At 40.0% G+C, this 72089-nt stretch overlaps 2 protein-coding genes across 2 annotated transcripts; both read right to left on the bottom strand.

Moving 5' to 3' along the window:
• Positions 1-9236: 9236 nt before the first annotated feature.
• LOC131221325 (cytochrome P450 716B1-like) lies at positions 9237-15623 on the bottom strand. Its single transcript, XM_058216542.1, has 4 exons — positions 15055-15623; positions 11534-11969; positions 10453-10640; positions 9237-9539 (listed from the first exon to the last, which is right to left on the bottom strand). Exons 1-4 carry the CDS (start codon positions 15553-15555, stop codon positions 9237-9239), a joined length of 1428 nt encoding a protein of 475 aa, XP_058072525.1. The 5' UTR covers positions 15556-15623.
• Positions 15624-20125: 4502 nt separating this feature from the next.
• LOC131221324 (protein FATTY ACID EXPORT 5-like) lies at positions 20126-60968 on the bottom strand. Its single transcript, XM_058216541.1, has 3 exons — positions 60573-60968; positions 33932-34019; positions 20126-20356 (listed from the first exon to the last, which is right to left on the bottom strand). Exons 1-3 carry the CDS (start codon positions 60769-60771, stop codon positions 20284-20286), a joined length of 360 nt encoding a protein of 119 aa, XP_058072524.1. The 5' UTR covers positions 60772-60968; the 3' UTR covers positions 20126-20283.
• Between the last annotated feature and the right edge of the window lie 11121 nt (positions 60969-72089).

The raw sequence follows: 72089 nt of genomic DNA, 5'->3' as shown, positions 1-72089 counted from the left end.
AACATTGTATGTTCGGGAAGACTTCGAAGAAACCATTTCCTAAAATGGCTATGTCCAAGGGCCTACTAGAGATAATCTATTCAGATATTTGTGGACCCTTCAATGTACATGCTAGAAATGGATGTCAATACTTTGTCACTTTCATTGACGATTACTCGCGTTATAGATATGTGTATCTCATCTTACACAAATCTGAGACTTTGATTGCTTTCTTAAATATAAAGCTGAGGTGGAAAATCAGCTTGAGAAAAAAATTAAAATCCTTTGATCTGATAGAGGTGGCAAGTATACATCTGAAATGTTTAAATCATATTGTGAAAACATTAGCATTGTTCGGCAGTACATAGTGGCTTATAATCCACAACAAAATGGTGCTGTAGAGAGAAGTAATAGGACACTATTGGACATGGTTATATCGATGATGGCACAAGCCAATCTCTCTACCACAATCTGGGGAGACGCACTACAAATAGTCGTATACGTCCTTAATAGAGTCCCATCAAAATCCATTCCTAAGACCCCATATGAGATATGATCTGGGAGGATTCCTTCTCTAGCTAACTTACGCCCTTGGGGATCTTTAGGATATGTTTTACTGCTTACTCTTCATAGAGGTAAACTTGATAGTAAAACCATTGAATACGTGTTCATAAGGTACCATATGCATTCAAAGAGATACATTCTAGTTTATAAGGACCGTAGACGATGGATTGAGATAGAATCTCAGGATGTGACCTTCGTTAAAGATAAATACCCTAACCAAATGAAGTAAAAGGTTCCAATAGAACTTTTTAAAATACCCGATGTATCTCAAGAGAGTGGGAGTTATGATCAAAATAATGATGCATCTACAGTTTGTCAGGACAGTGAGAGAACATCTCAGCAGGCTCCTAAATTACTTCGAAGCGAAAGAGGATTGATTCCCCGAAGATACTTCGATATTGAGGGGCAGTCATTCTCTTGTGTTGTGGTTGATGATGATGAACCTGATTCTTATCAGAATGCATTATTATCTTCTAACTCAGCCGATTAAGTGACTGTTATGGATGAAGAGATCGCTTCCTTAGAAAAGATAAAGTCTGAAAACTTGTAGATCTACCTTCCAATCATAAAGCGATAGGTAATAAATGGGTACTCAAGATCAAAAGAAAGGCAGATAGTACAATGGACAAATGCAAAGCATGATTATTTGCTAAAGTTTCACGCAGAAAGAAGGCATTGATTATAAGGAGACTTTTTTTCCTATTGCAAAGTCCTCCTCAATCCGTATGATCTTGTCCATTATCGCAAGTTTAAAATTAGAGTTATATTAGATAGATGTAAAGACCACATTCTTAAATGGTGACTTGGATGAAGACATATACATGCAACAACCCATGGGTTATTGTAACGCCTCATACATTTCAGTACTTTGGTGTTACCTTGAAGATCTAAATTAATTACACATGCGTGGGAACACACGTGACTCACCTTATCCATCATCATCCAGTGGTCCTCAATCTATCCATCTGGACCATCTAGTACAATCTTCATTCATATATTGAGTCATTTGACTGTTGATTCTCAAGAACAAATAATCATCTCATCCTAAAAGTAACATTGATCTATAGGAACCTACTGTGTTGCTAGGATCCCAATAGCGACGAAAGTCTAACCCTTAAATCAAACATCAAAACCATCCAGTATGGATCATGGAAAGCCCTAGTCTTAGATCACCCTAAAGATTTGGGGCCCGAGCTATTAGATTCACCCTTCATCATACTCACACTACTTAATTTGGAAATCCATCACTTGACCACTATAATCAAGTAATCTTTTCATACAATCTGCTAGTAAATTTCATCTAGCCTAGGAAGGAGATTTTAAAGCATTGATAATCGGTCTGGGTAGCAGTCTGATTGTTGGATCGACGTAGATTGGTGTTTGAAGGCCAAAGACCAAGTTATAGGGCCCACCTGAGTGTAAGATTGGCCTCACTCTTGGATTCATGGCCTTACGTGGGCCAATGGATCGAATGGTCGATGTGGATCAGATTTAAAACCCATCTGACTATCAAAACGACGTAAATCAATATTTAAAGACTGTAACTCCCTCAATATGGCCCACTTGAGTTGTGGAAAGGCCTCATCTGTGATCTAAGGTTATAATGGGATCTTACGGAGTGAATGGACAGAATAGATTTCACCTCAGGTTTATGTCGGCCCCATTTAGAGCCGAGTGTGCAGCCAGCGGGGCGAACACCCGCAGTGCATGGGACTAGAAATCCAGTCAAGAGGGTGTTGACCCGATTAGAGAGAGAGAGAGAGAGAGAGTTTTCTCTCTGCTTTCTCTTATTACTCCCACCCGACATTACTCTAAACGGACAACATCTGCTATTTTGATCAGTGGCCCACCATTTGTGGTCACATGCATGATCCAAACTGTCCATCTGATGGGCCTCGTCTGACCAAAACCTCGTCGTTTGTGCAAGTTCATGCACACGTGCATGAGCACTATAACGGGCGCAATGGAGCTGCAAGTGAGACGTTTTTCGAAAATGGAAATCCTATTTTTGGTGTGACAGGCTGCCAATCCGCATGCCTTTGCATTTGTCCATCCTAGCCATCCCTTTGGGGTTATCTTATCCCTCTGTTTCATGCAGTTTAGGGCTCCTTCAATACCAGAGAAGGAAACCAACGACCGGTTTCCTTTATATTAGCAGTATTCGAAGTCTGTGGTAAAACTGAGTATTCGAGCCATTCATTTTCAATCCAATGGCCTAGGAGAGTTAGGTTTCTCTATATGAAGGAACAGAAAATGTCTCTTTCCCATCCCTTGCGAAGAAACCTGAAAAACCAGTCGTTTCCTTCCAGCCTCGAACCCACCACCTAAACCTCAATGGAGTTTCGTTTTCCTTCTTCCTCAAGCTTCATGGGATACATCTAGGTCATCCAGAAACTTCGTCTTGAAGGAATAAGCACTGGGTCGAGATCTTCCATTGCCCAAGGCTTCTTCCTCATTCGGAGTTGAGCTGCACCACACCGAGTCTGTCCAAGTCTATGTTCGTTCAGGCCCTCTTGAGCCCCCAAACAAGAAGGAAGAAACAAATGAAAAGGAGAGAGAGAGAGAGAGAGAGAGAGAGAGAGAAGAAAAGGAAAGAGAGAGAAAGAAAGTGTGGCTGCCTTGCTTCCTGTTGTCCATCTTCGTAGAGCACCAAGTCGACGTGGCTTGAGTCGGGTTGAAACTGTTTGTCCAGAGGTTTGGTTGGGTCTACAACAGGTGGAGAGAGATGCATAGGGAGAGCTGCTACTCGCGGTGCGATGTTGCACTCTCATCTGAGTTTAGGACGAGTTTGAACCAAGTCCGGGCCGAATTAGACACCCTACTGGGTTTGGGCCGTGTCTGAGTTGAGTCTAGGCTCGCTCGATCCTGTAGAGACTGAAGAAGAGAGAAGAAATGAGAAGGTGCAGTTCGTTGCATTAACTTGGTCCGATTGAGTTGCTGCTGAACCTAGACCCGCTGACGTACTCAGTCCAGCCACTGAGTCACTATCCCATCCCTGGTCTGGTTTAGAGTATCTCTGGACCTCCACAGAAAAGGAAAAGAAGAGAGAAGAAGAAGAAGAAGAAGGAGGAGAGAGAGAGAGAGAGAGAGAGAGAGAGAGAGAGAGCAGAGGAAGGAACTAGAGAAGAAAAGAAAGGAGAAGGAGAAAGCCGTTTAGCCAAACCGAGTCAACTCACTAAGTTGGGGCTAACCTGAATCTCAAACTATTTTGGGACCGTACTCAGTCAGCAGACCAACAATGATGGGGCTCCCAATCCCGATCTTGGTGCTAGACATCGTCGTCAGGTAACCTTTCCAACTGAGTCCAAATCAACTGAGTCGACTCAGTGAGTCAGTTCTCTTCTCATTGAGCTATTCGTAGGCATTCCTAATACTACCTATAGCTAGCTTAAGAAGTCTAATTTTTTTTATCAGGCATAAATCATCACACACAATCGCACCAGATTGGGACATCGAAAATAAGTGTCAAGTTAATTCATAGTTAGTGTAAAGCGGATAAGAGATAAAGGTGATGACTTCTTCCCCTTAAGCTTTCCAATTCCAAATTAGTTCAAGAATAGTTTCTATTTAAATTACGATCACTATCTTAGAACTCATGATCATAATGAATGGCTTACATTTGATTTATAATCAATAGTTTGCAAACCATGTTCTCATAGCCATTAAACCCTAGATGTTAAGTCTTCACTTTAATTGATAGCTTGTAAATCATGTTCACATGCAGTAGCCATTACACCTTACATTCTAAGTTCCCATTCTAATTGATAGCTTATGCCTTTGAATTACGATTTCTTGTCATAGTTAAGAACTTTAATCTTCAACACATATCTTGCATGTTGTATCCATACACCTTCACATGTCAATGAATTGTTTGTAAGTCGCTCATAGAATCTAATTCACTACATCAACTAGTGGGAAACTCCACTTATGTATGTGAACCCACACTTAGAATGTAACGGGATGGAATGTATTAAAAATGGACTCTCGACTTGGAGGTTACCTTAGTGATGGAACATTAATGTGGGTGTACCATCCATAGATTGTTGTGTCTATGTGACTTTGGGGATGATCTTTTACCGCTCTAATTTATCGTTATCCTATACAACCTCATTACCGTTTCGCTTTAGTATTTACTTCATGTAACTTTTTATCGCTTCAACTTTGTATTTGTCCTATGATTTGATATTTGCCCTGTGAGGTATCGACAGTTCATTCCCATATAATCATGCGATGGTGATTCCCATACATTGAATTTAATTGACCACTAGTTGATGGGCTTCATTAAACATTCTAAGGTGGGAGCCTCAAGAGACAGGAATGGTGGGAATGAGATACTATGCCCGAGCTGTTGGCCTACACTGGGTGATGAACCCCCCCGTAGTGACCTTTGAGCTATCTTAAATTTGCTGGTTGTAAATGGAATAATAATGGTTGGGCTAATCATGCATTCATGGTATACGGGCGATGACGGGTGGTTAATTCTAGGTGCTGTAGCACGTGCCCTTAGTTGTGGTATCATTTTGCTAGCTCTCAAACCATTGACTATCGACCCACTTTCGATGAGTTTGGCACTACGCATGTATGGGATGTACTTTTGCTATTGACTGGCCACATGCATGGGTTTCGCCCAAAAGCCAATTGGACAAGCATCCCCAGTTGATGTGCACTCATACATCCATGCATTAAATAAGACTGCATTTTGTATTGTTTTATATGACTTGTTATGTTTTTAAACTATACTTGTCTAAGGTGGCGGTGTGTAATCTTGAAGGGAATTCACACTGAGTTGGTCACTCATTCATATAATATATAACCGTACAGGTAGCACAAGTGGCTTAAATGATATTCATGACAACATTAATGAGGTGCATTGTATGATTGTCGGGGATGTATGACCGTATCTGTCAAGAGAACCTACATGATCTTACAGCCCAAGACTAGTTGTATTTTATTTGGTTTCATGTAGTAAATTGTTCATTCTTTTATTTATTAGTATGAGACATTAGTTTATATAAGGTATATGGGCAGTCGCTCGTATACTTTGAATGTAAATGCAAAATTTCCTTTATGCTTGATTTGTTCCTATTCTGCCTAAATGCTCAGTCTAAAAAAGAAAAAAGAAAAAAAAGAAAAAAATATATGTGGAATTTGGCCATCTTTAAAGGTTAACACTCGGGTTTTTAGAAGACGAGTCATATACTAGGGTTTTGAAAACACGGGGCGTTACAGTTATGTACATAAAAAGCATCCAAAGAAAGTTTGTAAGTTGTTGAAATCTATCTATGGGCTGAAGTGATAGTAGTACATGAAGTTTCACTTAGCCATACTACTTTTGGATTCACAATGAGTGAAGAAGATCATTATGTATACATAAAACGGTCTAGAAGATCTTTTCTAATACTATCTCTATATGTAGACGATATTCTGCTAGCTGGTAATGACATGCAATTGTTGATATTGACTACAAATTGACTATTCTCAAACTTTGAGATAAAACATCTCGGTGAAGCCAACTTTATTCTTGAGGTAAAAATCATAAAGGATCGCCCTAAGAAATTTTTAGACTTGTCTTAAGTTACCTACATTCAAAAGATTTTAGAGCGGTTCAGGATTAAAAAAAAAATAAAAATTCAAAAGCTATTGAAACCCCTATGGACAAAGTTACCAAGTTAGACAGAAAATTGTGTCCCCAAATTGAAGTAAAAAAATTGGTCATGTCCTCAGTACCTTATGCAAGCGCAGTAGAGAGCTTAATGTATGTTATGCTTTGCACCAAATCAGATATTAGCTATGCAGTTGGCATAGTCAGTCGTTATCAAAGTAACCCGGGACAATCTCATTGGTAAGCCGTTAAAAGTATATCTCAGAGGAGCGAAAGACCTAATATTGTGTTATAGAGGCACGAGCTTCGAGCTCAATGAATATTTTGATGCTGCTTGGGGTAATGACGCCGATGAAGGAAAGTCTACTTGAGGATATGTCTTCTTACTCGGAGGGGGAGCTATCTCATGGTCGAGTAAGAAACAGACATATATAACTCTTTCATCTATGGAGGCCGAGTACATTGCATGTTGTGTTGTAGTTCAAGAGTATGTATGGGTTCGTAGATTTTTACTAGGTCTGGGTATTATATTAAGCGTTCGTCAACCTATATCGCTGAAGATAGACAATACTTCTGCTATTGACTTAGCAAAGGATTCTAAACACTACCAGAAGTTCAAGCACATTGAGATCAAGTATCATTACGTCCATGATCAAGTGAGAGATAAGAAGGTCACCCTCAACTACATTTTTACTAAGGAGATGATGACTGATCTCATGACGAAACCTATAACAAGATATCTATTTCAAGTTCATGTCAGGCAGATGGGATTGATGAAAGCTTGAGTGGTATGCTTGTATCTAGTATCTTTGATCTTTCATTAATGAATAACACATTCCATTTATTCAATATTGAGTACTTATATAAACTAAGTAAGTTTTCATCAGCGTTTATCATGAGATCATATAAGATATCTATTTTTGTCGGCAGGCCAGGTTAGTCACCCACCCGCATGGGTTGACCAACCTTAAATGTACATGAGAGGTACATTTGGGGCGATATTCATATACTAAGATATGGACTTCTCTTTATTGTGAATAATAAAGGATGGGGATATGAGTAAGTCGTATCAGCTTACAATATTAAAAGATTGAAGATGAAACTGATCAAGTCGAAAAGCAAAATCACACCATTACTTTTTATGCGATCAATATTATGGCCTGAATTAATAATCAGGTTGTGAAGTTATGAGATGAGTCGTACCTCATGTAGAATGACTTATGTATTGTAGACCCGATATACAACTAGTATTGTCTACTTTACGACGTGAATTGTAACCATATGTTGGGACTTTTTACCTTCAAATTGTTTTGATTCGATCTAATCATTGTAACGTGCGAGTAGTCAGTCCTATAGGTGACTCTTTATGTTCTTAGCTACCCTCCTCTTATGTACAGGAGGATGAGATTAAGTGTCGCTACTTTAGTGTACTATGACGAAAGGTCCTTAATTGACCAGACTCAGTTACGTCAGGAAAGTAGTTTCATTGATTCCAAATTACACATCTATGTGGGGAAGATCCCGTGACAGTTATACCAAGTTTCTAAAACTATAAATACGTACTTAAAAACTTACCCGTCAGCAATATCGAGTTTTTTTATTAGACTTTTGTAAACAATATTCTTTCTTAAAAGTATATATATAAGTATTGCTTTAAATTGATTTTAGTCGAAATTTGTAAAATATAGAGTTTTCAGAATAACTCGATAAGTTGGATAAGTACGTATGTTGGCCGAGTACTCCAGATTGGGAGTTAACTTCATCCGATGTAGTCATACGGACTAGGACAGGCATTGCAAAGCTTGAGTTATTGAGTACTAGATAGATGATCACTTAATACCTAAACACTTGTGAGAAGACTACGGTGATCCAGTTAGTTCCACGCCTCTGATTTTTTCGATCGCGATATTTGGTTTTAATTGTTATTAGGCGAGTTAAATGAACAATTTTTATTTTTATTTGCCTATCCCACAATGTGATTGAGTGAGAGATGTTGGACATAGGCTAATAGGGCCCATTGGTAGGCAATCCTTAGGGGGTGGGTCCCATGAGGTTAGGCCTCTTCCATTAGTAGTTGGATTTCAAATTCAATTTTGAATGAGGATTTAGATGATGAGATAAGGATAAGACTGGATAATTTTTGGTCTCATTCAAACTCCTCATCCTTTCCTATAAATAGGATGAGGCTCTCTCGTGAAACATATATTAAGGAATAACGAGAGTAAAAGGAGGAAAGTGGTATATTGAAATTTGTCTGTTTAACTTGTCCTTGGGATGATCTAAGCCATAGATCGTAATCCGAAGCCATCTATACTGTAGAATCAGATGGGTGATTAGACCCATCTGCTCCAATAGTGGTTAGGCGGACTGCTAGATCTTGACCGTTCATCTTTGGCTTTGTGGAGGTTCCATGTCATGTAAACCGTCAGATCTTGAGGGCTCATTCTTCCGCACATACTTTCATGTTTCTCTTCCATTTTTATATCAACATGCTAACACATAATTCCTTCTCATTTGCTAACCTGAATTGTGTCAGTCAAGGTGTAAACATCGTGGACAGTACACCGCATTAGAAATTAAGTTTATAAGTAAGAGGACTCTGGTTCTTTTCACATGTTAAAAGAACATGTGACGTAAAGAGAGAGAAACAGGGAGAAGGTGATCCCAGAGAAGATTTGAGCCGTGGATAGCCGTGGATCATAAAGGTCTGATGGTAGAAGTTAGAAGAAATCACATGGATTGACTATGAACACCGCAGAGAGAGGAATGTATGTACGTATCCCCTCTCACTCTGGGTTGTTCTCACTTCTAGTTTTGATAATTTGCATACGTACATGTTCCCAATCCAATCCGAAATTCATGAGATCCCACAAAACTCCATATGAATTGAATATCACATAATATCCAAGACCAGCACATAGGAAATGAGCCTCCAGCAGCGACCCATATAGCAATCTCACATACAAACCATCTAATTAGAACAAATTACAGCCGTTATTACTATGACAATCGTTAGGCCCACTAGCAACAATGTTTCTCAACCATTGATCACAACTTAATATATTGTCTAATACAATGTTACATAACTTAATCAGGTTTCCTTGGGCTCAAGTTGTATTGGTAACCCTTGACTGGGAACTGGCATTGGGTCCCTGATAAAAGAATCGTCTTTGGAACACAACTTCCATTTGAACTGTGTCACCAAATAATGAATGGTGATCAGAGTCTCTATTCTCGCAAACTCATAACCGGGACATATCCTCACTCCTCCCCCAAATGCAACGAAAGAGTAAGGTGGAACTAAAGCTTGGCCATCGAAGCGGGACGGATCGAACTTCGACGGTTCGGGGAAAATTTGCACGTCCCTATGTGTGGAGTTCATGGACCAGAAAATCTAAGTATGAAAAGAACAAACATTAGTGCGCTTGAAATGAAAAAAGAATGTGAGGCGTGGTATAAATCCATAAATGAACAAATATAAGTTGAAGCTTAGGTCTGTTTAGGAGTGAATCTGGCATGGGACTGAATTCATTTGGCCCAGGCCTGATTAATAAATGGGCCACGGCCAGTTGTGGTGTGGCCCACACCATGGCCATTCCAATATCTATTACTAGGGGTGCACACTAGTTGGTTCAATCCGGTTTTGGCCCAGAACCAAACTGTTCCTAATGGTTCTACGAAAATCGGAACCGGAACCAGACCGTTTGCACCTTAGAACCGAACCAGAATCGGACCATAAAAACCAGTTAGGTTCTGGATCGGTTCTACGGTTCTAGCCTTTTTATAATCCAGTCCAATTGCATGTTTTTTCTAAAATCCAGCCCGTGTCCATTCGTGTTGTGATCCATTTAATGAATGGTCTAGATATTGTGTAAGGTGTGTAAAAATACATCCACGGAAATAATTAAAGGGCTCATTGTAAACCATAAATCATGAGTCAAATAGACAACTAAAATATATTGAGAAAGAGAGATGAAAATGGAATGGAGGCAGCAGGGGGTGGCGTGAAGAGATTCAAGAGGTTAGGGTTTTTTTTAAAATATTTATTGCTTGGGATGGTCCGGTTCTAGGTTTGGTTCCAAGTTCGATTCACGGTTCAGTTTGGTCCTACATAACCCCAAACCGAGAACCGAGCCGGACTAATCAGCTCTTTAATTTTTAGAACCAGAACCGAAACTGGTACACTTCAGAACTGGACCAAATTGTGCAGTTTGGCCGGTTTGGGCTTAGTTCACTAGTTCTACCGGTTCCATGTGCACCCCTATCTATTACTGAATGCAAGCTAATTAAAATGGTTTGTCACATACTTGCCACCCTTTGGGTATTAGGTATCCACCATATTCGATGTCCTTCACGACCGTCCGGAAGGCACCGAACACTGGTGGGATCTGCCGCAAAATCTCCATCGCCACCCTCCATGTGTACTTCATCTTAGCTAGATCGTCCCACGTTAGAAGCTCCCCCGGTGCTTTGCTCTTCGCTATCTCTTCTTGTTCTGTGATCCAAACCGACCGATCTTTAATTGCATCATCGTGAGTAAGAATTGTAAAACGTGGTCTCAAAAAATCGGTTGATGGGGCTTGCCCCATCAGAATTATAGGCTAGCCTCCATGGGCCAGGGTTGAGCATGAACTTTTAGACAGATCAATCTGGGAACAACTTTCAGGCCCAGTTAAAAATTGGTGTTACAATAGCTGGGCGTGGCCCATGGTCTGTATATTTTTAGGCCCATATATTGTAATGATTTGGCCCATTTCCCTTGCATTATCCAAAAATAGATGGGTTTGAGAGAGGGTCTCATCTAGAGTTGGGCATCGAGTCGAGTCAGACCGAGTTAGGACTGACCCGACTCAATCCGGATTTGAAATAGGCCTGACCTGAACTCGACATGACTCAATACGAGTCCAGCATTCCTGACCCAATTCGAGTCCGGGTCTAGCTTGGCCTAATCTGGACTGAGTCTGACCTGGTCATATGTACCAAGTCGGGTCGAGTCGGCACCAAGTCAGGTTGGGTGTAGCAGGTATCCACAGGCTAAAATCACGACTCAAAACCTAGATAATCAAGTCGAGTCAGTATTGAGTTGGATTTCTGGTCGAGTCGAGTCAAGTTAGTGGGTGACTCGAACTTGACTTGGTTTGAGTTCGGATTGGATAAAGTCAACTCAATTTAGATCGACTCAGCCACTCGGTTCAGATCGAGTCGGACGAGTCAAGTTTGCCAACTCGAGTCATCCATCCCGTGCCCAGCTCTAGTCAGGTTAGACCTGGGCCAGTTTATGCTCTATTAATAAAATAAGATGGTCTTGGGCCTAATTTTCAGCCCTATTTGAAATTAGGCCCAATAACTGCACAGCCAAATTTCAGCCTGATATAGAGTTGATATTACCATGCAGAACATTGTCGTAGATGAGCTGATCTTTGGCTAGCAGTCGAAGCAAGAAAGTGATCAGGACCGATGAAGTGTCGTGGCCCGCAATCATGACGATCTTGGCATTATCTACTATCTCCTTGTGAGTGATGGCCTCTCCGTCACCGCACCTACTAAGCAAGCAAGTGATGAGATCTGCATGTGGAGAAGCATGGCCCAGCTCTAACGCAGCCCGCTTCTCATGTATGAGATCGGTGATCATGGTTCCTACCCTTTGGCTCGCTCTCAAGCTGCGGTTGAAACGTGTGAATGGCAAGTTTATAGGGACCGACCACATTCCCTCGATCATCTGTTGGAAGCCATTGATGAACTGTTCTCGCTGTGGGCCCCGCTCAAGGCCGAATAGGAGGGAACAGATGATGTCGAATGTTAGTATCTTCATCAGAGGTAGCACCTGCATTACTACCTTGTAAGTTTAATGTTATTAAGAAAATGTGTTACATGCGATGATTTTATTTATTATTATTATTTTTTTAATGTTCATGCTCTTTTCTAAGGTTGCCAAACTGGTGAATCAGACTCGACTCAGTGAGTCAACAGAAATTTGACTCGGACAGGTCAATACCGTGACTTGGGAGGTTATGTTTCCCTGATTAAATTATTTATCTGGGCCGCTAGGACGCAGTGGCTAGTAAACGGACTGGCTACTCCCTTGCCACCGGCCATTGGCTAGTGGTTGGTGTTCTGTGGGCCCCACCATGATTAATGTGTTTCATCCATGCCGTCCATCTAGTTTTTTAGATCATTTTAGGGTATGAGACCAAAAATGAGGTATATCTCAATCTCAAATGCATCACATTACAGGAAACAGTGTTTAATGAACGTCGATCATTAAAAACACTTTGGGGCCCATAAAAGTGTTGGATCAAGCTGATCTTTGTTTTTTTTTTTCCTTTCATCAAGGTCTGTATGACATAATCAACAGATTGGATGTCAAATAAACAGTATAGTGGGCCTTAGGAGGATTTTAACAGTGGATATCCAATCACTATTGTTTTCCTGTGGTGTGGTCAGCATGAGATTTATGTCCTCTTATTTTTTGGATCAACACCTAAAATGATCTTTAAAAATGGATGAACGGCATGGATGAAACACATACATCATGATGGGGCCCACAGAGCATTGACCTTCAGCCACCAGGCTAGTGGCAGGGGGAGTAGCCAATCCGTTTCCGTTTGGCTAGTGAACCAACGCTAGCTAGCTAGCTGGCGTCAAAGATCTATGGCCCCACCATGATGTATATGTTTCATCCACGCCGTCCATCCATTTTTCGACCTCATTTTGAGGTATAGCTAGAAAAACACCTGTGATTTGTTTCTGACTCAATTTAAGGCTAATGGCCTAAAATAAGATGGAAAAATGGATGAACGGCATGGATAAAACACATATATCATGGTGAGGCCCACAGAGCTTTGACATCAGCTAGTTGGCTAGTGTTGTGGTAAGTAGGGAAACCCGCATGAAAAATGTCCTTAGAAATTCGTTCTAGTCTCATCAATTTTGTTTCGTTGACCAACTCAGTGAGTCACGAGTTGACTCGTCCGAATGGAGGTTGTAAGAATATTTGGAAGAAAATTGCTAAGAAAATGTTGGCTACCCCACACAGGTGAGCGTGTGATCTGGTCCGTTCATCAAGTGGGGTCCTTTGCGTGGTTCTAGATATTGATATCAGAGGCATATCAGCCCTCTGAAAAAAGATCGCTATCGGTTGTCATATTAGTCTTTTCTTTTTTTGGTTTTAAGTAAAGAAATAAAGAAAAATATTGAAGAAAACATAAACAGAGGAAAATCAAGAAGACATTCAAGAATCTATTTGTTTTTATATTTTGGACATGAATATAATAATGGATTCGACTTTTCTTTGATAGGAATAATGCCAACTTGATCAATTGAAAGTCAACTAAATTAGTTCTAATTAAACACAAATCAAGTAAGATTTTGCAAATGACATCTTATACATTCTAATAAACAAAAACAAAGATAAAAAACATGAAAGGGAGTGATGGTTTACCCTTTTTTCCTAATATTTTTCTTAATGGTCTGTTCCACTTCAATTCATCAAATTCCATTCAAAAAATTTGCATTTGATTTCAAAATAACTTTAGATTTAATATAAAGTAGCATCCTTCATTATTAATATGAAAAAAATAAAATAAAGGAAAAATAAGAAAAATAAAAATAAAATTTAGACCTTTTAAGTAATAGTGGGTCTGTAACATCTAATACGGCTCCATTTTATGGGTGGGCTGACACGGGCACGAGCCGATTTGGATGGAAGCAGATTATCAATGACCTGGTCATAGAGATATACCTATGCGAGGGTTGTGTGGGCCCACATAAATGTCCGTGACAAATTCACTCCTTCCATATCTACCTTGCAGGACCACGATAGGACAGGAATATAAAAATCAGGCAGATTCAAAACTCATGTAGGACGTACACATGAAACGATGGGGATTGAATGCCAGGAGCGACTGAAGTTTTGTATCAGGATGATATTTGTTCTTACATTTTATCTTGAGGGGTAATAACCCTATGAACGGTTTGGATGGCATATAAACATCATGGTCAGCTCTAGGAACATTTCCACGGTGAACGTTTCAGTTCCCATTGTTTCATTGGGTCTCGCCCACCTGAGTTATGGATCTACCTGATTTTTAGATTCATGTCCTACTGTGATCTTTCAAAACAGATGTACAGAATGGCTTTGCCACCCACATCTCTGTGGCCCCACACAGCTCGGTGCCAGGGTCACAGGCAATCCGCTTCCAAACGGGGGAAACGGATTGGCTACTCCCCTGCCACCAGCCCGTTGGCTGATGGTCGGTGCGCTGTGGACCCCGCCATGATGTATGTGTTTCATCCATGCCGTTCATACATTTTTACGGATCATTTTATGGCTTGATGCCAAAAATGAGAGGGATATAAATCTTAGGCGGACCACACCAAAGAAAAACACTAGTGATTGGATATCCACCATTAAAATACTCGTAAGGCTCCTAAAAAGTTTTTAATGGTCAACGTTCATTCAACACTATTTACTGTAATGTGGTCCACTTGAGATTGGGATATATCTCATTTTTGGTCTGGTACCCTAAAATGATCTAGAAAAAGATATGGACGGCATAGATGAAACACATACACCATGGTGGGGCCACAGAGCACCAACTATCAGCCATTGGCCGGTGGCTGGGGGAGTAGCCGATCCGTTTCCCCAATTGGTATACAGCGCGGCTGTATTATCTGATACAATACATATATTGAAAACCATGGGTTAGTCCACGAATCAATTAGCCCATTTGCCATGAAAATGACCCGCATCTCGACGGTGTGGCCCACCGATGAATGGACTAACCTCGTTTCTACTCGAGAGAATCTCGATGGTCTGTCCCACTCCCACCTTTTGCAAGGTTGGATGTTCTGCCTAAGTAGTAAATAAACAAGAAAGTTCGGTTTGTGTGTGAGCATATGATACATACCGTAACGTTACGCTTCCCTTCCCAATGCATATGAAGGTGTTGCTTCACCTCAACATCCATCTTTCCCACATACTTCTTCAGCACCTCCGGCTTCAAGAACGATACGAGCGCACCTCGCACGCGCTTGTGGTCGTCGCCGATCAGCTCCATCAAATTCCGATCGCCCATTATTCGTCGGATCGACTGTGGCTGTTGATTAGTGAGTGTGTCGCCTTCGCTGGTAAATATGAATTTGTTGGCAGCGGTTCCGGTGAGGAAAACCGTCGGTGTTCCGAAGAGGGTGAGTTTTGAGATCGGACCGTACTTTTTTATGCGATCGTCTAGCCATTTCTCGGCTGTGTTGGATCGCATGGTGCGGAGGAGTTGTAGGCTCTGGCCTATGATGGGGATACCGAGTGGGCCCGGTGGGAGCTTTTTCGATGATCTTGGTTTTCTTGATCTGATTAAGAGAAGGATGATGGGGAGAAGGAAGAGGAGAGTGAAGAAGATTGCAGCATCCATGGTGTTTTGAGAGAGAGAGAGAGAGAGAGAGAGAGAGAGAGAGAGATTACTCTATTTATATGCAGAAGGAAGATGGAGAGAGAAGGAAGAGATGTTGTAAAATATTGATTAAAAAATTATATTACATATGTATAGAAAAGTAATTTTGCAAAATTCATGTTTTTGGTGTTACCGGGAATAGTCCCACGCTGGAAAAGAGGTAAAGAAAACTTAATTTATACGAGAAAGTGGAGTACCATAATGTTTATTTGGTTGGTCCATGGAGTATCAGGGCTTGCACGCTCGGGCTCAATCACAGTCTCGGGCTCAGTGCGAGGCGTGGGCATGTGAGATAATATGTTCGTAGAGGCGCTGGTCACGCACTTTAAAGCATTTAATCACCACTGTTTCTTGTGGTGTGGTCCACTTGAGCTTTTGGTATACTTAATTTTTGGGCTCATGCCCTAAAATGAGCTGGAAAAACGGATGAATGGCATGGATATAAAACACAGACATGAAGGTGGTCCCTACAGCGCCCAACATCATCTAGCTATGCGGTGCTGGGGTTACCCCCGAGTCCGCTTCCCTCCAGCGCGGATTAGCTACTGAAACCGACAGTAGCGAGTCTAGCTGACGTCACCACGTTCTTTGAGCCCCACCATGATATATGTATTGTATCCATACCATCCATCCATTTGGAGAGATCATTTCAGGACATTATGCAAATAATGAGGTAGATCCAAAGTTCAAGTGGACCCCACCACAGAAAAGAGGGGGACAGTGACATCCACCGTTGAAACCTTCTTAGGGCCCACCATGATGTTTATTTGAGATCCAACCTGTTTATAAGTTAATACAGACATAGAATATGGGAAAAAATAAACATTAGCTTGATCAAAAACTTCTATGGCCCAAGGAAGTTTTTAATGGTAAGCGTTCAATCCCCACTGTTTTCTGTGGTGGGGTCCACTTGAGCTTTGCATCTGCCTCATTCTTTGGCTCATGCCCTAAAATGATCTCTCCATTTGCCAAATGGATGGACGGTGTGGATACAGAACATACATCACGGTGGGGCCACATAACGTGGTGACATCACTTCAGTAGTCTGCTGCAATCCCATGTTCCGAACCACCATCTCCCGGGTTCTACTTGAGTGTACCACAGTAAAGTGCTACAGGCTGATGTGGGGTCCAGTGATGCATTCATTAAATCCAAGCCGTCTATGAGATGTGGCACCTCAGAAAACCTCCAATTACTAAATTCGATCTGATCCAAGTTCAGATGGGCCATAGAACAGGGTACATATTGAGAGGGAACGCTCACCTTTCATTAGTGCACAGGACCCGCTGAGTTGTGTACATATAATCAGGGCCTTTCAGACGCTTCATCCAGTGCAAAGGGTGAACCCAAAACTGATGATGTTTTGTAACTCAGATAGACACGTGTGAAATTCAAGGGTGGTCGTTCCCTTCCAGATCTTTCCCTGTGCTGAGAGAAATCAGATTTTTGGATCTACCTCAGTTTGAGGTCCAGTTAGGTTCTCTGATGTGACGCATCTCATGGACGGTATGGATTCTGTATAGGGCCCCACATCTGCACGCTACCACCGTAAGCCATTACCACTATAGCGCCCCCTGAAGAATGACCCTGGCCGTTGATTTGTATAAGGCGGCTTTTAATTTCATTGGCTTAGATTACCAATGAATCATGGCATGTGTGCGATCCGAACCGTTTATCAGGTTGATCCAACCTCTGATTGGCTATACGTTCCAAAATTTAGACCAATCTGTCAAATCTATCCGTTGGTAAATGGATAGTCAAAGAAACTTTGGTGTTTGGTCAGAGGTGCATTGCCTACGCTTCACTGCCACACAATTGTCAAACAGGGACGTAATTGAAGCCGTCCATTCAGAAAGTACATTAGTGGACGGACCATATACTGAACTATCAACGCTGTTTGGATGATCCTAACCCTTCAACCGGTGGAAAACAAATCGAGCAGAAGACAAATGTAGGCAACAGCCGGCCCTTAAGGAATGTGGTTAGGTGGTTTGGGGTTTCTGTTTTCAGTTGTTGGTCAATCAACTGCAGAACCAACAAGATGAACGGATTGGATCATCATAACATGTGCCACGTGTGCGAAAATAGGAGAGGCGTTTGTAGCTATAAAAGACATGCAGTACAAAAATATGTCATCCGAATAATCAGGGTGTAGTGGAGTGTTGATAATGTTTCGGACCGGAATCGTCTTTAGCACCCGTTTTACGCCCCGTTTAAAACACCAAAGCTGTGGAACCCAAAATGTTTCATAAGTAAATCCACACCGTCCAACAGGTGAGAACCATAATTTGAACCGTACATAAAAAAGATTATCTCCGTAGAAAAATCTGATGGGCCACACCAATGGGAACAACAATGTAAAACTGCCCCTAAAACTTCTTTTACTTCACAAGGTGTGGCCCACCTTATATATGGATCAGGATGCCTTTTGTATTTTCAGTAATACACACGATAGTGATCACACGAACAAACCTACGGTTGGCGTCCCTTCCCCATTCTTCCCTGTGGTGCAGCCCACCTGAGCGGTGGACCACTCTCATCTATAGCCCCAGTTCCTAGAATTAAGGATTGCGTCCTGCCCTGTGGGACCCACCGTGATGTATGGGTTTTATCCAGTCCGTCCATCCATTTTTCCGGATCATTTGGGGGTATATATGAGCCCAAAAAAGAGAGAGTCAAGGCTCAAGTGGACCACACCACAGGAAGCAGTGGATATAATGATACCACCATTGAAACCTTCCTAGGGTCCACTCGTGATGTTTATTTATTATCCAACCTGTTCATAAGGTCATATAAACCTGGATAAAAGGAAGCCACAAATATTAGATTGAAAAAAAACTTCTGCGGCTCCCAAGTTTTTCATTCAGTCCCCAGTGTGGTCCACTTGAGCCTTGGATCTGCCTCATTTGTGGGCTCATACCCTAAAATCTGTAAAAATGGATGGACAGCATGGATAAAAACCATACATCACGGTGGGCCCCACAGCCCCTGCCTCGACCCAACGCAGCCAGGCATGACGCAATCTGCTTCCGAATTTTATATATACATCACATCATGGTAAGGCCCCACAAGCTTGGTAGAGGATTCCGATCCCGTTGTGTCTGCATTGATTATTATTCTAATGGAATAATAATAAAAATTCTAAAATGAAGTAATGAAATTGACACCTGAATATGACGTGAGAATCTGACGTTCATTGGAGGATTTTGATGCCTAACGAATCCGGACAAATCCTTCATCCGGGTTTTCATTTTGTGCAAGTGGGGCCCATGTTCTAGTGATCCGGACCATTGATCTTTTTGGGTCACAGCCTTAATGGAGCATGAGGAGAACGAAGCTAATCTTTCAATTCATTCGTCGCATAGACGGATGAGAAAAGAATGCTGGATCAGCAACAAAGCTTTGGGAGCGGATTAAGGTGAGACCCCGGATCCACCAAGGTGGGTGGGAACTGTGGGGCTTACAGTGCTCTACGTGCCTTAAATCCACACCGTCCAACTATTTTGACAGCTCATTTTAGGGCATGATGCCAAAAATGAAGTTAACTCAAATCTTCGGTGGACCACACCACAGGAAACAGTCATGATTGAATTCCCACCATTAAAAACTTTATGGATTCCAATGGAATGTGCCATCCAACCTGTTGATAAGGTCACAAACACCTAGATGAAGAGACCGCACAAATATCATCTTGATCCAAACCTTTTGTGACCCACAAGAAGTTTTTAATGGTCAATCACCACTGTTTCTTGTACTACGGTCCATCTGGGATTTGGATCTGCTTCATTTTTTGGATCATGCCCTAAACTGAGCTTTCAATACGGATGGATGGCGTGGATGTAACCACATACATCATAGTGGGCCCCGCCGTAAGGGTTCCCACCCACCTCGGTAGATCCGAGGATCCACAGAAGCCGCGCCCCAAAGCTTTGTAGGTTAAGCCTAATGTGGGCCCCCACTATGATGTGTTCATGACATCCAATCCATCTATGTGCTCCCCCTCATATTCTCACTGACGCCCAAAAATTAAGTTGATCCAAAATTCAGGTGGGCCATACAACATGGAACAATTGGAATTGGGATGCAAGGCATTATAAACCTTCCAATTTGTGTGAGCATAGTTCTAAAACTGGTCGACTCAACGCAGCCGAGTCAACTCCAGTAGAAAAGATTTCAAACCGAGTCTCTCGGAAACTCACAGGAGAGCCTGATTCGATCAGAACTTGAAAAAGACTCATCGACTCGACTCAAAAAATCAGCTGACTCCACCGAGTCATGACGCAGTTTAATAGGACGAGCTTGCATGAGGATCCGCCAAAGAATGACTGTGTCTGTACCAGAAAACCATTGACAGCAACTTGGTTTTCTGTTCGATGAATCGAGTTGGGTCCATTAAGGATTCAATTGAGTCTTTGGGTTGACCAGACCCAGCTAGATTTTGAGTCGAATCATATACTAATAAGGGATTGAACCCAAATAAAGAAAAAGAGAAAAGCATGTGTGGATTGGCAAGGCTCTACTTGCATGGGTGTAGAAACCAAATGAAAGAAAACCCTTATTCAAACACTACTTTCACGTAAATGGTCCACCATATCATCAAAATGTAACAGAATACAACCATGAATCTACCAAAATAATAAGTTCTGAAACTGGCAAATCCAACATACATAAACGTTACCATTTGAAGCTTCATTCGACTTTAGCCGGGAAATGATTCCCACCAGTTGCAATCTTGTATATGTAAAATAAGGCCATGAGCCCACTGCACGACAACCATCCGATTCGTAAATAAACCAACAAACCAACAAATGAAATTACATTAGCATCCGAAATATTAGATGTTAGAACTGAAAAATGCACAATAATCAAGTGTGATATGGAAGAATGAGTGAAACCCAGCAAATACGCAACTAAAATCTAACTTACTCTCTCGAACCAAGAAAAAAAAAAAAGAAAAAGAAAGAATCCAACGCTCACCAACCAGCAATTAAACTAGCATTTTTAAGTGGGGTTGGCATTGGATTGGATAACAGTTGACTGAACCCAATCTATGGCCAATAATCAGATGGGGTGCTCCAGTGGTATCGGTACCTCTGTAAGCTAGGGTGGTAAGAGGAAGAAGTGCAGTTGACATGATGTACACAAGACATCCTACCCATCCATCAGATGGGTTGCCTCCAGGCCCCAAAAATCAGCCCAAACAGAAACTCAGGTGTTCCACAGTATGGGGGACAAGTTGAGAGGAGAACCTGCCCAGACTAGTATGGGCGGCCCACCATGTCATACGTATGGAATCCAGACTGTCCAGACCCTTCTGCCCTGGATGAGAGGTCAGGTAAAAAAAAAAAAACCAGGCTGTTCTGCAAATTAGGTGGGCCCCAGTTAGAATGAAGGTTGGGCATTCCCTCCCACCTTACTCCCTGTGCTGTGTCCCACCAGAGTTTTGGATTAATCTGATTTTCAGTCCCTAATGTAACCTGAAGGGACAGCTCTGATGGATGGGTTGGATGTGATACATACACCATGTGGGCCCCACTTGCCCGGTAACACTGGAGCTCGCCTCTAATCAGATTACCAGGCTCAAGCACAACAGACTCTGACCATTTATAATAAATAAATAAAATACTAAGAAATGAGTGAGCAAGAAGATACAGCTTTGATTCGGAAGCAAGAACTTGCTGGCTTATGTCATTTATTCAAATAAATAAAGCTACAATGATGATGATGATGATGATCATCGCTTAATATAGAAATGCTAGTGTTCTCAGAGCACTATAAGTTATTTGTGCACCTAGCTATACCGGTTGACTGGGACTGTCAACTAAATCAATCTGAACTGCCCATTATTATTATTTTTTTAAGGGTCTGAACTGCCCATTATTTCTGGAACACATTTCAGAGGCTATCATACAAAAGTCTTACTGATTGCATGATCTAATCCATCTCTGATTCACTATTATTTTCTGCAGCCGTCCATGTTCAAAGCCATGGATGGATGCTTACAATTGCCTAACAAAATTGATTTTTAAGAGTCATAAGCAATCCATGATAGGCCCTAACAAATGAATAAAATTGTTGATTGGACTTATTTCTTGCATATTACCTTGACCGTCTATATTAATCAAATAGTTCATATTTGTCAGGTGTGATGTTTGCATGGTAGCTCATGAAACGAACGCCGAACCTAGTGAACTATCTAGATCAATGGACTGGATTGTCCAAGTATCCCAATGCAACCAAGAGCACTACTAAATTACAGTGCTCCAAGAGCACTGGAGCCTCTCTTAAATATAAATTGACCAAAGGGACCTGCATCGAGGTGGTGACAAGGGATATGAGAGCTTATCAACTAAGGATAGTGTCTTGAGAGTGATTGGCAAAACAGGATCAGTAAATCCGATCAGAATAGTTGGACAAGGTTATGATGACGACAGTGATGACACATGTACAAGGTGACCTATCTCAATAAAAGCAGTTTCCCTTTGAGTGAACTCATTCTGAATTCTATTCTTCTGGCACATCCATCAAAACATTCTCATCTCCACAACACTCATCCTCGACTCATGTTCCCTCCAACCACCCAACACTCTGCCCCATAAAGCATTGCCGACCAAATAGCTAATCTTACAAAATCTTAAGTTTCATATGCATGCAACGATCACATAGCACTCCAAAGGCATATCTCAACTTCATCCACCCAGAACTAATTCTACTAGTAACTTTATCATCAATCTCTTCATTCTTTTTCATCGATCTCTCTAGGCCATCAATGGTAATCAAAGCCCCACCTTAGATCCCCTAGCCATCAATTGTAATCAAAGCCCCAGCTTAGATCCCCTAGCCATCAATTGTAATCAAAGGCCCAGCTTGTATAATTATTCTTACTAAAGTTGCAATACATATAATTCGTCTTGGTTTTGCTGATTTTTAAGGTTGTGGGATCAGAGCAGTCCGGGGGTGGACACCATGGCTCCTCTCTTCTCAAGAATCCATACATCCCTTATCAATATATGGGCAACCATCTCTCGAGCACAGGTTTAGTTTTGGCCTCAATGGGAAAATGGAGCACCAAACAACGCATCTTCATATACCAAGAACTCCAAGATCGCCCCTTTTATTCTAAGGTCATGGAAGGATCATACATTCAAGCCTCATTTTTTTCATGCTTTTCTAGGAGGAATAGAGAAAGCAACAATCAATAGGTATTCCCTAATTCTCCTTTCCCGAAAGGAGGAACATAAAAATATTTTTCCTTTCCACGGGGGATCAGGAGATCGGATCTAGCCATAAGAAGAATGCTTGGTATAAATAACTCACTTCTCGGTCCTCAATCACTATGAAAAACCCCATATCAGTGCAATGGAATGTGTCTATTTCTCTCTCTCTCTTTCCTCGAAATGGGAGCAGGTTTGAATGTGTCTATTTCTCTCTCTCTTGACTCAAAACCGGAGCAGGTTCGAAAAAATATCTTAGAGTGTCTAGGGTTGGGCCAGGAGAGTCTATTAACGATTTCTAAACTCAGTAACTCACCCTCAAAACTGCATGTTATTTTAATAAGAAAAACAAAACAGGTTTCCTTGCTCAGCTTTCAGCCCACCAAAATCCTACTCCCACACTTGCCTTTAATCTTTCGAACATAATCCCATCAGACACCAATTAATAAAATGGGCATTCTTTATTTATCTGATCTTTAAACAGTCGTGGATGTAACTATGAAAAGAAACATAACCCAATGACATGTAGGCCATCAATATATTGGGGCATGACTCGTCACCCAAGTCAACACCTTTCATCCAAGTCTTTCAATCCTTCATATATGGATGAGCTAGCCACTTGATGACTTGAAGACTTCTTATTCTGAGACAACTGATCTTTATATATATATATACACACACACACACACATACATACGATATGTTGTAGAAGGTTCTTGGATTTAACTGTTTCCCAATTCGCCAGTTTGTACCTGGATATGTTGCCTTGAATAACCAACGAGATCGGGGGGAGAGTGGGGAAGACCCGGATATGCTGCCTTGAATAACCAACAAGATCAGGGGGAAAGTGGGGAAGACCAAAGACTTGTATGAAATCAAATACTTATGATGGACCCCATGTTAATACTTGGATAGCAGGTCATTAGCTATTAAGGATCTGAATCGTTTGCTGTTAAGATTTTAAAAAATAAAAATAAAAAATGGCCTACATAGGTTACTCCACTAGTTTCAATAATTTCATAAGTAACCCTAAATGTAGGAATGGTACTCTGCTTCCTGAAAAATTTCTGATCTTAAAAAAGAAAAATCTACAATCTGGTTTATTTCCTTGCAGTATAACTTACATGCAAATTACATGGTATCTATGGATTTTTACTTATCTAGATATGATTTCTATATTTTAGGCTTACTGAACTAATAATCATGTTTTACCATATAACTGTATGAACATGTTGGTTCTCGGGTTTTCTAGGTCCCCATGTTTGACACATCGTGTCCATGTCCAACACTCCCAAATAGATAGTGACATTGTCTGGTTATTGGGTAAAGAAGATAAAAGATTCACTAGACAAAATCTGACTCAAATTGTTTTCTTTTGGATTTAAAATATCTGAGTTTCGATATGAATAGGGCCATTGTAGTTGTTGAAATTCCAATCACTAGATAGAACATATCAATCGGAATTCTATTAGCCACACCCTTTTTTCTAGAGCTGGACAACGAGCTGATCTGAGCCAAGTTGTACCAAGCTCGACTCGGTTTGGCCAGCAGCCTACCTCAGCTCAAATTCGGCTTTGCTCAGTCCTCAAGCCATACTGGCCAGCTCAGTTCGGTCAGCAGCTCGGGCCAGCTCGAGCCAAGTTCGAGTTCGAGCTTTCGAGTCGAGTTGGAGTTCAAGTTTGTACATAAAATCCAATCGATCATATATATGCAAAAGTGAAAATCAAAGTCGACTTGTAAGTAGAAAAATGAAAATATTACAAACTTACAGTGTTCAACATCAACTTAATACCTTCCATAGGGGGAGTGCCTCCTTGGCATATAACCATAGATGTGTCTATGATAGTTACCTCCTGCATCTGAACCGGAACCATCACTTTCACCGTCTGATCCATCCATAGATACGTTTTTGTTTTTGTGTTTTTGTCAAGCTCGAGCTGCTATCTAAATCTTCACATAGGTACTCGTTCAACTCTCCTAAATTTGGAGGTAGAGAGGGTTTTTCATCGTGCTCTTGTATATATTTAACTAGATTTTTCAAGCTTTCTTTGTGAGCAGATTTATATAGAATACCCAACACCCAGTAAAATGCACCGATACTGGAGGGAAACTTCGATGCTTTGTTACCCTTTCTTCTTTTTTCTAATGCTCGATCCTACTTTGGCATCATGTTGTCTTGAAGGACATCGCCAATGTCTAAAAGCCTCTTCCATACTACGTTTCAAGGTGAGTTGTAATTGCTCTTCTTCCAATGCTAATATAATCCAGCTTCCTCCTCTTCCTCTTCCCTGCTAGTTCTCTTTATGTTGTGCATCAAAACTTTCGCCAATTAGAGTTCTTGTGAAATGTTTAGATGTGGTGGAAGGTTTCTTATTTGAAGCTATAAGCAGTGTTTTCAGTAGCGCCCGTAGCGTAACGGTAGCATACGCTACGTAGCGTAGCGTAGCGATTTCGCTACGTAGCGTTACAAATAGCGTTTTTCCCCTGTAGCATGCGCTACAGGGGTCGTAGCGTACGCTACAGATACATAGCGTGTAGCGCAGGTAGCGTGCGCTACCTGTTTGGTATTTTATTTTATTTTTTTCAGTGCAGGAAATAGTGGTGAACTCACACCACAAGCCAAACTAAAGTTAAAAAAGCAAAAACCTAATTCGAAAGGGCTTCCACCCCCAAACCGAAGCAGCCGACGCAGTTGCTGTCCCCATCCTTCCATTTGGAGACTAAAAATCCTCTCACAGGGCCAATCCGACGCTGCCGACGCTGCTCCTCTCCCCACCCTTCAATGTTGAGGTCGAAAATCTGCTGTCAGGCGCAAACCGACGCTGCTGACATTGCTCCTCTCCCCACCAATCGCTGTGGAGCTTCAATATTTACAGTTTTCAGCGATTCAATCTCATCTTGAGACAAAAATAGGTACGCTCCTTCCTTTTTCTTTTTTTCTTTTTTCTTCTTCTCCTCTTCCTTCTTCTCCTTCTTCTTTCTCTGATTCTGATTCTGATTCTGATTCTGATTCTTCTTCTTCTTCTTCTTCTTCTTCTTCTTCTCTCTCTCTCTCTCTCTCTCTCTCTCTCTCTCTCTCTCTTCTTTCCCTCTTTTCTTTCGGTTTCCCCCTCTCTTCTTTTTCATTTCCGGAATAGACTGCGTGGCTGTTTCACAGCCACGCACTTATTATTATTATTATTCTGTGTTCTGCGGTGCACGTTGAACAGTGCACTTGCACTATTTTGTTACACGGTCCGCTGTAATGTTTATTTTCCATCTAACCTGTTAATTGGGTCACACTGACATGGATGAAGGGAAAACACACATGTCAGCTTGATCTAAAACTTTTGTAGCCCCCAATAAATTTTTAATGGTGGACGTTTAATTATTACTGTTTCTTATGGTGCGGTCCACCCGAGATTTGGATTTGCCTCATTTTTGGGCTCATGCCCTAAAATTATTTGGCAAAATGGATGGACGGTGTGGATATAACACATTCATCATGGTGGGGCCCAAAAAACTTTGACACTTATGTGCTACACTTCACAATCCGAGTCCCGCCTAATTCGGGCCCTTAAAAAATTGTACACGAGACATGTATTAACTTAAAAATAATAAGACCCTATCCATCAACTTCTTACTATTTAATATTTATCATATAATATATATATATATATATATTTTTTAAAAATAAAAATAAAAATAAAAGTATTGTGTAGCTTACGCTACACGCTACGCTATTTCGCTACACGCTACGGAGGGTTGAACGCTACGCAACACGCTACCGCTATTTAAAACACTGGCTATAAGAGCCTGAAAAAGAAGTTGGACCTCCTTTAGGGCATTAGGACACGGTTTTGCATCCCCACCCCGACATACTAGGTGTAACCTAAGCCGATTAGTTTTGTTAACAAATTTTGCCTCACGCAAACGACACAATCTTCATTTTTCCATACCTTGGGGAGTGGACTAGGGAATCGTAGTCCCAAACGTCAGTTGATGGGTCAGATGACGAAATATTTACACCGTTTTTCGAAAAAAAAAAAAAGGTATTTTGGCACAGTTAGGAATCAAATAAAAATTAGAAACGAACAACATGACGTAAAAGTTAAACAGAAGCAATGTGATAAACAAAAGCAATAATGAAATATGTTCCAACGAAAGCATAATATAAAGAAAATGAAACAAAAGTCATTGCATTTCTTTATGTGTAATACATTCAAGTACACAGTACACCACTTTCAACAGATTAATAATTTATAACTTCATCATATTGATGTTGTTGAAGGTGCAGTCTCGTCTTAAGACTCGATCTCCTCTTCATCCTCATCCTCATCCTCAATATCAAAACTACTACCTCTGTAAACCGGACGCAACCAATCTTGTGTACAAATTAATGCTTCAACTGTTTTTTGGTAAAAGTGAATTTCGATGCTTGCTCACAACCCTATTCCCCATACTAAAAGAAGATTCTGATGCTACTGTTAAAATTGGAATTGACAGTACGTCCTGTGCCATCACTAATAGTGTAGGGTATTTTGATTCACTTGTGCTCATCTTCCATCATCCCAAAACATCAAAGACTGAGCCCGAGCATTTTATGATTGGCTCTTTGAGATACAAGTCTAACTATGATTTCTGTCTGATCATCTGTTTCTTCTTATGTTAAGCAAGACATGTATTCATCGAGCGCATTGTCATCGCTTGTACTACAACCACATGGAGCTCTAACTTCTTTATCACTTGTTGTGGGTAAAGTAGAAACATACAAAGTATACAATTCTTTGATTGCATCACGAACCTTGGGGGTTTTGGTTACTGCCCTTTCAATAGAATAATCTTCATAACGATGAACTTAACTAAACTCATCTTGTACCAAGGATCAAGAACAACCGCTAAGGCCATTAACAAATGGCATTCTTCCCAGTACTTATCTAACTTCATTTACATACCAATTTCCATCAACTATAAAAAATTTGCACCCTTACTGGCACTTTTTTTAGAGCTTCCTTAATCTTCCAAAGAGATGGAAGAAACGAATTTGCGTGTGATACTTATTTCCAGAAAAAAATATTCGTGCAGTAATAAAAAATTTTGAAAAACTTACGAACTTGTTTTGCTTTGCTCCAATCATCTTAACTAGGCAACCAATCATATGTTCTATCACGTGCCGCATATTCAAGGAATGCAAGCTCCAATTCCACGGCCAAATCCAACATTTCAAAAGTCAAATTTCAATGCGTGCATACATCTAATTTTAAAGTTTTTTGGAATTTCACATTCAAACGTTGGATTATATCACTCCATGTACTCAATCTTCAAGGTGACCCCCCTATGTATTTTACACTCTTGTGTTCTCTATAGTGGAGTCAATTGTTTTCAGCCCTTCTTGTACAATCAAGTTTAGTATATACGCACAACACCTAACTTCCCCCCTATGTATTTTACACTCTCTTGTGTTCTCTCTAGTGGGGTCAATTGTTTTCAGCCCTTCTTGTACAATCAAGTTTAGTATGTACGCACAACACCTAACTTAGAATTTTTTTTTATGCAAGACAATTAACCACTTGGTCTAAAAGCTCGAACCGATAGATCATGGCGAATTAATCCATTTTATCGCATAGCCCATGCCCCAAATCCATAGGTTAGGTCCTCGGCCGAACCCTCCTCGTGGGCCCCAAATCCATGGGTTTTGCGGGCCACCCACCCCAAGTGTGCCCCTACATTCCACAGGCCAACCCACTTGAGCACAGTGTGAAAATACCCCCGCATTAATCACCCCCAGTAGGGAGTCTCAAACACGAGACCTCCCGCATTAATCACCCCCGGAAGGGGACTTCAACACTAGACAAATCTTGTTTGTCGATAACCTCGGACCAATCAATCGAATATTGATTAATACTATTCTTTAGAATCTCAGCAAAGTAGCCTCTGTTAAAAAGATCTATACGGGAAGAATTGAATGCGACGACCTGACAAAAAATTATCTCACTTTTGAAAACACATAGACAGCTTTAAACCATTTGGAATCTAATCACCTGGGCAGTGACTAACCCAGGCGATGAGTACGCGCGGGAGCGCGATGACTACGTTTTTTCAGCAGAAAAACGTAAGCGACCCAGCTTCAAAACGTATGCGCAGCCGCAACGACTTTGAAGCTGGATCCCTAAGGTTGTTGTCTCTACTTACGACGGAAAAGACTTTGTATTCAATCCAGGTTCAACAAATGGCTCTGAAAGATGTCCTCAAAAACGATGTTCAAAAGCTGGGAGATAGCATTCATAACAATGATGTCTACTGTATGAGGCTGCGTGATTGAGTCTCTAGATGATCATGGAAACCCGGAGGAATATGACATTGAGGATTTAGATAAAAAATGAAAGAACAAAGGTGATTTTCTCCATACCCAAAGCTAGTTTTTTCTCGGTATAAGTAGATTTCGATTTCTGCTAATTCTCTTTTTGTTGCACCATGTCCAAGCTTGACGATAGCAGTGGAGCACTGTCTGCGGCGGCTGTTGCGGCTATTGAACTGTTGGGGGGACTGGATCAATCAAATCAAATCAACTACTCGCTAAACCGGATCTCTAACAGGCACTAGAATTGGACGAGATAGTTGCGGCTATGCAATCGGTCTTGTCGCTCGTTCATGTAATTCTGCCGGCGGATTCAAAGGACCTGACAAATTTTGCATCTAGCAGCTGCCTTATGCGATTCTTTTCCTCCGTGCCAGTTCTATATTCGGCCTTGTCAGTGAAGGAAGATTTGTTCTGTATATTTCACGAAGATGGAGTCGATTTGCCACAGTGTGGTTAGATACAACATGCTGGCAGCCTCAGCTTAGCTGGATGGGAGTTGACGGTCGAGGGAGCAGGGAAGATGACGAATCCTATTATTTTCTTCTTCTTTTTTCTTTTTTTTTTTCTTTTTTTTTTGCGGGTGGGAGATCCACTCTATCAATGATACAATTCAGAATGACCAAAGTGAAATGTTACAAGGAGCTGACGTAACAAACTACGCGAGCCTCCCGACCAAGCCAATAGAAATCCTATCCGAATACAAAAAATAGTAAGAAACCTTCACTGTTATGAAAGCAGTGGATTGGAACTGGAGAGTCGTCTGCAATTCACACGTCGGGAAAAGACGACTAACATTGGAAGCGGAACACTCACTCCTCCAGATTTTTCCCTCTTTCTTGTGGTAGGTTCGGCTTCCGTCACACTACGCTCTAGTTGTGCACTCGGGCTCATCCCAGCAGTCGTACGTCAAGTCCATTCCTATGCTCAGCTTAGGCTCCCCCATCCCCATTTCAGTTAGGGCAGGGGCAATCCACTCAAAAGAAAGAATCTTTGAGTTGTAAGCGCCTGCGTTTAGTAAATCGTAGCAGATGCCCTCAACAGGAAAGTTGAACTTGTTGCGGGGGAAGAGCTAGCTGTCATTCCCTCCCCTCAACTAGCCGAGGATATGAGGAATCGGAAGTCTCGTCTATGGTGGCAAGAAATGGGGAAGCCAAAAAGGTTGGGCATTAATCAGTCGTTGGGAAGGTAAGATTTTGGAATGCTTTTTGCGTCCCTTTAATTGGCATAGACCCAAGTCCTCTAGTAGGATGATGTATCGGGAATGGTTGGAAGAGGAATTCCCAATTCTTACACGGATAAGACTGATCACACCTGATCAGTGAAAATTGGATAACTTCAAAAGGCGATCTGTTTCCCAACACAGGAGTCATGGTCCGGTTGATTGCCCCCAATTGGATCGGGGGATCAAATTGATTATAGAAACATGAGTTTAATTAGTCAATTTATTAGTGAACAGGGAAAAATGCTCGAGAAGATGGATAAGTGGGAGAACAATTTCATAACTTGCCCGCAATAGTGTCACGCAAAATATGAATGGTGCTCCTGACTTTGATTCAGGTTATGGCTACCTACACAAGCTCGATCAGGAGATAGGGAGGATCCGATTGTGTCCAATTTTCATCGATCTCAATTGACCCCTCGTTACTAGCCATAGGAAAAATACATTCCACCACTTCTCCGTTCATTTCCAATACTGATCGTGAAACACCATGAGCAGGAGGGATGTTGAGGTCACCGGCTCTACGAAGTCAAAATCGAATCTTTCTATTGGCTTTCCGATGAGGGAGCATCCGTTCCACTCCCAGCTCACCCCCTATTCTTCATTATTACCTTCCAAACAAGCAAGCGGGACATACAAAAGTCGGTCTTCTCAAAGGCAGTCTTTAACAGCCAGGAGGTCAGCCCAAACTCGCTCCTCTCAAGTGTGCCATCTGACCGAGTCTTCACCTTATACACCACAACTTCTCTCTCTTCTTCTATTACAAACGACGTTCATTTGGGAATGAGTTTCTATAATAAGAGAGATGTGGCTAACGCACCAACATTGGAGATAGTTGAGTGAGACTTCCTCACTAGTCATCCATAAATATAAAGACAAAAAAACTAATTTTTAAATGCCACGCCAAATTTCCTAGACTTGCCTAATCGTCTAAATCAGTCATGACGCAGGACGTGAATTTAAATATGATATGCAAGATTGCAGGCTTAGATCACACCAATTCAGAAATAATCACACAAATTCCACATCCCACATGAAAATCCAAACATTCATGTCAAAGGGAATCTATGCGGGTCCAAGCCGACACAAGCTAGGGCTGGACCAATAAAATTATAAGCCAAACGATGTCAAAGGGAAATAAAATCAACTACTCATGCATAAAAATCAGTCCCTAATCCAAGGGATTCCTTAATTTCAATTCAAGGAACCCTAAGGTGATAAAAAGGGGCAAATCAATTAGGGATCATGTAATATAGGGTTAGGATTCATGAAAAAACGGCTATGAGAGGATAAAAAAGGATAAAAACCTGAACCAAAAGATGATCCCGCGTATGGACAACAACAATGGCCCAGACGGACGTGCGTGTGATCCCGGCCGCACGTGTGTGGGGCCCACTATTCAGAAAAAGGCCACCTTGTCCCTGGTCGGCCAGGGATGGACTCCAAAACCCCCAAATCTCAGCTCGATCCGATGTACGGTTTGTGCGTGGTGCTCAGCCGAAGTTTCAGCTCGCCTGCGGGCCGAAATCTGGAAACCTACTTCAATGAAGAAATCTGATGCAACAAAAGGACAAATTCGAAGTACGGATGGTGGGGGAAGATGGAAAAAAAAGATGATGGAAGATGGGGGTGAATTGGGATCGATGTGGCTTCGCACCACGGTAGTTAGCCCTTCGAAAAGGGAGAGCTTCGCACCCACTTTTGAATTCTTCCACAACTCACGAAGAGAGCAGAAAAATAAAGCAGGAATTTTTTTATTAACTTCAATGAATGAAAAGAACTACAAAAGGTGCCTATTTATAGGGAGAACCCTATACCCAAAAACTCGCACCATGTGCGACACCTATTACTTGGCGATGAAGTAAACTAGAATAAAAACCAAACAAGGAAATCTAAAGCGTTCACGATGTTCTAAATAATAATAATAAGAAAAATCTAAAATATAAAACCAATTCGACGAGTGGGCCACGATCATGAGATCCCATGGTGGGCTTTTCTTGACTATCGGGCCACTTTTCTGAACCAAAAGTTGTCTTCTAACTAGGAGACCCTCCCTGGACGTCATCATCGAGCCAGATCGATGGTGGGGTCCTCCTTCTGCGTGCGTACGTACGTGCGTAGGGGTGGTGGTGTGCGGGCGTGCGTGTGCACGATGTCCTCATCAAGTCACCTATTCAAGGTTGGATAGATTGTAATACTTACATTTTCCAATTTAAATGCCACGCCAAAATTCCAGCAGCAAATCTCCGTACCTCCCTAGAAATATTGATCATGCATTTGATTCTCACGTTAAGTATCCGCACAAAGTGTGGGTATTTGATGACAGAAATAAATGCAAGAAATATATCCAGAGAGAAAATATGTTCTAATAAGGTGGATTGTGCATGTATCTCCGAGTACATCGAGTGTAGTTTTTCTACAAAGCATCCTTCGAGACTTCATTCATGATTGACATTTTGGAATCTTACCTTTGTGTTCTTTAACAACAAACCTATGAAGCTAATCATACAGAGCTAAAGACCCAGAAATAATGAATGAGTATCGAAATGCACGAAGAAAAACTAAAACATAGGTAGGCATGGAGAATTTATGTAATTTGTGTTAATTCAAGAAAGTTAAGAACTGAAATGTATATTTGTTCATGTAAATAGTCCAAAGGTGCTATCAAATCTCGAGACTTCCTAATATGTATGAAGAGGATTAAAACATTGAGCTAGAATCACTAAAATTTTGTAATTCTTACATGAGAACTCCATAAATTTCATTATAAAGATTTAAAAATTGAACAATTACTAGAGAGAAAATGAGTTCTAGTAAGGTGGGCTATGCATGTATCTCTGTGCTTTATACAACCATGCTACACTTAATGGCATCCACATATAACCAAACAATGTACATAAGCCGAGAATAAATCAAATAAAATATAAACCACAAGCATCTAAATGCATAGAAGACATGCCACAAAGTGTGCATGATGTGTGTCCCACCCAAACAAAGACGCATATTAGAATGGGCAGAGAATCATCACTAGCCACACTTTGACAATTTTTACGACAAAATTATAGAATCTCAAGTGAAGTAGAAGAGTTACAATTAGCATTTGTTTGGGTAGGGGGATCCTGCATAAGCAGGATTAGATCCTGATTTTGGCAGGCCCCATGCCATCCAGGTAGGATTCGCAGCATTAAAACAGTACTTTCCTCTGCATAAATGCAATTAAGGAAGCTTTAGAAAAAAAATAAAAATAAATAACAAAAATAAAGGGCTGCAAATTGCATTTATGCAGAGGAAAGCACAGCTTTACTGCAGCAAATCCTACATGGAGGGCATGGGGCCCGTCAAAATCAGGATTATACTTGATTCCAATTATGTGGGATCCCCTACCCAAATGAACCCTTAGTATTTATTTTAGATGTAGGCAGGGAATAAAACTCAAAATGGGTGAAAATACAGTTAGATGAAACGTAGAGAGCAGAAAAAAAAGTAATTAAGCTTAACAAATTAGTTATACCCAAACATCGAAGAACATGTGCATGAAAGGAACAATCTTTCAAGTAAACATACCTGAGACCAGCAACTACTCCAGCTGGCATTATCTTGGAGGTTTGGATGTATCGTTGTCCCATAACCCATGTTAGCACGAACGCAACAACTGTTTCACAGGCATATATCAAATGAGAAATGAACGACAATGCAATGGAGGAAAAGCAAACACTACGCAGACTGATCCCAACAAGAGAAACAAGAGAGAGCATAAAATTCATGTCTTTTTATTGTTTTTTTTTTTTTTTTTTTTTTTTTGAAAGATAAAATTCATGACTTTTTCCCCTTTCTTCTCACTCATTTAGTAGCAAGACTGACTGAAAAAGTTCCACAACATTATCAAATTCTCAACTAAAAATCCTCAGATGATATGCAAGGAAACCAGATCCTTGCAAGAAGCATATGATCTTTCATGAAAAATGTTATATGACTACAACCAAACATCCTTAATATATATATATATATATATATATATATTAAGAAAGACTACCACCAGAACATAGCCATGCACTCAATCATATATCAACTTCAACTTGAATAAATCTCTTCCAACTTTTGAAGAGATATACATGCACACAGTAGGAGCCAAGAATGGACCAATGATGGAAGATGCAGCCATTGATCTGTAAAAGCCAAGAAAATAGCATTCTGCCACCAAAAAAAAAAAAAAAACACTTTTCACGGCAAAAGCTCCAGTATCATAGCACTGGAAGGCAGGTACATTGCTTTGCACACATAGCTCAGGAAACTATCATGAAGGCAGAGAACCAATCATCTGATACATACTGTCACACTAGCAACCTTGTTGATTCTTTACTTGAATTACTTTTGCGGAATTTCAGTTCTACTTGTACTTATACTAGGTAAATAACCAAAGGGAACTAAATGAATGTAATCTCAGGCAAGACAACCGTGGGCATCCATACTTGTGTTTCACTTTAGAACCATTGATGAGGACATCACTTCACGTACAGTATACACCCTTGCGAACATATCAGAGGAGGAGGCAGGCCACACCAATTTCCCTGTGGCTAAGCGAGTATCCGTGATCGTGTTGAGGACCCCATGTGCATGTGCGAGCATCTGGAAGACCCCACACTGAGAAGATACACATGGGTTGCTTTATGGAGTAATCCAGACCATTGGATTGGAAGGACGCGACAATCGGGCCATTGGATCGCATGGATTGCATGATCGGGCCATTGATCGTTGATCGTCCACATCAATTTTAAACTTTATCATCTTTTAGGATTTAGTTTTTTATTAATTTTATATTTGGACACATTATGAGTGTTTTGGTTAATTTTATTTAGACTAGCGCTATTTTTGTTAAGATTCACAAGACAGGGGGACGTGTGACCTCTCAGCCATTAGGTTTTTATGATTTATAATTTATTTATTTTATAAAAAAAAGGTCTTGCTTTCTTCTTCCATCTTCAAGGGATTTGAAGATACTTCCATGTGATTTGGAAGGGAGATTGGTGTGAGGCTAATCTTCATCAACGAATGTGCGAGGTCTCCATCTATCCTACATCGTCATCTCTTTTCTCCTCAATCCAGGTACTTTCTTCAAGTTCTTCATTCTCCCATCCCGGATCTTCGTCTTCTCCTAAACCCACATTTTCCTTATCAATCTACTGTCCAAACCCTAACCGACCTAAACCCATCCATCCCACGCCACATGTGTGACCGTACGACCACACGTGTGAATCCTTCGGGTTGGCCGTACGGCCACACCTTGCCCCTTTTGATCTTCCATCATCTTTATATCAAAACCACTTTCTTCCATCCCCGAAACCCTAACCCTAAATCTAAAATCTCTAACTTTCCTACTTTCCAAAATTACCCAAACCCTAATTTTACCCTAGGTTGTATTAAGTCTTCTGTTTTGAAATAGAATAAACCCTATGCTAATTGGATGTCCCTACATCCACTAGATCCTAGTTTCTTTTTATTTAATGATCTTGTGTTACGAAATTGGTAACTTAGGCTAGGATTATGCATGATGCTCTTTTGATTTTCATGATATTTGTGATGATTATAGCGATGTTTGTGGTTTTTTGTTAAATATCTTAATTCGGCTACTTGATCTCACATGTTATTTGGTTCATGCATCGGTCTTGCATCAACCATGTTCTTCAAGATTATTATGAAAAAATTTCACCAACTTTAACGTTGTATCCTTGATGCACGGTTATTATCACAATCATCATCATCTAAACCTTATCCCAACTAATTGGGGTTAGCTACATGAATCCGTTTCCACCATTCCACACTATCAAGGGCCATAACTCCAATTAGACCATAGGTCATCAAATCTTTTCTTACTGCCTACACCCACATCCTTTTGGGCCTTCCCCTTGCCCCTTTAGAGCCTTCAACTTGTATCAACTCGTTCATTCTAACCGGTGCAGTTCTTGGTCTCCATTGTACATGACTATACCTGTAGGACCCTGGTCCCCCGTATCATCCCACAGCCACACACATGTCCAACCGACACATTTTGTAGATAGTAGACAGTAGTATCCGAGCACACAAACAAGCATCCGGATGGTCGAAGCCCGTTGCACCCGAGACGTATGTCATGTCGACCGCGTTGTCATCACTTTTTGGTGATACATTGCGATATTTTGTGCAAAACAGGGAAATTTAATAACTCTCCTTATATATCATATCGGCCACATGTGATATCAATAGCCTCGGCCGATAGTATGGATATTTAAATCATTGGCCTATTCTTTGTAGTGTAATCATTAGTCATATACTCATAATTACAATACTTATATATAGAACTAGTAGTAGTTGTTGTAAGGCCTATCCCCACAGCATATGATATTTTCCGATTTACTGACGCTCACGGATTTAAAACGCATCATGCCTGTTAAGGAAGGAACCCAACTTATAACCACCATAACTTCAGACGACGCTTCCGATGTGAGACAAAGTTCCACCTTCACTGTGTGCACAGTAGCCTGCCAGCCACCTTGGGACCCGCCCGCATGTGACCACAGTGACAGGGCGTCACAATACTTGTAAGGCCCATCCCTATAGCACATGATATTGTCCGCTTTGCTAAAGCTCACGGATTTAAAACGCGTCATGCCTATTAAGGAACCTAACTTAAAGCCATTACAATTTCGGACGACGCTTCCGATGTGGGACAAAGTTCCACCTTCATTGTGTGCACAGTAGCCTGCCAGCCACACAATAGCCTACCAGCCACCTTGGGGCCTACCCACGTGTGCCCACTCACATGTGACTACAATGACGGGGCGTCACAATATCCCCCACCGAGGGCAGAGCCGTCCTCAACTCTGATATCACTTGTAAGGCCCATCCCCACAGCACATGATATTGTCCGTTTTGCCGAAGCTCACGGATTTAAAACACATCATGCCTGTTAAGGAAGGAACCCAACTTATAACCACCACAACTTCGGACAACGCTTCCGATGCGAGACAAAGTTCCACTTTCACTGTGTGCACAGTAGCCTGCCAGCCACCTTGGGGCCTGCCCACATGTGACCATAGTGATGGGGCGTCACAGTAGTACTCTTGTGGACGTAGTACTAGTAATAGTATGTATAGGTGTGTATTCTTGTGGATGTAGTAGTATTGTGTGTTTGTTTGCGTCTGTGCATGCGTGTGTGCATGTGTTTACATGTGTACGTGTGTTTGTGCGTGCCTATTCATTTTGTTTGCTTATGTGTGTGTGCGCATGCCTATTCATTTTGTTTGCGTGTGCATGTGCATGTGCATGTGTGTTTATGTGTGCATGTGTGTCCACGTGCATGTGTGTTTATGTGTGCATGTGTGTCCACGTGCATGTTTGGGGCCCACCCATGATGTGCTAGTGGAATCTAAACCGTGCATTTGGTGCATCACCTCATGTTCATCACACGTCCCAAGAATCATCTTAATCCAAAATTCAGGTGGGACACACCATCTAGAGAAAGTTCAATCATGCCTATACCCTACATATTTACAAAATCAGGTGGTGGAGCCCACTTGAGTATTTGAATGACCTAAGTTTTGGTGTTTCCCTCCATCTTGGTGGCTTACACGGTTACACCTAATGAATGGTTTGGATGGCATATAAAACTAAGGTGGACCATATTCCATCTAGCACGTATCACCCTCCCAGGTGTCCTCCATAGTCCCTTTGGTGAGGCCCACTTGAGTTATAGATCAGGCTAGATTTTGTAATATAGTGAGGATTCCATATACACCCGGTAGCTGAATGCGCATTTGAACACGTGAACAAAACCCATAATTCATTTATTTCTCACTTTCACAGAGAAATACATGTAATTTCTACATTGATTGATAAAACTACTAAGTACCTTAAAACTGTAAAAATAGAGAAAATATGCTCATTGAAAAAGTAAAAGGTTGACGCTGAAGAATGGGCAGTCTCGCTGCGACAAGCTACATTGTTGAGTATTTTCAAAATCAAAAAGTTATTTTTGAGTTTTCTATCAAATATAAGGGGGTATTTTCAAAATTGACAAGATCCTCTCTCCTCAAACTCAAATTTAAAGCAATTTTGAGAAAAAACTACCTTTCATATTTTGGAAAAGCATCTTTTACCCAAAACATTGCAAAAGGTAAAGCGGCAAGATGGAGTTTTTTGCCACTAAAGAACAAGGCTAAAGTCCACGTAAGGATGATGGGTGTTGACACATGAATTTGGTACTTAGCCAAAAGGGCCCCCACAGATCCAAAGGCACCATTGTGTCGTACCATCTCAACTCCAGCAGCAATGCGTCGGACGGTGATGTCCTCACCTTGTGATAAGGAAGCAAAAAATCAAGAGAAGACAATACGCCATGGGTTTTTGCACCCAACGCAAATACCTCCACGCCAAGTTGCCAAGACAAGCACAAAGAGCAGGCACCGAGAATCTCGAATTAGCACGCCTACAAATACCCCCTAGACACTCATTAGGGAGGACTTTTTACGACTTTTCAGGACTTTCAGACCTTCATACTTTGAAGACTATCCTTAGAACCTTCAGGCACTGACACCCATAAGGTGAGCCTCATATGCCAGAACCTTTCACCCCTTTCATTGGAGAATCCCTACTCCATACGCTAGGGACCCGATGAAGGGAGAGGCTCTGTGCTATAGGTCGGAACCTCACAAGGCTTGAAGCCAAGTTCCATGAGCTAAGTGGATAGAGCTTTGCGCCCAAGTGCAAAACCACTAGCAACATCTGCACATAGGCATTGCCGTTCTCCATTAGCCTACAAGACAACTACGGGGGTAGACAACCCACAATAGACTTCTCACATGGCCATGTTTCTAATCAAGCATATAATCTCCCAATATTCCTAAGCACGGAGGGTCTTATCATCCTATGGTGAGAGCTAGAGAGCCATCTCTTACCCATCCTCGACATGTGACCCCCCACACCTTTGTCAAGACAACCGTTCGTGTACGCCAAGGCTACCACGACCTCCTTAGTTCCAAACACTGAAGACGAAGAATCAAAAGGAATCAGGAACATTCTAAGCCAAGGCCATAGTACAGTCCATTATGGTTTCACCTTTCAATGGTTTTCTCGAGAAATGTAATTAAGGGCCCGTGCCAGACTACAACAACCCGAAATATTAATGAATGCCACTCAACCTGACTTTATTTGGATGCACAACAAGTGGACATCTGCATTCATGAACGAATACAAGTTCGGAACACTCAATAACCTCGTAAGGACAATAGCAATTCCTCAATGCATTCAAGGAATTCTAGGATCTCTATAACAAATCATCACTTTTTCACACCTCGCTATCTAATCAACCATCTGACACCACCATCTCACGTGGTCAACCCATGACGCCAACCATGCTTACATGAGGCGTCTAACGCCCAAGAGCTAATGGAGAGGTCAAAGCACTACTCCATAACCAACTAAGATTGCCTCCAATGCAAACAACACCACTTCCAACATCATAACAATGCTCCCAACACAATCCTCAAACAAAAAGTTCAACTCCACTAACCAAAATACAATTTTTTTCATCAACAATGGGAAGCATTGTTAGCATCACACACATGCGGCGTGGGTGGTGAACTATAGGCTGCTTAGGTTGCCTTTGGTGCACTTTGCACATTGTACTTATACATTGTCTTGCGAAGACAAACTTTTACCAAACTGGTGTTGATTCATACTACACTAATGGTATAGCCCATGACTCGAGTGGTGTGATGCAATGGAGTAGGTCACCAATCTGGTGATAGGACACATAGGTGATGGTTGACCACACTTGCATGGCAATTACGAATTTGACCACTAAGTGAAGGAACAAGGTTTGAAATGGGTGTGTTATACAATGTATCGTTTACCACCGATACCATAATGTATCACCCCGTATTGCACAGTTTTGAGCCGATAGACCCGTATCGTTCATGGCCGATATTGGTACTTATGGAATGATATGTACCGATTTAAGAGAATAAACCTCATGAGGGAATGCTTAAGCGACAGTTGCCCGCTGACCATAGGACAACACAATCATAAGGGTTCCATGAATAGGCACGTGACTATTCTAAACTGACACCTATCCCAACCCAAAGCTCTCCTGGATGACTACAAAAGCCTGGGTCTAGGGGAAGGTTTTGCATCCATTTACACCACAGTGTAATGCAAAATTTTCATTTCTAAAATCCTTATTTGTGTTATTTTCCGTGAATTTAGAAATTTAAAGGTTTCTTTAGACTGTATTCCTATACTTGATGAAATAGATTTAGTCTGTTCATTTTTCTAATCAATTCGTCCACAAGGTGTTCGAGTTCAACAATCTCTCATTGATTATTGAATATAGACAACAAAGATCTGAGCTTGATTATATCCTAGGGACAAATTACTGATATAACTCGGATAACAGACTAGGATTTTCATTCATAGCAGTGGCAAATACTATCTTGAGATTTTTGTGTACTCGTATACAGATTGAAAAATAAAGGAGAAAGAAAGAAGATTCAAGTCAAATTCATTCATACAAATACAATCAAACAAGATCGATAGGTTTGGTAGAAACAACTACAACTGGTGGCAAGAAGATAGAGCATATACAACTCACCAGCAACAATAACTCCTATGGGTTGACAACACAGAAACCATTATCATTGGAAAATGAGAAGACCGAATAGATTCAAGAGAGGAATAAATGAGAACTCAATGATTACTTGTGCAAGGGGAACATTCTTGATTCCTTGTTAGACTCCCTCTTCAATGTGTACGAATTAATGGAGACAACTAAGGATGTATGCGAAGTAACGCAAAATAAACACAAGGCCAATGATCAAGCACAAAGAAATACCTGGTAAGTTAGTTCATTGAATATATAATGACTGACAATAGCCCAATTCTCGATCAAGTACACGAGAATTATAAGCACAATGCCAAGTAAGCCAAAGGGAAAGGAGATTGATGAATCCTTCCTAGTCAGGTATATTATTGCAAAATTACACCCAAGTTGGAAGGACCATCATAAGAGACTCAAACATCAAAAGGGGATGTCCAATTGTCTTATGTTATATGCAAACTGCAAAAGAAAGGAGAAGGAAAGAAGCTTCAAGTCAACTTATGGAGTCCCTTTCCTTATAATGATATTTGCCTCCACCGTGGATGAAATCCAAATTAGCAATCCAGGTTACCAGTAATTTTGTCATATATAATGAAGCCCAAATCTCTGTCGTGAATCCTCGACGAGCTATATTAGATGATCAATCGAGAACAATTCCCACAACTGATAATTAGAAAAATAAATAGTGTAATGTGTTAGTGCAGGTACAAAAATACATTTTCCAGACCAGGAGACCATTGGGTTGGGTTGTGTGCTTGTTTAGAATAGTTACATGCCAGTTCATGGCAAGCCTTGATCCCTTCGCAATCGTGTTGACTTATAGTCAACACAAAATTGCATGGTAGCTACCACCAACGCTCGAAATATCGGTACCGCGCTATGTATCACACCCTTGGGATGCAGATACATATCGGTTATCGCACGGGACATATCATTTGTATCAGATAATTTATCGCACTTTTTGGGAAATATGGGGAAACTTTGGGAAAATTGTTGAATTTTTCAATAAAACTTAAGGAATTGTTTAAAAAAAGAGCTTAATAAACACTTTTAAATCATAACATCTCAAAAAAAAAAAAAAAAAAAGTGCACATAATAGGTTTCCTTGATAAAGGGTCCTAAGCTATGTGTTGGCTGACTGAACTAATGCGATTATATTCAAATTGAATGGATAAGACTTATAAATGTATCAAGACATGCATGAAAACATAATTAATTCATTCAAAAACAAACACAAAAAAAAAAAAAAAAAAAAAGTAGAAATTGTAATACATATCCATCAATAATGTGACCGGATTGATAAACTTCCCACGTCTCCCCATGTAACAAAATGTGGATGCAAGTAGAGACTCGCTACTGAATGGTGCTTTGTAGGCTCCACCATGATGTATGTGTTTTATCCACACCATCCATCCATTTTGTAATATACTAGCAATTTCGAGGAGTAATTTTTTTTCTCCTTCCGATTATTTAATCATAACCGATCATCAAGTGGATCATCTTAACCATTTAAACCAAGATATGTGACAATCTGTCCGTTGCATCACCAATCCAAATCATGAATCATTAATTCAAATCATGAATATGTTCCTAGACACAGTATCAACAATGCCATATAAGAATCTGACTTGAACGAGGATAAAAAGATTAGATATATGGCCTAGAATTGTTGAACCGTCAATTTTAACATGTTTTGTGGACCTTGGCAGAGTATATTGACTTCGTATTTCATAACTCTAGTAGATCTTTAAGACTGATTTTAAATTATTTTAGCATATGTAAAATCATAAAAATCATCCATATATATTATAACCATATATTTGAGCATGGCCCGGAGTATTATACACTTATTTTTTTACCTTGAAATTATTTTTCCCATGATTTTTGTAATAAAAACTTCATTTTAATATAATGGTTGAATATAAAAACTTTTGGTAAGACCCACACGATCGTAGCATGTACACACTCAATTAATACACCCAACTTCACATGAACGCATATGTACAATAATTGGTGTACCGCCGCTTCTACGAACACTTGTGATTTCCCTACAATTAACCATGGTCATTTAAATAAATAAACCATTTTTACAAGAGGGCATAAGGTATAACCAATCTAATCATGCACTTAGATCAAGGAGACTGTACTTCTGGGATCCACATCTCCATGGCACGTATGCACATATCGTTTGTACCCTCATCCACCCTAAAATCTTCCCTCATTACTTCACACCCTTAATAGGAGAGTTAGATGAGTACCATTATTTTTCACGTGTTTACATGCATTTACCATGCATGTGTATTAATGCAAGGGAGCTTTGGCTCCTTTATATAAGGCATGCCAAACCACTTCTCGTAAGCACTCACAGAGAGAGAGAGAGAGAGGGAGAGAGATTAAAAGAGAAGTTTTGTGAGCTTTCCTTCCGATCCAAACGGTTTATTGAGTGCTCTAATATTACATCTCTTAGATGTTTTAGATCAAATCTAAGTAGACCCCTCTAAGTATAAAACTAAGATGAACCATGGGCTAACCATGAGGTCAGTATGTGTGGGCCCCACACGTTGTCACGTAAGAAACAACATGGTACCCCACGCATTACCTCACGTGGGCAAATGCATGGGCCCCATGTGTAGACATAATGAATGGTAAGAGTGGGGCCTTACTCTTGCTCGGGTGGTAGACTCTCTGGAGTTTCAACTCCCAGTCAAGGGTTCGAGTACCCATAGGTGGTGAAATTCCACCCGCGTGAGTGTGTGGGGTGTGTGCGCGTGTTAAAAAAAAAAGAGTGGGGCCTGCACTTCTATAAGATTTTGTACATGTGGATTTTTCCATCTAGATTTGAATTTTTATTCATTTTTGTGATTTTTGAAAACATAAATGAATTAGTTGGTTGCGGGATCTCATCATTAGAATTATGGTGGGCCAACATAAAAGAAAATTAAAATTTCTCTAAAAGTGGGCCCCACCGCAAGATCATGTCTATCATATTAAATCATTTGTGTTTCTCATATCTTATATTGTGTTATAATCCTATAAGCGAAAAATCAATTGTAGACATTTAGTGTGAAAGTGGGCCCCACATAAAATTAACCGCACCTTTAGAAATCTTATTCATAAGTGTAAATATGGATTGAAGACCTTATAAATTTAGATCTAGATTGGTAAAATTAAGAAAAATATCATAATAATGATCTGGACCATTAAATTGATAATCGGGTCCAATCCAACCGTTGATCAAAGGTTTAATAAACCAATTAAGGAATTAGATTTCAGAAAATTAAAAATCTGCTTGATCTAATGTTAGATCGGTTCATCTGATCAAAGATCAATCAGGACCATTGGACCAAAATCGTGGAAAATAAGGAAATAAATGGCCAGATTGGATGGATCTAAACATCCAATTGTCTTTAAGGTAGATATTGATCCTAAGTCAAACTTAACAAAGATTAATACATTTGATCTATAGTTAGAAACATGGTAAATGAGCTATCTACGGCTCAGATATAAGAAATTAGAGACTTGATTGATTTAATGGACTAATGTAACAATCTTAAGATCTTACTCATTTTTGCAAGTGTTTTAAGAAAATAAATACTTAGGAAGAAATGAACTTGATGCTTATATTGTAGCCGTGACTCAAAAAAAAAAAAAGAAACTTTCTATGGATCGTAGACCCGAGTGTAGTCAACAGATCCATGAGAAAATAATCAGAAGGTCAAAATGGTCGAATAAGGAATGAACTCTGCGCGCACCTCCATTACAGATGGATTTTTCCACATGCATTGCATAACACTACATGCTTACTTTTGCTTAACTTTTATAATATGTTAATATCTGTTTAAGCATGCAATTGCCTTGTGTTTGATATGTCATTTTAAGAACACCAAACAACTCGGGGATTGAGTTATCCCTTAAATTCTCGAGCAGAGTTCCCAATGGAACCGGATTTACCAATAGGGCCTCCTCCTTGGACTACGGTCAAGGCTGGGGAAGGAGTTTGGCCACTCTAGAGTGGGCCACTCATTGCCAAACTATACAGTTACACACAGTACGTGAGATACCTCAAACCAGCATTCGCGTAGGATGTGAGTAAACTCCTACACGTGTTGGGCTCATATGGATCTTGGTCGGATGAATGTTGGCAGGCCGGACGCTGTGCGTAACTATGGCTCTGGTTGTTCACTAAGGAAACCGTTTATGTGGTAATGTGGCATATTAAGATTTTTATATGTGCACTTGTATCATGCCTATGTTGTGAATCATACGTACAACTACTTGCTGGGCTATTAGCTCATTTTGTTAATTGAAAAACCATCTAAGACAAGGAAATGAACTGGGGTATCCACGTGCGGAGTGATGACTTTGAGAGGCATGCTCTTGAAGATTTGCTGCGAAAATAAAGAATTTTTTCATTTTGTATTTATTTCTTTTAAATAATGATGTATGAACTTGTACTGGATATCGACCAGTAAATAATTGATACTTTTGACTAAATGCATAATGATTAATTAAGTTTACCATTTGTGATGGTTATTATGATTATGTGTATAACATTATCCCCTTCCCATCGAGTCACACCCTTGACTCTGCGACTGATTCAAGCGAACTCAAGTTTCCAAAGTCGGTGTGACACATTTTGCTGGCTCATTTTAGGGAACGAGCCCAAAAATGAGGCAGATCTAAATCTCAGGTGGACCACACCACATGAAAAGTTAGTGATTGAACGACCACCATTAAAAACTTTTTAGGGGCCACAACTTTTAGATGAAGTTGATATTTGTGTTTTCACATCATCCAGGCCTTTGTGACCTAATCAACAGGTTGGATGGCAAATACACATTATAGTGGGCCCTAGGAAGTTTTTAATGGTGGGCGTTCAATCACAACAGTTTTCATTGTGTGGTCCACCTAAGATTTGGATTTGCCTCATTTTTCGGATCATGCACTAAAATAATCTGAAAAAATAAATTAATGGCATGGATATAACACATACATCATGGTGGAGCCTACAAAGCACTGTCCAACCACGTCGCTACTGGCAGCGTCAGTAGGGTCCTGCGGATTTAGGGAGTTTTTGTTCTTGGATGATGAGTGGGACCCACTGTGATGTTTATGAGAAATCCACCCCATTCATCCGTTTTGAGTGCTCATTTTAGGACATGCGACCAAAAATGAAGCGGATCTAAAACTCAAGTGAGCCGCATGAGAGGAAAGAGTGGGGATACAATGACCACCTTTGAAACACTCATATGGCCCTAAAAGTTTCGTATCATGCTTCTTTTTTTTTGTGCTTTCACTTCATCCTAGTGGGAATGACCTTATAAACAGTTTAAATGGCATATAAACATCAAAGTGGAGTCCAGGAAGGTTTTAACGGTAAGAAATCATTTCCCCAATTTTCCCACTCGTGCAGTCCACTTATGTTTTAGATCCACCTCAATTTTGGTTGCATGTCCTAAAATGTGCTCTCAAAACAGATGGAGTGGATTTCTCACAAACATCACAGTGTTCCCCACCTAGCATCCTAGCGCAAGAACTTCCTACCAAAGGCTTTCACAAGAAATCCGGGTCCCAATCCACATAACCCTGGTTTTAGGGTATTACCTAATCCACGCGCGAGAGAATAGCGTTGTGGGTGGGACCTTGATTGTGGGCCTCACCACGATGTGTTGTATCCACACCATTCATCCAGGTCTTTATGACCTTGCCAACAGGTTGGATGGCAAATAAACATTCCAGTAGACCACATGAAGGTTTATTGGTGGGGATTCAATAACTACTGTTTCATGTGTTATGATCCACATAAGATTTGGATCTGCTTTATTTTTTAGGATCGTGCCCTAAAATGATCATTCAAAATGGATGGACAGTGTGGATGTAAGGCACATACATCATTGTGGGCGGCAAAGGGAACCACCTAGGATCCACCTAATCCACGCAGAACCAATGATTCGGGCATCCACCCAAACCGCACAGATGGAGCAACAATGTGGGTGGGACCCTGACTGTGAGTAATGCAGGGGCATTTTCACACCGGGCTCGAGTGGGGTTGCATGTGGGATGCAAGGGTACGCTCGAGGTGGGCAGTCAGAACCCATGGATTTGGGGCCCGTGTGAGGCGGAACCCATGGATTTGGAGCCCCACGAGGGGGCGGAACTCATGGATTTAGGGGCCACAAGAAGGGTTTGGCCAAGAACCCAACCCATGGATTTGGGGCCTGAGCTATAAGATAAAGGGATTAATTCGCCATGCTCTATCAGTTCGAGCTTTTAGAGCAAGTGTCTAGCTGTCCTACATCAAATTGGTATCAGAGCGGGAGGTCTCGTGTACGAGACTCCTCACCGGGGTGATTAATGCGAAAGCATTTTCACACTGAGCTCAAGTGGGGTGGCTTGTGGGATGCATAAGCACACTCGAGGTGGGCAGCATTAAAACTTGAAACCATTTCTGGAGGGCCCACCATGATGTTTATTTGATGGTAAGTACCCACCCGAGATTTGGATATGCCCCACACGGTGAGGTTAACACCCACTAAGTTGTTGTCCACGGAACATCTAATCCGCTCCTAACTTGCAAGTCAACACCTATTCCCAAATTCTCGTCCGAAATCAAAACCTAAAATTCTCTCTCGAAATTCCTTTTTATGGTAAATCTCAACCCATATCCCATCTTTCTCCGCGGAAAATTGGTTTCCATCCAAAATAATTTCCTTCGAAGCCAAAAAAAAACAAGTTTTAGGGATTTTCATTTTCTTACATGATCCACCAATGTCGACCGCAGCCCACCAAATCCAATCGAAAGTGACTCGTCCGAGAAGATCACAAAGGTAAGAGAAAATTTTCATATATTTTTCAAATTTGTAGAATTTGTGGATGGGAATTTCCGCAATATCAAGGATTATTGGACGATATATCGCAGATGTCACCAATATCTCACGAAAATTTGCAATATCTTACTATATATTGCACAATACACAAGTTTGTCAAATTTTCAGTATTTTTTTGAATTTCTGGGGGGTTTTGTATCATTGGGCCGCGATTCCGATAATATCGGCCGATAGTATCAATATGGCAAACACTAGCTACCACTAAGGCATCCCTCAACCCAAAGGTCAAATCTGGAACCATCATGGGGCGCAATCAGCTCCCACCCAGGTGCCCCAGCACCAGGTCAAATCAATTGGACAACCTAGCCAGCATCACAGCACTACTCAAGCCACAAGCTAGACCATAGTTCACAATATCAATTAGCACCGATTTGGCAAAAGTTTATGACTCCTCAATCGATATGTCAGTGCAACGAGCAAAGTTTGCGAGAGGTGCCCAAGCAAATACCCCCGCACAAGGACAAGGATAAACTATGTGACTTGTCCTTAGTTTTTGGTGGCAAAAAAAAAAAAAACCCCACCTAACTACTTTCCCTTCTAAAATTTTTAATAAAAGATGACTTTTTTCAAAATATAAAGGTAGAATATTTTCAAATTCGAGTTCAAAAAGGGAAATATAAAAACTTTTGAATTTTGAAAAGCCCACCCTTATTTTATATATATATAGAAAGCCCCAAAATCACTTCTAATTTTGAAAATACCTAACAATCCCCCACTATTTTCATAATCTTACATGAATCATTCTTAAATCAAATTCAGAAAGCTTATACATGGAAGAATGTTTCTTGTGGATTTGAATGTTCACTTACTGAAAATACGTCAAGATTTACCGAGGTCTTTAGTAGCCATGTCGTGGCTTTGAACTAAAGGCCCCAACTAAAAAATTGGACATATCTCATATGCAAGCTTTCAAAAGCTTGAGGCATTCGTATAAAGCTGACGCGATGTTAGCCTTATGTCTATATCTTAATTTCATGAGGACTACTTAGAATTTATAGTGAAGGACAGCTCTAATCCGAAAGTGTCTATACTTCCATACACATATAAATGAATCTATCAAGGGTACCCTGTAACTTTATCACCCTAACACTCTCGTGCTTTCGATTCATTGACTATATCCACTCAATGTCTTTTGACCATTACAGGTTCCAAGGACTATCCAATGGATGATGCTCATTCTTTAATCTAGTTCTTGCAAATCACCTTTATAGCACAATTTTCTCATATAGCTCTAGAATTGGGTTACAAGCTTTAAGTTGAGTTTATGTTCGCGTGACCCATTCAATGGGCTAAAACCCATCCCTCTTTGACATTTTCCTGACTAAATTAATGCATGGGCATTTTCACACGAGGCTCGAGTGGGGTTGCTTGTGGGATGTGGGGGCACACTCAGGGTGGGCGGCCTGTGTGAGGCGGGTGGCTCATGTGAGGCGAGCCCTACCGGTGTGAGGCGGGTGACTCATGTGAGGTGGTACCCATGTGATGTGGGGCCCACGAGGGGGGTTAGGCCAAGGTCCTAACCCTTAAGATGTAGGGCATGGGCTATAAGATAAAGGGATTAATTCGCCATACTCTATCAATTCAAGCTTTTCGGCAAGTGGTTAATTGTCTTGCATCAAAGTGGTATCAGAGCGAGAGGGCTCGTGTTCGAGACTGCTCACCAGGGGTGATTAATGTAGGGGCATTTTCACATCAGGCTCGAGTGGGGTTGCCTATGGGATGCGGGGGCACACTCGAGGTGGGCGGCTTGTGTGAGGCGGGCAGCTCGTGTGAGGTGGTACCCATGTGATGTGGGGCCCACGAGGGGGTTTCAGCCGAGGTCCTGTTCGAGCTTTTAGAGCAAGTGGTTAATTGTCCTACATCAAAATCCCTTCCAAGGCCTTTTTAGCATGTCTGCCAAATTCCAACCTGATCGAACAGAGCCGATATGAATTACTCAATCTCCAAGTAATTGTCTCACGTAACTATGTCTTAACCAACATGTCTGAATATCCCATTCTACACTTTAATGTATGCATTTGATAGTGTTCCTTCACTATCGCAATGAAAAGAAACAAGTAGCATAAACTTAGGATAAAGAGGAATTTCTAATAATAAATGTCTTACCACTCTACTTCTTTGTCCCCACTCCTAGTGCTATAAACTCTAATTCCATCATGGAATGAATTGTGCATGTCTACTTCTTTGTAGCCCAAGACATCGCAAGGCCTCCAAGACTGAATATCCACCCACTTGTGGACAAATTCTTCCAAATATGCTATACCTAGCATCCTTATTTCCTTCCAATACAATAGGAAAACCACCATATTGTAAAATACAATGGACATTTTCTTCAGATACCTTAAAACTCTAGATATTGTTCAGATTCATGATGAAAGTTATGACTAAGTTTGATGTTGTCTGTTAACCTGACACAAACCTCCTTTATCCGGGCAGGGGACCGACAATGGGAGCACAAAACTCCCACAAGCGCAATGAAGTAGATTGTTACATAGGTTTATTACAATCAAGCACTATCTAATAGTCCATTGCACAAGTTGCTTATAATCGTCGAGTTGATTACAATCAAAGAGTTTTGTGCAACGAAAACTAAGAACCAGGCCAGTTAGAAGAAGTGAGTTGATACAAGTCGAAGGCTCTAAAAGGGTAAGGGGAAGGCCCAGAAGGACATGGATGGAGGTAGTAAGAAAAGACTTGATGAACTATGGTCTAATGGAAGGTATGGCCCTTGATAGAGTGGAATGGTGGAATAGTATTCATGCGGCTCACCCCAATTAATTGGGATAAGGCTTAGATGATGATGATGGCCTCGAAACTCTAGATATTGCATTATAATGCATGTTTAGGATTATGGGTATATCGACTTAGTCTTCCTATAGCAGATGCAATATCAAGGCCAGTACAATGCTTAACAAACATTAAACCACAAATCTCTTATGCATATTCTAGTTGTGCTATAGATCTCCTTTCATTGTAACGCAATTTAACACTAGAGTCAAAAGTAGACATAGAATTACAAATCCTTATTCTAAAGTGATTGAACTTCCTAACTATCTTTTCTATGTAATGACTAATGACAATAAGTTAAAATTAACTCGTTGCCTTTACTAAGCATCAATCCTACCCATGTCTTTCATATCAAAGTTACTTGACAAAAAGACCATTAGAAGTTAGAACCGACAAAAAGACCATTAGAACATTACATACTATCAATACATGTTCCGAAAATAAGCATATCACCTAAATATGAGAATATGATTACACCTTTATTACAAAGAATCTACCATAGACACATTTTCTAGATTTAATGATTCTAAAACGATGAAATATAATTACTTTATCAAAAAAATTGTGCCATTATTTAGAGACTTGTTTTAGTCCATATATGAATTTTATTAGTTTACAGTTTACACACCATTTGTTCCTGACCAAGCATGTCAAAGTCGTCTGGTTGTTCCATGTATTATGTATATTTCTTCTTTTTTTCCCCATTTAGACAAGTTGTTTTAAAATTCATTCGGTGTACCTTTGGGTGATGAATAGATGGTAAGACACTTAGGATTTTAATAGTGGATATCCTAGCAACAAGTGCATATGTATCAAAGAAGTTTACCACTTCCTTTTACCTAAAACATTGACCACTAGAATTGTCGTGCATTTTTATACTATACAATCTATTTTCAATTTTCTTTTAGGGTCTTGTTTGTTTAGCCGGTTTCCATGGTAATGTAACATAAAGAAGCCATCATTATTATTTCAAAGTGTTTTTTTAAACAAATATTACAACACAAATTCAAGAGTCAAATGCATATGTTATAGGAGACGGGTACAGAAATTTGTAATCATTACAATTTTACATTGTAAAATTATCATCTTCACAATTTTACCTAGATAAAACAAACAATGTAAGCAATGCCATCATTGCAGTCAAATGCAGTTGATGTCACTAGACAAGTAAAGCAATTTGTAATCATTACACATTTCCTTTACTGATGTAATTAGTGAAACAAACAGGCCCTTAGTAATCATTACACATTTATAGCTTATGTGTTTAGATCCTGAAGGAAGATCTACTAGTTTTCATGTTTTCTTACCAATAATTGTATCCATTTCATCATTAATTAGCCTCCTTCCAAAAGGTGGCATGATGAGATTCCATAGTCTCATAATAAGTGGATGGATCACCTTCCACATTAGGGCTATCATGTTTTATTCTTTTGTCCAATCCATATTCCTTTTACTAGAAACATACGAAAGTTTGATATGAAGTTATTGTTTGGGTCTTGTTTGGGTATTTTAATTCTTCTAGGTTGTCTTCCTCCTGAGTTGTAAATCAAATTGGTTGAACTAGAAGACCACCCTTATTTTGATTTAACCTAGGGATTGTTTTATACATATTTTCATAGAATTTTGCATCCTTAGATACTATAACGCCTTTTTCAATTGCACAATTTTATTCTATCTCTAAGAACCAAAAAGCTTTACTATTTGGATGCATATCTTAATAATACACTTCAAATCCCTCTACTACCTAGTGTTGGTCTTTTAGTATTCAATAATCTGACTAATGCTCGACATGCCCACACCTTAAAATATTTTAAAGGAGTACTTTTCTTCCAAAGTTCATAGTGTGTTTGTTTTTTTTTTTTGACGTCTTCTATTTAGAATGTGACATGTTAAAATAATGCATCCCCTCAACAATCTTTATGCAGACCTGAATTTGACAAACATGGCATTTACCATTTCTACTAAGGTCCTATTTTTTCCATTCTATAGTTCGATTTTTGTTGGAGTGTATAATGGGTTGTAATATGATGAATTATACCTACAATTTCACATAATTCATTAAGCTCTTGAGAGGGGTATCTAATTTAAGGGTTGTTATACTAATTCCTAACTGATCTTTTACTTTGGACTCATGGACTTATAATATATCAAGGCGTCTCTTTATTTCTTAACAACATAGGTATATTTAGAGCCTTTTTGAATTGCAATATTTAGTGGTATTTGATGGTAATGCAATCCATTGAAGCAATCATGACATTAATACCATGTTTGTTTACAGTAGTATTTGGGTGGGTTATCCAGTGATCAAATACATATGCATGTGGATAGAGGATTTGGAACAGTGATTACACACTGTAATCATTGCACTATTAAAGTGGATAGAGGACTTGGAACAGTGACTACACACTGTAATCATTGCAGCATTAAAGTGGACAGTGCTTATACACTCTAATCACTTTACTATTACCATGGCTAACCAAACACTGGATTTCTCAGTCAAAATACCTCAGGACCAAGAGAGAGGTATTGTACAATGTAATCATTGCCATATTGCAATGCAATTCATTGCAATACCACCTAATCCCACGTTCCAAACACGTCCTTAGAGGAATCACCTATAAATGTTATAAATACCTTTTACCTGCCTCATGTTAAGGTAATATTCATATCCCAGACATTGATGTGTCTATGTTCTAGGAACTTAGAATCTCTCTGCCTTAATTTAAGGTGTCTTGTTTATCTTAGTTTGGATGCAAATCCTGCATTTATCAGTTTTATCACTTACACATTTATTTTTGTTCATTTTATCACTACGCCCATACTTCTAAAATTCACATGACCTAATTTATCATGCCAAATGAAAAATAATCAATGATATAAATAAAAGAAACAATTTCATTATCAATGTTGAATATGAACATAGCCCATAGTATATCCTTTTCCCAAAAAATGCCTCCATTAGTTGCAACAAATTTATCAGACTCAAAAACCAACTTAAAGCCATGTTTGCTAAGAAAACTGGCTGAAACAAGATTTTTCAAATTTGTAGTACATATAGTACATCAGTGAGGTGAGAGATCTCCCAAAAATTAGTTTGAGAACCACCTTCCTTTTCCTATAATTGTTGCAATTAACAAATTCCCCATGTAGATTTAATTTCATCTTCTATAGCCTCGCAGTTCACGAACAAAATTTTCTTTTTCAATATGTGCCTTGAGGTCTTGGATTCAATCCACCAATTTGTCTTCTCCCGCCATATATACTTTGAAAATGATAGCATCCACATCTTCTTTGGTCACATGTGCCTCAGGTCCTTTCTTGTTATTTGCCCATTCTTGCCTTGTGCCTTCTTCTTGAGAAGTTAGAATTGCCACTTAGGGCGTGTTTGTTTTTCCAATTACACCAATAAATAGTTAGAAATGAATAATGATTACAATTTTCTTTACTTTTATGGACACATCAACTACATTTAACTAGTATGATGACATTACTACCATTGTTTGTTTTACCAAGGCATTAGTGTAAAAAATGTGGCTTTATAATGTAATTGTAATGATTACAATTTCATTTACCTATCTCCTATTACAGGTGCATTTGACTCTCGATTTACGTGTTGTAATTCTTATGAAACAAACAACTTAAAATGATAATGAGGGCTCATTTACTTTGCATTACACATGAAATTCGAAAAACAAACACACCCATAAAATAACTGGGTTTCTTGTGGTGGAAACACAGTCCTTGCGTCTGCCTTTCTTGGAATTCTTGTATGAATTATCGAACTGGTTGTCATTATTACTAAAATGGGATTGTTCATCATTACCTTCCACTATGTGAGCCTTGGAGATGATTTTTTCCTTCTTGTCTCGAAACCAAGATTCTTCTCCGACTCGAAGTTCTTATGCACATCTCCCCTCTGATGTTTAAGGCTCTTACAATGGTCCTTCCAACTAGGGGTAATTTTGCCAAAATAGACCCCACTAGGAAGGATTCTTCCATCTTACTTCCCTCTCGAGTTGCCTTGCAATGTGCATAATCCCATGTACTTGATCAAGAATCAGCCTCGTGTAAGTCATTGAATATTCAAGGAAATGACTCATCGGGTATTTCTTTGTGCCCTCATCTTTAATCTTAAATTAGTTTTGCATGGCCTCCCATACATCCTTAGATGCATTGAAGAGGGACAAGGAATAAAGAATGCGCCTATTGCACAAGTACGCCGTAAACTTCCCATTTCTCATCTCTCAAATTTGTTCGGTCGTCTTGCTCTCCATTGACAATGGTTTTGGCATCATCAAAACATAGCAGAAGTCGATGGTGATGAGGTCTGGATGCATTTTATGATGCCACCGTTTGTCATTGGTTCCATCAAACCTATCAATCTTGTGGGTTTCTAGTTCTATGGACGATTGGGTTATCCAAAAAAACTCAAACAAATGTCATCGTGAAAAAGAAAGGAGAAGGAAAGTGACACACAAACGCAACTTGCAGCCGCTTTACTTATCTTTTATTTTCCAGCCTGCATAAAACTATACAATACATACTATAAATTGGAATGGTACATGCTTAAAAACATACTAAAAACACAAAAGGAATATAAGAATAGCCATTTCCATTTCTATTTCTTTTTTGTTCATATTTTTTTCCTTAAAATCCTGTCCTCCCCACTATTTCTTGAACATCTTTGTAGGAGCCTCTAAGATGTCAAGTAGCCGCCAAACATTCCATCATATGTCTACCATGTTACACCTTATTGGAATGCCAAACTCCGTAGTTAAGATGGTAAGGGCATTGAATGAGTAATGACCACATTTAAAATAGTCCATGTCTCCACGAAAGATACACATTATCTTGATTTGACGGTTTTGAACCTTCCAAGACCTGCCATGTAAGGTAATTATTCTAGTAGGAGAAACTAGCTTCCCCACTAACACGACTGGATTTGATAGCCATGACTTTGCTAGAGAATGGGAAAGCAAATGAATAGAGACGGATCTGGAAGCATGGTATACTGTGAATACCTCAGTGCATTATTCCGGTAATAATAATATGCATCTAGAACCAGGGCATCTGTGCATTAAAGGAACTCCCCTACCAATCTACACCCAAGAATCTCTTATGAATTGAAATCGACAATATCCATCACCAAACAAACCTCAGGAGACCTCCAACTTTACTAAGAAATCCATTGCACTTCTTTATAAATTAGACGAACACTGGATTGAAGGCCAAGCAATGCACAAAATGTCAAGATAGAGAGGGAGAGAACATTTCTACCATTTCACACCTTAAACTTTCAAGTTTCACCTTGCAAAAGAATCCAAACGGGCAAGGCCTATTTAAAAGCCAAGCTTTACCTTGTAAATATAGTAGTTATGGAAGTAAAAATGAAAGTAAGAAAAATAAGAATTCATTCATAGTTTTCTTTGAACCTTCCCCAGCCTTATTATTGAGAGACCTCTTAGTAGTTATCTAATGCGAGATTCAACTAAAGATATTTGAAAAGAGAAAATGAGACGTAACCAACTCAAAGAGGATCTTGTTCATGAGAAAGCAACTGATTATTAGCATAGAATACCTGCATGGCATAGGTAAATTGAGAACTGAGAGAGAGAGAGAGAGAGAGAGAGAGAGAGAGAGAGAGAGAAACATTGATCCTCACTTTCTCTCTTCAATTAAATGTCTATTGCCACAAAAATCTTTTTTCGTGTGTACCAGCCTTTTTTCACTGGTATGATAACCATGCCAAAGCAGATCAAAACCTACAACTCATCATTTACAAAGCCTCTAGCCCCTAACAATTTTATAACTCAGTTCACCTTTTAAAACATGATCAACAACGGCATTCCGCATTCCTATATGCCAAAAGGACATTCTTACCAACATCCTTTCAAAAGTTGTTGAAAATTTCCAATTCACACTCGTGTTTCTGTGTCAATATCCATGTTTGATCCATGTAAGAGTATAATATCCCAACCCGCCATGTGCCAAGCTCAAAAAATCCAAGTCAACATTCACATAACAAATGCAACAACAAACCACTGGGGAAAGCCAATCAATCCATATATACATACATTATTAAAGATGAAGAATTATACCATTACCAGAATCGGATAGATTATTGGGGATCATAATGACAAAGGTCCATTGTTTATGTGAAGTACAAGTATGCTCTAGTCTATTTTGTGGTTATTACTACCTTGGTAGCTCAATACATGTTCTCTTTACTTGTGCATGTATCCATAGCACAAGAAATGTACTACTCAAGTTGTGTACTAACTAATAAAGTAAAAAATCATATGGTTCAACTTGCCTAGAGTTTCTTCATATTTCTATTGATATCTAGAGCTTGCATCATAGAAGGACTACCTTTGCCATTTTGTGAAAATATCCATCCTGTGTATGAATGGTATAGGAGCACATCCAACCCTTCCATCATTTCCTAGTTCTTTAGTGAAAGTAGAGTATTTAGATAGCATGCCAGGACCATTAACTTGAGGCAATGGGTTCGAATCTCACATCTGCAACATTTTTATATACAAGGGGGCTCATAATGTTCAAATTGATCTTTTATATAGCTTCGCACCTAGCATTGAGTAGACCTCATAGAATAACTAAGTGTCCAAGTTCCACGATATCTTTAGTTTCATTTCTTCCAAGACAATCTAGTTGAATCAAATAAGAGGATCACAATGACTATAAGCTATAGCCCTTGACAGATTTTCCCCATGAAAAGAAAAGGATTTATTTTATATTGTGCGTCGGTGACAACCAAATTGTGGTGGAACCATTTCATTGCTATAGTTGGTCCGGTCTATTTCCCTTTCCTAGGGTTATTTTGTTTTAGGAGGTCGTTGGCAATTTAGACCATCCAAATCATGGGCCAAACTTTGCAGAAGCGTCAGCATCCAAAAAACACTCATTGAACAACTTTAGCCATTTTGTTTTGGTTATTGAACTAGGATGGTTAACTATTTTCTTTTCAACCGCCATTTATGGCGGTCATCCAGTCATTAGAAGTTCTGTAACATGGCCCACTGATCATGGGGCCCATGAGTTGAACTGTCTAGATTGATGTACATGTGTTGGTGATTGCAAGCAAGCCCAAGATCCACCACACTGCTAAAAAATGATATGATTCCTCTTAGGAAAATCCCCACATGTCCTCCAGAGCAACTTAGAGGGCATCTTCCTTAATCACAAGCAACAACCAAGGATGTGTTTGGACATCCTCCATATTTACAGGGAATGTGGGCTTTTCCACCCAAACTCGTCTCTACCACAGTAATCCTTTGATTATGCTCTAATTCTTCCCCAAACCAGTTTTCTTATAGGATACCACCCAAACACCCCAAATCAAGAATTATGATGCAGGACATGAAATTCAAATATGATGTGGGAGATTTCAGGCTTAAGATCATGTTAGTTCAGAAACAATTACACAAATTCCATATCCCACATGAAAATCCAAACATTCAATTAAGGGAAATCTATGCGGGTCCACGCCTACACATGTTAGGGCTAGATCAATAAAAATTATGAACCAAAAGATACTCAAAGATAAGAAATAATCATCTACACATGCACAGTAATCAGTCCTTAATCTAAGGGATTCACTAATTTCAACGCAAGGAACCCTAGGATGAAAAAATGGGCAAATAAATTAAGGGTAATGCAATCTATGGTTAGGGTTTATGAAAATAAGTATGAAATGGGAAAAATAAGAGAAAACCTAAATCGGGATACAATTCCCGCGAGCGGATAGCGGGCCAAGGACTGGCGCACGTGTGCACTAGCCTGGCCGCACGTGCGAACGGGTCCCACACCCGAAAACCGATTTCTTGGCCATGGTTGGCCAGGGGTGGGCTCCAAACCCGCAAAGTTTGAGGGCAATTCGAGCTACGGGCTGTGAGCGGTGCTCCGCTGAAGTTTCACCCCTCCTGCAGGGCCAGATTCTGAAAACTGGTTGTAGGGAGAAGATCCGCTGCAAAACTGATGGATTCGAGGCGAGGATGGCTGTAAAAGGTGAAATATATGGATGGAAGAGGGTAGGGGCGGATGGGGATAGATGTGGCTTCGCACCACGATAGTTAGCCCTTCGAAAAAGGAAGGCTTCGCACCCACTTGAATTTTTCCACAACTTAAAAACTCAGAGAGTATAAAAAAACTTGCAGGAATTTTTATTAAACTTCAATGGATCAAAAGAACTACAAGGGGTGCCTATTTATAGGGAAAAACCCTATACCCCAAAAACTCACGTCATGTGCGCATCCTATTATTTGGCGATGAAGTAAACCAAAACAAAAACTAACTAAAGAAATCTAAAGTATTCATGATATTCTAAATAACATAAATAATTAAAACCTAAAATATGAACTTAATCCGACTAGTAGGCCCCGATCATGAGATCCTGTGATAGGCTTTACTTGATTATCGGGCCCACTCCAAGGAACCAAAACTCCGTCTTCTAGCTAGGGGGCCCTCCCTGGACGTCGTCATCGATCCAGATCGACGGTGGGGCCCTCCTTCTTCGTGCATACGTGCATAGAAAGGGTGGCGTGGGTGTGCGTGCGTGTGTGCATGATGCCCCCATCAAATTATATAAGTATATGGACTTTTATTTCCCTCCAAAACGCATTTTGAGGAGGCATCCAAATGCACAACAAAAGATCCATAAAAAACCAAAGACTCAATTCATTTCTCAAATGAATTCAGCAAATCCACACATCCATGATCCAAAATAAGCAAAATTCAAGACCACCCATTTGCTCTCAATCGCAGTTTCCTACCTATAAAGAAACAAACATAACAAGAAACCCAAACAATGAAAGAACCAAACCAGTCCATAAAGGACCAGAATCGTCTACAACACCTATTTTACGCAACTGCATAAAACACCCAAGCTCTGTGAGTCCCACCATGTCTTATATTAAATCCACTCTGTCGATCAGTTGAGAACCAGTGTTTGAACTGTACAAACGAAAGATCATCCTGATAAAAATTCTAATAACTGCTCCTAGAACATCTAAGTTCGCATGGTGAGCCCTACCTGATAATTGGATCAGGCTAATTTTTGTATTGCCACTTGTTCTTGCTGAATTGCAACTGATTAACAGGTTTGATGAAAGATACACACCATGGTGGTCCCACACACAAACCCGGTTGGCAACTGAAGCGGATTTCCTTTGCAAGGATGCTGGGTGGGGCCCACTGAAATGTATGTGAGAAATACATTCCGTCCATCCATTTTTCAAGCTTATTTTAGGACATGCGGCCAAAAATTAGGTGGATACAAAACTAAAGTAGGTCACACAAGAAACAAGAAGGAAAATCGGGGAAAGAAATTCACCCCGTTGAAACCTTCCTGGGCTCCACCTTGATGTTTATATGCTATCCAAACCGTTTATAAGGTCATTCCCAATGGGATGAAGTGAAAACACCAAAAAGACAGCCTGATAATAATAAAAATTTTATGGCCATAAGAATGCTTCAACGGTGCTCACTGAATGCCCACTGCTTTCTCTCGTGTGGCTCACTTGAGTGTTGGATACACCTCATTTTTGGTCTAACGTCCTAAAATGATCTCTCAAAACGGATGGACGGAGTGGATTTCTCACAAACATTTCGGTGGGCCCCACCCAGCATCCTTGCGCAGGAACTTCCTGTGGAAGGCTTTCGCAGGAGATCCGCGTCCGTTGACAACCGATCTCCATGGCTCCCTGTGGTGTAGCCCACCTCAGATGTGGGTCGCGCTGAACTTTTTCCCCGGTCCCAGAATCAACGAACCCAATGGACGGAGCGGATTTTACATATAAAACATGGTGGGCCCCACAAAAACAAACCACTGGATTTTATAAATTTTAAAAAAAAAAAGCAAGAAACCATGAAATCAAGAACATACCAGTCTGCAAAATCAATGCGACATGCGAATTCCTGCGCTTCCCATAAGCTTTGAGGCTGAGAAAACCAGCTATGAGAAGCACGAGACCAGAACCAGCTCCACCTCCCAAGGAAGCAGTGCTCCCTTTCTTCACATACCCCATAATCCCTCCCACAAGAACAAGGAGGCCATATGGGATTGTGAGGCAGAAATCATGCATTTTCTGATCTGGGTTCTTTCCCAAACTGAATTTGGATTTGAAAATGGAGAGATTGGAATGGAGTTTGAAAGATAGGAGATAGAAGATCGAGGGATTTTATGAAGGCAACTTAGAGAGGGTTGTGGTTTTTTTTTTTTCCTTCTTTTTTCTTTTTCGGAATATTTTAAGAAGTGGGTGGGTGTGGACTGCTGCACTTGGTCAAGATCCACGGTTCAAACCTCTCATGCTGCTTTCGTTCCAGAAGATTTTCCATACTCTGGCAGAGTATGGCTGTTCATAGGCTTGCACTGTTATACTCTCCACGTGGCACAGATAAATCAAAGAAACCCTCCAAAATGGTGGGCCTAATTATAGATGGTTGATGCAATATTAATTTGGAAGCGGATCAGGTTGCGTTGCCAGCGCCACCCCAGCCGTGGTGTGTTGATGTGTTGGGCGTTGTGGGCCCACGTCCATCTGTTTTGACCCCTCGGGGCAAAAACCAAAAATTAAGCATATCCAAAGCTCGAGTGGACCCCACAAACGGGAAATAGTGGTGATTGGGCACCACCATTAAAAATTCGGCGGGATCACAAGTTTTGAATTAGGCTGATATTTGTGTTTTCACTTAGCCTAAGTATAAATGATATTATCAAAGGAATGGATGGCAAATGGACATTTCAATAGGCTCTAAAAATGTTTCAATAACAAGTGTCATTATCTAAGGTATTTCTTGTGGTGTGGCCCATTTGAACTTAATAATTAAATAAGCCATGTTTACTTTTTTACTATGAAAAAGCATGTGTGTATATATATATATATCTTCACCTACTTACAGGGGGCATTACGTAATTAACAAATCAAATTCTTACGCATGTGGCGGATCATCCACTTTCTTTGGAAAAAAATCATCTTCCTATTTTCTCTCACTTTTTATTGAATGCATCTCTTCTTTAATATTATCTATCCCGGGTACAAAAATGGAAACAAACGTACCCCTCTTCTACTTAGAGAAGGCTCTATGAGGCCCGCCATGATGTATGAATTTTAACCACACTGACCATCTATTTTCCTGATCATTTTAGATCATGAACCTAAAAATGAGACAAATCCAAGGCTTTAGTGGACCACATAAAGGGGATTTAACACCCACCATTCTTAAGAGCTAGAAGTTTTGGATCAAGTTGATATTTGTGTTTTCACTTGCCCTAAGTCTAAATGATATTATCAATGGCTTGGATGGCAAATAGGCATTTCAATAGGCTCTAAAAATGTTTCAATAACAAGTGTCATTATCTAAGGTGTTTCATGTGGTGTGGCTCATTTGAACTTCACAACTAGTTAGACAATTCAAATTGGTTTAAAAGGATGGGTATTAAATAACACAAATTCATCTTTTAATTCAATGTAATGTTATATGTAAGGATGTGTGACATTAAGTCTTATATAAGTGTGATGAAAATTATTTGTCAAAGATCCAGTTTGTTCGTCACATAGAATTCACTAATTAAATTTTATCTATTAAAAATTAGCAAATCGTTCTCATCGATGTACCCACACTGGTAAGTTGAATATGGTCCATTGGAATATATTTCTAACTACCCAAATATATATTTTTTTAATGAATATCATATTATTGATCACTATTTTTATTTTTTTATTTAAATTTTTTATCTTCACCTTCTTACAAGGGGCATTACCTAATTAGCAAATCAAATTTCTTACGTATGTATGTGGCGCTTCATCCAAATACATAACATACGTGCAAATTTTTTATTTTGGAAAAAAATCTTCCTAGATTCTCTCACTTTTCATTGAATGCATCTCTTCTTTGGTATTATCTCTGCCGGTTACAAAAATGGAAACAAACGTACTCCTCTCCTACTTAGAGAAGGCTATATGAGGTCCGCCGCAACGTATGAGTTTTAACCACGCTTGCCATCTATTCTGCTATCATTTTAGGTCATAAGCCTAAAAACGAGACAGATCCAAGGCTTTAGTGGACCACACAAAGGGGATTTAACGCCCACCATTCTGGAGAGCTAGGAGTTTTGGATCAAGCTGATATTTGTGTTTTCCCTTCATTCAGCTCACTGTGAACTTATGAACAGGTAAGATGGAAAATAAACATCATGGTCGGCCCTAGGAAGATTTCAACGGTGGGGTCATTGTTGCAACTGCTTATTGTGGTGTGGTCCAATTGAGTTTTGGATTTGACTGGTTTTTGAGATCATGCACTAATATACTTTGAGAAAATGGATGAACGGTGTGGATATAACACATACATCATGGTTGGCCCACAGAATGTGCCACGTCAACCCAGCACCAGCTTGGGTTGCTGTGTCGCTCCCCTCGTAAGTCGGGTGTTGGTTTGTAACACGGGTCATACGGTACTGGGTGTTTCACTGACCGTGGGGCTTCGTTCATATATGTGTTGTATATCCAGGACGTCCACTAGTTTTTCCAGATCAATTTAGGACATAACTTCAAAAATGAAGTTGATCCAAATCTCAAGTGGACCACACTACATGAAACAGTGGTGATTAACCATTAAAATTTCGTGGGGCTACAAAAGTTTTGGATCAAGCTAATATTTGTGTTTTCCCTTTATTCAGGTCTCTTTGACCTTATCAACAAGTGAGATGCCAAAGAATCATTACGATGGGCCTTGGGAAGTTTTTAATGGCAAGCGCTCAATCGTCTATTGTTTATGGTAGTGTGGTCCACTTGAGATTTACATCTGCTTCATTTTTGTCAAAATATACTATGATTATGTGGAAAAACTGATAAATGGCGTGGATATACAACTCATACGTGAAGGTGGGCCCCACGGTCTGGAAGCACTCCACTACTTGTAACTCGGGTAACACGGATCCAATCCCGGCCCCTTCTCGGTAACGTCCCATATTTCTCGGGTGACTTATCTAATGGTTGGGGTGGATTTTACATAAACACCATGATGGAGCCATCCCAAGCCACCAACTCCTCTCCTTCTTTAATTAACTTCTCTGGACGCATCATTTATTAACATTAATTATCATTTAACTCGGACAGCTAGTTGGACGGTCCAACTAGTTTTGTTTGGCCCACCGAACTTGTGCATTTTTTTTGGAGAACTCATCATACGATTGTGTGACTCCAAAAATCCGAATGGTCCATGCGAAGTAGCACCTCATGAAACCCCTCGGGCCCAATATTTACTTTGATCCAAAACTTTGGTGGGCCATGAAAAATGAAAATAGTTTCCTTGATTTGCATTTCTCTTTGCTATGACCCACCAAAATTTTAGATCAGGGTGAAAATTTGTCCCCTAGGGTTTCATGGGATCCCACATCACATGGACCTCATCATGATGTGTGTTGAACATAAACACCATGCATTTGATGGGTCCCTATTTAAGTCATGGGATATCTTAAAAATCAACCACATAGGGAACTCAAGTGGCCCATACCATCTAAAACCATAATAGGTCCCCTTTAGGTTATGGGATATCCCAAAAATCAGTGGTACACGGAACTCAGGTGGCCCATACCATCTAAAACCATGTTAAGACATGTCTAAAATATATAAAAGTACTTGGTGGAGCCCACCTGAGTTTTGGATGCAGCTAAAACTTACTTTGACCCCTCATCCAAGTGGAATACACACAATGGATGGGCTGGATTTGTGAACCACATCTCAGTGGGCCTAATAAATGATTATGAATGTTTTAATGGGAGTGTAATCCCTCTCGGCAGTTGTATGTGGTGTGGCCCATCCAAGTAATGAATTGACTTGATTTTTAAGCCCATGGCTCACCATGGAATGGTGCATCTAATTGATGGGTGTAACCATGGATTTTACATAAACATCACAGTTGGACCCACAAAAATAGACCTCATAGGAAGTTCCCATGTGTGGGCCTCATCATGATGTGTGTCAAACATCTACCCCATTAACCATATGCACCATTCCATGGTGGGCAACAAGGTTAAAAATAAATTCAATCCATAACTTTTGTGGGCCACACCACATTCAACAATTGAGAGGGGTTACCCTCCCATTAAAATATTCATAATCATTTATTGATCCCACTGAGATGTGGTTCACAAATCTAGCCCATCCATTGTGTGTCCCACTTGGATGAGGAGTCAGATTAAGTTTCAGCTGCATCCAAAACTCATGTGGGCCCACCAAGTTTTTTTTAAAAATATGTTTTAGGCATGTCTAAACATGGTTTTAGATGGTATGACCTACTTAAGTTCATTATATAGCTGATTTTTGGGATATCCTATAGCCTAAAGGGAACCCATCAAATGCATAGTGTTGATGTTTGACACACATCATGGTGAGGCCTACACAGCTCTACGTAAGGGGAAGTTCCCTTGAGGTTGACATTATAATACCATATATAGAGAGAGTCATGCTCATGTGCACACATTTGCACACGTGTCAAGAGCATTTAATCCGAATGGTCCATGTGATGTGGAATCCCATGAAATCCCAAGGGACAAATTTTCACCATGATCTAAAATTCTGGTGGGCCATAGCAAAGAGAAATGCAAATCAAGGGAGGAAACTGTTTTCATTTTTCATGGCCCACCAAAGTTTTGGATCAAAGTAAAAATTGGGCCTATGGGGTTTCATGAGGTGTTGCTTCACGTGGACCGTTTAGATTTTGGAGTCACATCACGTATAATGAGTTCTAAAAAGTTCGCACGAGTTCAGTACGAACTGGTGCGCAACCGAGCATTCACCCGTTAGCACGGAACTCATGCAAACTTTTTGAGAACTCATTATATGTAATGTGATTTGCATAATTTGAACGGTCCACGTGATGCGGCACCTCTTGAAACCCACATGGCCTAACTTTTATTTTGATCTAAAACTTTAGTGGGCCATGGAAAAAGAAAACAGTTTTCTCCCCTAATTTGCATTTCTCTTTTCTATGGCCCCACTAAACTTTTAGATTAGGGTGAAAATTGGTACCTTGTGGTTTCATGGGATGCCGCATCACATAGATCGTTTGGATTAAATGCCCATGACATGTGTGCAAAGGTACACACAAGCGCAATTGTGTAGGTGAGCATGCCACTCTCTCTTTAATATATATATATATATATATATATATATATATATATATATATATATATATATATATATATATATATATATAATTTTATGGGGGCGAATCTACAATCGGCCTCGTGATCCTGGATAGTTTAAATCTTGATTTATAATCATTCCACTTGTGCATGCTTATTAAGCATCATGCTCTGCCAGAGCATCAAATAACCATCGACGTGAAGCTTGGACAAAGTCGTTGTTCTCTCAAGTTTCGAGAACCCAAGCGAATTTACTGGTAAAGCCTTCTGCATGAAGTCCCTGCGATGGATGCTTGGTGGGGTACACTACGATGTTCTTAAAAAACCCACCCTATCCATACTTATTGCGAAACCATTTCAGGGAAAATTAGGGAAAGAGTTTCCTGCCGTTGAAATGTTTCTAGATTCCACCTTGATATTTATATGCCATCCAAACCTTTTATAAAGTCATTTCAATTGAGATGAAGTGGAAACACAAAAAACTTAACCTGATGTGAAACTTTTGTGATCATAAAAATGTTATACGGTGGTCACTGAATATCCACTTTTACCTCTCATAAGGATCACTCTTGCTTTAGATCCACCTTATTTCTGGTCGCATGTCCTAAAATGAGTTAGCAAAACGGATGGACTATGTGGATTTCTCGCAAACATCACGGTGGGGCCACCTAGCATCTGGCCTTAGGAACTTGGTGGGAAAGGCTTTACAGGAAATCCACGTCCCTTGAGAATGGATGCAGATCAGGTACTACAACACCTGTCCCGAGCTCGTAACAGGCTAATGCTCTGAGGAGCCCACCGTGATGTATGGGTTTATCAACACAGTCCATCCATTTTTCTATGTCATTTCCTAAGTCCGAAAATGAGATAGACTGAAGGATCAAGTGGAATACATGGTGGAGAGTAAACACACACCATTAAAGACCTCTTGGGAACTTTAGAAGCCTTGGATCTTATATCCTAAAATGACATGGAAGAATAGATGAACGGTGTTCATAAACCCATATATCATGGTGGCTCCTCAGAGCCCCAAACAGTTCCAAGCTCGGATCGAGGGTAGGTGGGGCCACTGTGATGTATGTGCTTTGCTGCGTCCTCTATCAGTTTTTTCTTCTCATTTTAGGGCATGATCCCAAAATTGGATTATATTCAAAGCTCTAGTTGGAGAATCTATGAGCTATACAAGGACAACATGGGTCGATTGGCCATTTGACAAAAGCCTTAGGACGATGCTATGTTCATAATGATGAACAACATGAGATTGGTGATGGAGCTCGCGATTATCATGTTCGTTATGTGATATCGGTGACGAATCACATGTTACTACCTGATAGTGGTGAATCACATGCCACCACCCTGATTGTGAGGAAGTTGTTATGCATGTCCAATGAGAAGATAGATATATAGTGGCACAACATCTTTCAAACGAGGTATACCGTAAACCAAAGGGTCTGTGATTTGATCATAGATGGCAAGAGTAGTGAGAACCTTTTGTCGAAGACTATGGTAGAAAAGTTACAACTGCTGACAGAAAGGTGGGTCTCTTCGTACACGATTGAATGGATTAAGGGAATTAGCAAAATAAATGTAATTGAACAATGTCGTATACCCTTTTCTATTGGTAAATATTATAACGACGAAGTAATGAGTGACGTGGTTGATATAGAGGTTTGTCACATGCTACTTGGTCAATTATGGCAATATGATGTTAGGATAATATTTTTATTTTTGTTAAAGATGGTAGAAAGATTATCCTCACCCCTATGAGAGCAAAAAACCAACCCAAGACTTCTAAAGTAGAGGAGAGGTCTCTCATAATTGTAAGGGATTTCGTCAAAAAATCTAAGGAGACAGGAGAGGTTAATATATTAGTTGTAAAGGAAAAAGAAGTAAAACCCATGGACATCCCAAAGAAGTTGAAACCAGTATTGCATGAGTCCAATAGAATTATGCTTGATGAAATTCTCGATTAATTGCCCCCTATACAGGATATTGGTCTTTCTTAGGTGGAATTCACCTTTAGCAACGTGCAAAATTGATCCACCAGCAAGTCCACATTCGAAATTGTATATGGTTGTGTTTCTAAACATACACTCGACCCAGTTGCTTTGCCTAAGTTAACAGGTATGAGTGTTATAGTAGAAAATATGGCATATTGGATTGTAACAGTACATGCCAATGTCCAAAAGAAGTTATAGGAGTTTAATGCCAAGTTAGAGGAAGATGCTAATAAATATCAGCGTCAGAATATGTTTGAAGTGTGTGATAACATGCTAGTTTACCTACGCAAGGAGAGATTTCCGATTGGTTAAGATATCGATCATGTTTTAATCCTTAGGAAAATCAATAATAACACTTGTATTGTTGATCTTTCCAAGGACAGAGAGATCTCACGAACTTTAAATGTATCAGACCTTTTATGAATATCATGATCCAAGTTCGTTGGATAATTCGAGAACGAGTTTTTCCCAAGTGGAGGGGCCTGATGTAGGACGTGCACTGACATAGACACATTCCTAGCATGGTTAGACTAAAAGAAGGCCAAATGGAAGTGGAAGTAATCCGTCATATATGAGGTGAATCCTACATAGGGCATGATGTAATTGGGCCCCTAGGAGTGTCCGGATCGAAGAAATTCAATCTAGATAGGTAGAAATTGTCATTTGTAGTGTGAACCATAAATCAACCATAACTTTTGATCCGAGTATTGTTATGAGACATGTAACCTATCAATCTTTATTATAACTGACCATTCGGGGTCAACTGGCACACATAGTGGTCATGTCCCAATTTCACGAGAAAACGCGTGCTTCTAGCTCAAAAACACAATTTAAGAAAAAAGTATTATTTTTAGTAATTCTGACTTTTGTCGTATTTCTTTATTTTTAGATTTTTAGATTTCCATCATTTTTAGAAATTACTTATAATCATGCTAGGACTCTTCCAATAAGGTTAATTTAGGACCTTTTATTTTTGAAAAAACTTACTATTTTAGGTAAGTTTCATTCTAGTTGGATTATGACTTCTATTACGGTTTGAATTTTGCTATTTTTGGTAATTACAAATTAGGGTTTAGAAAAAAACCTTTGTTAGTGATATAATCTTTAGATCATGGATATTACAAAAATTATTCAATCAAAAAACTCAATTTTTTATCTCTTTTATCTTATTCATTCAAGAAAATACCCTTGTGGATTCAAGATTTTAATCACTTGAGGAAGATGGTGATCTTCTTCTCATTATTTCACATCTTTCCTTACATCAGAGGACTCGTATTTAGATTTCATGTGCGATTAAGATATGTGGGCGTGCCAAAATTGTACTCAACTCAATGTTTGATTGAAAGCTGATGCCCCCTGCATTGAGTCAAACTTGATTAGAGACTGGATGTAGGATCCAACTATCCTCTCAACCACCAACTGTGATCAACAAGCAGGCGATTTGTGAAAGGGTAAGGGTTAGTCTTTCCTAATTGATTCTTTTTTCCTTGTGTCTAAGGACTTGTTATTTCACTAATAAAAGCAATAAAATTTTCAAATGAATAAAGAAGAATAAATAAATAAAAGAGGCTAAATAATACCAATTTTGTTAATTGAATATGTGGCCTATTACAATTGACAAAGTATTAAAAATAACCTAGAGAAATAAATAAACAAGAGATAAATACCAGATTCATCTGTAAGAACAGATGATCGAGGCGAATGGTCAGTAGGATGTGACCAGAGAGGTGATTGCCTAAGTAAGAACTCAGTTGATTGGGATCCTGTAACTTACGGTTGTGGACATTTAATCTAATCTTACAGTACAGTAGCATTGGACACTAGACAATAGTGATGTATGGTAGAACTAGGCCAGGCTATGTTATGCTAGGATAAGAAAAAAGATAAATGTAATGTAATGTCAAGAAGATAGATTTGTGTTTGGTGTGGGGCCTCGAGCTCTTCTTTGCATGCTCATTTTATAGGTTGTTGAGGAAGCAAAACTCTCATTGGCTTGCATTGTTGATCCCAGATCTTCGGCACATTTTCGGCACGTATTACAAGTAGGAAGATTTCTGGATATATTTGAAATTACTGGCTTTTCGGTTCTTCTTCTAGTAATTTATCCCCTTTAAGAAACAATTGCATCTAAATTCCAGATCAATAGGAAAACCTTTACCACTGATCCCAGACTCAAAATCGATCATGATCATGCATCTTGATGGCCCAGCCAAACTACCTCCTAATTTATTTTGAACTCTCTCTCCCTTTTGATCGAGATCTTGAAAGGGTTGATGGACTGGATCCATGTGATCCTGATTTGTTATTAAATAGGTTGAATTAGATATTTCATCGAGCTCAGCTCGATTATTGTACGACCTAGGACTTGATTTTCCTGTTGTTCGCTTTCTCCTGATTTGGGTTTGAACCATAACTAAATTTGTTTGATATTGGCCTAATCTTTGGATATTCAGGATCTTCGTATCCTTCGTAAACTCTCTAAACGTCTCTGGGAAAATCTCCCATACTACAAGAGACGGCCTCACTGAGCATATCATAACTGGATCCATGATACACATTGTTAAAATTGTAGTTTAGACCACTATAGTAGAAGTATGGAATAGGTCAAAGTGTCCTAGAGGGGGGTGAATAGGACTTTATAAAATTTATGCCAATTTAAAATCCTACTTTCCTAATCTTGATCTAACGTGCAATTAATCAAGATATAATTATCTTAACTCTAAAGGCTTCCAAGCCAAGTAGAGGATCCCAAACAATAGACTATTCAAGATTGAACAAGTTAAACAACTAGTCTATGATGGATCATGTATATGAGTGTGTGGGATGTGATTCCTATCAGTTTTAATCATTCAGATAATGATGCATCACTGTAAGCATTCAAGATAAACATAATCAAAAGAATGTGTAAATAAAAATCCTAAACACAATCATATATAGTGGTTTGGCTATATGCCTACTCCACTCCCGGCAGACGCACTCAACCCATGAGTGTACCAGATTTCACTAACGAAGGTCTCAAATCAAGTTCACCTCAAATCATTACAACCTACACAAGGTTGACATTAGGACCTACACAAGGTTCCTAGGGACGCCTACACAAGGCAAATCATCCTACACAAGGACTTAACGGTTTATGCCCTATATAAGAGCAAAGGTCCTACATAAAGCGCATAGGTTTAGGCCACACAGGCCAAGGTCCCTCACAAGGGCCTAGGTTTAAGCCACACAGGCCAAAGTCCTACACAAGGGCCTAGGTTTAGGCCACACAGGCTAAGGTCCTACACAAGGGCCTAAACGTACTCTCCCGTCGGAGGCCTTCACTGAGGACTTAGTAAGTTTGAGATACAACCTGTGACCCAATCCTACACAAGGAATGATCTACAGGATCTCTAGACTCTAATGACTTACTTGTAAGTAGATGAGCCCCATTCTACACTTGATGAAAATGATCTCGCTTGATGGCGGAGATTCTTTCGCAACACTTGAAGATGTGCCAATATAAGTAACCAAGGTTAGGTTAAGGTATATTGTGGAATCTACTCTATTGAATGTTGATCATTTAAGAGACAGAGAGAGATTCTAGAGTTTAAGCATTCAAGAGACTCCATTTTAATGATATGCCATTAAGACGATAACTGGAGGATCCTTGAATGGAGAAGTTCATTTGTCAATCCACTCTATTAAATATCAATGATTAAGAGAGGATTGAAGGATGAACTCCCATGAGAAAAAAGATTAATGATGGTAGGTAAGTAGTTACCCCCTTTGAAATCTCTCTATTTCTCAATGCAGCAATCATAACCAAGTGTTGAGGGTCAAATATTATAAATTAGACCCCAGTTATTACCTGATTTTACAAACATGATACGGTTTAATGACCAAATTTAATCGTGTTTGTGTTACAAGGTGAATTTAGGAGCCTGGACTGAAAAAGGGTACTAAAAGTATGAATTTGATGCTCCAAAATCACGAAGGCAAGGGACAGACTCCAGGAGACCGAGATCGATGAATTTACACGCCATAGATCCGAGAAAATAAAGCCATTCATGTTAAAGAAGCCTGAATATCGTCTAGAATGCAAGATCACAGGGTTCTCACCATTCGTTCGGCTCGAAACTTTATATCTGGCTTGAGGACCATAAATTAACCGTACACGTCAAATTTCAGCCATAAGATCTTTATGAAAGTGGTCCAACGGACAGATCAGCTACCAAATCTCGGATTTGGGGCCCGCCTGATATCTAGATATGCTTCG

The sequence above is a fragment of the Magnolia sinica genome, chromosome 12 (assembly GCF_029962835.1).
Source record: "Magnolia sinica isolate HGM2019 chromosome 12, MsV1, whole genome shotgun sequence".
Classification (NCBI taxonomy): domain Eukaryota; kingdom Viridiplantae; phylum Streptophyta; class Magnoliopsida; order Magnoliales; family Magnoliaceae; genus Magnolia; species Magnolia sinica.
The sequence above is the reverse complement of the archived record's forward strand: the minus strand, read 5'-3'. Positions and strand labels throughout refer to the sequence as shown.

Bases quoted from the DNA above. Each gene is read 5' to 3' on its own strand.
- LOC131221325 (XM_058216542.1), bottom strand. From the start codon at position 15,555: ATGGATGCTGCAATCTTCTTCACTCTCCTCTTCCTTCTCCCCATCATC. The intron at 11,970-15,054 runs GTATGTATCATA...GTAGTAATGCAG, and splicing joins AAGGGAAGCGTAACGTTACG to GTGCTACCTCTGATGAAGAT. The intron at 10,641-11,533 runs GTAATATCAACT...TTTGGATCACAG, and splicing joins CTACGACAATGTTCTGCATG to AACAAGAAGAGATAGCGAAG.
- LOC131221324 (XM_058216541.1), bottom strand. From the start codon at position 60,771: ATGCATGATTTCTGCCTCACAATCCCATATGGCCTCCTTGTTCTTGTG. The intron at 34,020-60,572 runs GTATGTTCTTGA...CCTGTGAAACAG, and splicing joins CGCATTGATTTTGCAGACTG to TTGTTGCGTTCGTGCTAACA. The intron at 20,357-33,931 runs GTATGTTTACTT...GTTGTCGTGCAG, and splicing joins GGAGTAGTTGCTGGTCTCAG to TGGGCTCATGGCCTTATTTT.